Genomic DNA, 72,089 nt, shown 5'->3' with positions numbered 1-72,089 from the left:
TTGACGCATTACGGATGGTTTATCCAATGCGCACATTTTTCTGCAGATGCCAATAATGTCAATCAAAATTACGCACATGAATACTTAGAACTTTTCGAGTCTCATCCACTCATTCTAAACCATAGCCAAAATAAATTTTAGGAATTAAAACAGAAATCTTCCCCAGTGGAGTCGCCAAAAAACTGTAGGGAAGGAAGCTAGAGCAAAAGAGTCGCCAACAAGTTTTAGGAACTTGTAAACCGTTCACGGGGTGAAGGTTACCCCTTCATGATCCATGAGATCGCTAACTCCATAGTGGTCTGGAACCATGACTGGATATTCGGGGATGAAGGTACAAATCCAACCTAAAAGAGATTGAACCTGCCCTAAAAATAGGCCTCTAATTTATTCTTCTCATATTCATGTGCGCTTTCTGACTAGCATACAATCATTAGGTTAATCTTAAACCTGTTTAATGTATGTTGGTTGAATGTTAATGCACAAACAAATTTATTATTGGCGATCACTTGAAGTAAAATCACATTAGCCTAAACAACATTATTAATTATCTTATTAAGCGTTATTACAAGTACAAATTCCCTTTAATCCTGCAAGAGAGGGCGTGATCAAGCAATAACAATAAATATCAAGCAACATAATAATATATTGATACAACAAATGATCATCATCATAATCTCAATCTCATGAAAGCATAATAATATTAGCAAGATCCTAGGCATGATACTAACAAGATTAATAACAAATCCTAGCATGTCACTAAACAATAAAGATCAAAACTTTATCCCTAACATGATACTAAAATGATAGAAGAAAATAGGAAGCAACCTAAACATGATACTAGAAAGCAATAAATACATCCTAACATAATACTAGGAATCATAATAATCAAAGCATGCTTTTTAAAAAATAAAGCAATAAAAACTACTTACTTTGATGCCTCGTATCTCTTTCTATCAAAACAATACACACGTTAGTAACTTCAATGAAAATATTAAATCAAACAATTAATTCAAATAATTGAAATATGGATTTGGGACCAAACCCTCAGAAATTATCAACCTTTCACGTCTAGGGCGAAGCGAACTTCGAGCTTGGCTAGGTGTGTCTAGAACACGTGAATACGAAATTGTGTTTGAAAAGGGAAGTCTTAGAAAGAGTGAGAAAGAATAAGCTATTGCTTAAGAGAGAGAGAAAGATAGTTGTCGAATCCTTAAAAAATGGGGAAATAAGACCCTATTTATAGAGAAAAATAGCCCGGAAACGATCAGATAATAGACCGAATCCAATAAGGAGTAAATCTGCCCCTGTCGCAGAATGACAGGGTCCAGAGTGACGCGACAGCCCTGTCGCTGTACGACAGGCTTGTCGTGGCGCGCCAGCTTTGTCGTTTTGCGTTGGTTTATGCGTTTTCTAAAAACCCGTACGGAATCCTTAATCTAATTAAATTCGATTAATAACGTCCACACTTATCTTTGAAAATCAGATTTAATCTCTTTAAAACACTTGTTTTAATCCAAATAGAATTCTTTATTTTCATAAAAGATATAATAATTATTCCTAATTCCATTAGAACTCAAAATAACCTTCTAGATTATTCTAGAAGATTAAAATCAATCCTAATAACTTTAGGAATATTAATTAATGGGCTCTCCACTAGATCATTGGGCCATAAAACCATTTTAGGCCCAATTTAGTATTTTAGCCATAACTTCCTCATTATTCATCGGAATTGAGCTTATAATATATCGTTGATAAGCTCTTTTCGAGCCCAACCCAACTACACCATTATTGAACCCTTATCATGGACCAAATTAAATTGGACTGGACATTTTCATAAATAGAGTTCATTTTCGAAAACAGAAAGAAAGATATTTTATTAAAACAATCGCATCACGAGACTTTCACACTTTCACTTCGTTCTATAATCAAATGACATGAATGATACTCATCACTGGGTTTGGTTTAGGGGAGACACAATTAGGTGTCTACATGGCCCTACCATGCGGGGCACCAAGGATCACCTGAGGAAGATGGTCAATTCTGTTGATGAAGGGTCGGCGTCTGCCACCAGAGCCTTCCTAGAAGTTGTCATCATTGAAAAGGACCAGGGAAAAGTCCATTGGCCGCATGATGACCCTATGGTCAACGAATGCAAAGTGGCCAACCAAATGGTTGGCCGCATTTTAATTGATACAGGTAGCTCCTCTAACATTATCGGCTGCAAGTACCTGTCCAAGCTCAAGTACAAGCTGGACAGCATGCACGATGTCTCCAACCCCCTTGTTGGTTTTGGGGGAGGAGTGGTACACCCAGGCGGACGGATATATCTCCTTGTCCGGTTGGGAGAAAAGGGCAAAGGGCGGCACATGACCGTCCGATTTTTAGTGGTCGAGGAGCTGACCACCTATAACCTCATTCTGGGCCGACCCTCTCTAAATGAGTGTAAGGCCGTCATCATCCCATCTCTCATGCTGCTCAAGTATGAAAGGGATGATGGCTCTGTTGGCTCCCTGAACGGAGAATAGAAGACGGCTAGAGAATGCTATCTTTCAAACGTGAAACCCGCAGCCGCAACAGCTGGACAGGGAAAGGAGCCAATAGACCTTGATGATATCAAGGATCCTGATCAGCTTGTGGTGGTTAAAAAAGAAAAGAAATATTAAACACTGACCGGGGAACGGTTAGATGACCTCCGTCCCCAGCCGGCTGGTGAACACATTGATATTCCTCTAGACGAAATTCGCCCAGAGCGAACTGTTAAGGTGGGGACGGTTGCTTTTGTGAAGTTGGGTGCAGACTTGCACCATCTACTGAAAGAATTCAAGGAAATTTTGGCCTTTGAAGTGGAAGTGATGCCAGGCATCAGCGGGAATCTTGCTATCCACAAACTCGCCGTAGATCCAAAAAAGAAGCCCATCCGGTAAAAGAAAAGAAATCACTGCGAGGAAAGAAGTCAGGCGGCAGCTGCCAAAGTTAAAAAGTTGTTAGACGCTGGGTTCATTCAGCCATGTAACTTCCCTGACTGGGTTGCGAATGTTGTGCTTGTGAAGAAGCCGAAAAGTACCTAGCGCATGTGTGTTGATTATACTGACTTAAACAGAGCATGTCCGAAGGATAGTTATCCACTTCCAAAGATAGACAGCCTGGTCGACTCTACACCTGGACACGCCCTGATGAGTTTCATGGATGCCTACTCAGGCTTTTATCAGATTTCCCTATAGAAAAAGGATCAAGAAAAGACGGCATTCGTCACTGATCAAGGGTTATTCTGCTACACTGTGATGTCGTTTGGCTTGAAAAATGCGCCTGCTACTTTCCAACGAATGATTAGTACAGTCTTCATTAATCAGATTGGGAGGAACATAGAGCCGTACATTGATGACATGATAGTCAAATCCAAGCAGCAGGCAGATCACCTTACTGACCTCCGAGAAACATTCACCACACTCAGGCAGCACAAGGTCATGATCAATCCCAAGAAGTATGTCTTTGGTGTTGAGTCTCGGAAGTTTGTCGGATTCCTGATTGATCAAAGGGGGATAGAGGCCAACCCTGAAAAAATACAGGCAGTCATTGACATGAAGTCACCCTGAACTATCAAAGAAGTTCAAAAATTAACAGGTTGCCTGGCGGCCTTGGGGAGATTCCTCAGCCAGCCGGGCGACAAGTGCCTTTACTTTTTCCAAACAATCAGGAAGAAGGCTATGTTTGAATGGGGAGATGATGTTGAAGTGTCCTTCCAAAAGTTAAAGCAACATTTACACTCTTTGCCTAGGCTGGTCAGCCCTCTGCCCAGAGAGACGCTCTACATGTACTTGGCTGTCTCAGATCATGCTCTCAGTGCTGTTCTCCTTGCTGAAAGAGACGGCACCTAGATCCTAGTCCATTTCATTAGCCATGTTCTCAGAAATGCAAAGCTTCGGTACCCCATGGTTGAAAATTTTGGCCTCGCCCTTTTTATGCCTGTCAAGAAGTTGAAACCCTACTTCTTGGCACATCCGGTAGTAGTCTATACTGACCAACCGATCAAGCGGCCAATGACAACCCTGGAATCATCAGGCTGAATGCTCAAATGGGCTATTGAAATGCAAAGTCTGGAAATCACTTACGAACCAAGGAAAGCAATAAAGGGGCAGGCATTTGCCGACTTTATTTGTAGGAGTTTATAGGTACTATTAAGCGGAAAATCATGAATCATATTTAATCAAGCACCTAATCCCAAGATCGCATGCATAACACAAAAGACACATAAATATACCTTTGAAGCATGAATTCCACGTAGCAATTTGACAGGAAAATCAGGGAGAGAATAGAGCCACAAGCGTTGCTCCTCTACTTAGTCCACGAGCTTTGAACGAGTCGTCCACCAATACTAGATTGGTCGAGTGAAAGGGAAAACCGTGATCACCACCTTTAATGGACTAACCGACCACCACAAACCACCACCGCCACGAACCACCATAACCGGCGCAAGGGAGTAGGAGAGAACCGTGAGAGAGAGAGAGAGTTTGAGAGGGGTTTGGTCTCGTGTTTGCTAATTAGGGTTTATCACTCAATTGCATCATTGAAAACCCTAGGCACTTAGTCTATTTATAATCTTATTATAATTAGACTTAGTCACGAAACCCAATAACCTCCATACTACTCCATGTAGCCGATTTGATTCCTTAAGTCAATATGTGTCGATTTGATAATATGATTGCATCACATGTCGAGATCATATTAATCTACAAATCGTTTCTTGAAATCTGAGTTAGAATTACAAAACCAAATGATTACTAAGTAATACATTTGAACGCGGCCACGTATTTTCTGAATCCCTCTTCAAGCGGCCATGACACATTCCCTAATTTAATAAGTAGACTCAATCCAATCTTGTGGCAACAAGGCTCCCACTCGACTTTTGAAATAACCAAGAAACATCCTTTATAGCCTCCAGTTACGGGTAGACGTTTGAATGTACCACAGTTAAATCAATCATTGAATAGAATCAATGTTCCACTCATGCCAAAGGAATCCACTAATATATCCGGAAGCTCTATACTTGAACTTCAAAGTAGGTCAATAGTTCGATCATGCATCATTCATGCATATCCAATTGATTGACCGAGCATCACTATGCCCCTATTGCCCATGAAACTGCGCTATCCAATCAATCTTACATGCTAGTCCATATATTGAAATCATTTATGTCAACTTTAATGATTTTGAACTAGGAACTTAAATAATATATGAATTTTGTTCACCTGTGGGGTTTCATTCACCAGGTCATCAACCTGATGAGCCCATCAATTCATAATTATTTTGGACATTCTATTTAATTTCCAAAACCATAATTAAATAAGAGAAATGAAATTTCTATTTTAAACATAATTCTGCAAATATATGCATTCCTTATGTAATATGCTTTCTCAAAACATACACAACTTGAATGATAAAATTTGCTACAATCCAAGACTTTAATACGACTCTCGTATCTTAGTCTATGGAAGGGGTTTAGTGATTTCTCACTCATAATAAAACTTTGTAGATCATAACATCCCGCTTGTCATTGATCTCATAAATGAGATGATATCCCATATCTATTTGTTTGGATTGTGATGTGACTAGACCTGGCAAAAAGGTCATTCGGGTCGGGTATGGGTCGGGTCATTTCGGGTCGGGTCAAGTTCGGGTCAAAAAGTTATCGGGTCATGTTCGGGTCGGGTCGGGTCATTTCGGGTTTCGGGTTGATTTCGGGTTGACTGATGATCGGGTCGGGTCGGGTATCGGGTTAACACTTCGGGTCGAGTTTGGGTCGGGTTAGTTTTCGGGTCAGGTCATTTCGGGTCGGGTTAATTTTCGGGTCCAATTTTTGGGTCAACTTCGGGTCGGGTCAACTTCGAGTCGGGTCAATGCATTGAGTTAAATTCAACTCAGTATATATATTTATTTATTTTTAGACGAAAAACTCACTACATTTATTAAGGCTACTTTTTTCATGAAATATAGTAATTTTTTGACTTTTATTGACTTTGTTATTTTTTATTTTTATTTTTTGTGTTTAGATTGAGAATCAATTTCAGGATCTCCTGAAACTAAGAGGGATGCTCTAACAAATTGAGTTATACGACTTATACCTCATAATTAGGTTTTTCTTGTTCAAGTTTTTTCAAACGAAACTCATAATAAGGTTTTTCTTATTCAAGGTAATTTGATCTCAAATTCAAACTTGATAGGATTAGATTAAACTTTTTCTGGGCTACTTAATAGCTCAGTCTCCGACTCTCCGGTTTAAATTACTTCATAGGATGTCTCATCACTATTAGTATATAATGAACTAATGAGTTATGAATTATTGCAGTTATGTAACTATGCTTGTATCTATCTACCAGTCTACTATCTAATTAAAGAACTCAAGATCCTACATGATTATATTTTTCATTACATATAAAACACAAAATACGGTCAAAGAGAAGTGTGTGAATAAAGTCAAAACGGTCAACTAAAAAAACGGAGGTATTATTAATTAAGCGAAATATTCTCATATTCAGATGTAAGGTTACGGATACACTTGTTGATCAATTAAAAATTTTCAAAATTTCAATTTTAACAAAGTTACAACTTAAAAGTGAAAATTCAAGAGGGAAACAAAATAAAACTTTTAACTTGGTTAAAATTGTGGGAAATTCTTCCCCCCAAATGGCTAAAACTCCAAAAGTATTTCATTATAAGGACAAGAGGTAAATTATGAGCGGGAATACTCCTTCCAAATTTCCATAAGTAAAAGGTAAAGTGACTAAATTCTAAAATACAGAAAAACAAAAATAAAAGTAAAAAAATAGGAAGATAAAAAAAATCCTTTAGCTCAAATAGATTTGGGTCAATTAATTCAATTTAATTGCGGTTTTTTTCTATTTCGGTTTGCTAAGGTCAAGTTTTTAACTTAAATAGATTCTGGTCATTTCAGGTATAAGATAATTTTGGTTTAGGTCACTCTGGGTTTCGAGTCTATTTAGGTCAATTAATTCAAGTTAAAGATCGAGTCAACTTTGGGTCTCGGGTCACTTCGGGTCTCGGGTCAACTTCGGGTCGGGTCGTTTCGGGTCTCGGGTCAACTTCAGGTCGGGTCATCTTGGGTCGGGTCGTTTCGGGTTGGGTCATTTCGGGTTTCGGGTCTAGGTCGGGTCATTTCCACTTCGGGTCGGGTATGGGTCGGGTCGGGTTGATTCGGGTTTTGGGTCAATTTCGGGTCAATTTCGGGTCAATTTCGGGTCAATTTTGGGTCATGGGTCGGGTCATTCGGGTCGGGTCATCGGGTCTGGGTCAGGATTGCCAGGTCTAGATGCGACCCTAGTTCCTTTGTTTTGGCAAAAGTGTCCTTTTAGTCACAAGACAATTTGATCCAAACTTCCTCCTTAACTATTTTTATTGTAGCTAAAACACATATTCTGACATTGAGTATGCGACAGCATTCTGCTTTGAACTCTTCAAGCTTACTATCCTTTCTCCATACAGACACAAAATGCATCCAGATCACCATCTAAAGTCATCTTGCCTGTTTGGAAACTTGCATCCGTATAACCTTTTGACAACTTGTTCACTTTTAACACCATAAACTAAAGAAATTCCTTTAGTCCTTCTCAAGTACTCAAGGATTTGCTCTTGACAACTTTCAGTATGCTTATTTTGAATTTACTTGAAATCTGCTACATATGCACAAGTCATATGTAACATCTTGCTTTGTACATATCATGGTACATATAATGGACCCTTTTGCAAAAGCATAAAGTACACTATCCATACAACTCAACTCTACTAGCTTTTGAAGGCACTGAGTTTTACTAAGCGTAATACCATGAACATGGGAAGATATCCTCTCTTAGAGTCTTGCTTCATGAACTTGTCAAGAACCTTATCAACATAAGTCACTCGATATTGTCCAATCATTGATTCTCAATATGTACTCAACATCTCCTAAGTCTCTTATATGGAAATAACTCTTTAACCATTGCTTGACTTATTCAAGCATTGATATGTCATTTCATATGAACTGTATGTCATCTACATATAAGACTAAGAAGACCAATTGCTCCCACTAAAATTCTTGTCTCTACAAGATTCCATATCTTTCTTTGAGGAAATCAAACTGTTTGATTTCCTAGTCGAAATAAATGTTCCAACTCCCTGATGCTTACTTCAATCCATAAATGAATTTCTGAAGTTTGCAAAACTTTCTATGATTTCTGGATTTCAAAATTCTTAGGTTGTATCATATACATATTGTAGACACCCAAATGTGTCTCCCCAAAACCAAACCCAGTGATGAATACCTTTCACGATATTTAATTATCGAACAAGGCGAAAGTGTGAAAAGTCTACTGATGAGGATGTTTTTATTAAAATATTTCTCTTTCTGTTTTCAAAAATATTTATTCTCTTACTCTATTTATGAAAAATAGTCAGTCCAATTTGGTTTGGTCCATGGTAAGGGTCCAATAATAGTGTAGTTTGATTGGACTCGAAAAGAGCTTTCCAATGATATATTATAAGCCCAATTCCGATGAATAATGAGGAAGTTATGGATTATATTAAATTGGGCTCGAAATGATTTTTATATGCGGCCCAATGATCTAGAGGAGAGCCTATTAATTATTATTCCTAAGGTTATTAGGATAGATTTTTAATCTTCTAGAATATTTGGAAGGTTCCTTTTTAATTCTAATGAGATTAGGATTGATAATTATATTTTAAAGAGTTTTATTTTGAATAAAATATGTGATTTGGCACAAATATGATTTTAATTTGGTTAACGCGGAATTTGCTGTTTAATCATATTAAGAAGAGGATTCCATACAAAAGCGTGTTTTATCTTTTAATTAGCGTCAAACGACAAAGTCTGTCGCCTGGCGCTAACATCTGTCGCCTAGCACTAATGTCTATCGCCTGGCGACAGATGCTAGTTTTATTCCGAATAGGACTTGATTTGATTCCGTGCTATTTTTCCTATAAATAGGGGTCGTATCTCCTCCGTTTTGATTCATCAACAATCAATAATCAACAATTATTCACAACAATCATCATCTCTTTCTCTCTCTAAAAAAGCTAGAAGCTTTCTCCCTCTCTATTCTTTTTCTAAACCTTCCCTTTTACAAAATTCCACATACATTAGTTCTAGACACACCTAGCCAAGTTCGAAGTTGCCTTCGCCCTAGACGTGAAAGATTGATAATTTCTGAGGTTTTGGTCCCATATCCCTATTTCAATAATTTAATTTAATTGTTTGATTTTATTATTTTCCTTGAAGTTACTAACGTGTGTATTTTGTTATTAGAAAGAGATACGAGGCATCGAAGTAAGTAATTTAATGGCTTTATTGATATAGAAATCATGCTTAGATTATTTTGTTAATTCCTAGTATCATGTAAGGATGTTTTATTGCTTCCTAGTACCATGTTTAGGGTTAACTAATATTTTTGATATTATGTATGTTTATTATGATGCTTCCTATTCTTTCTTTATATCACGTTTGTATCATGCTAGGAATAAAGCTTTGATTTTTATTGTTTGGTGACATGCTAGGGTTTGTTATTAATCTAGTTAATATCATGCCTAGGATCTTGCTAATATTATTATTGCTTTGAGATTGAGATTATGATTATGATGATGATTATTATGTTGCTTGATATATATTATTATTGTTATTTCTTGATCACGCCCTCTCCTACAGGTTTAAAGGGAATTTGTACTTGTAACCACGCTTAATAAGATAATTAATAATCTTATTTAGGTTAATATGATTATATTCAAGTGATCGCCAATAATAGTTTTGTTGTGCATTAATATTCAACCAACATAGATAAACAAGTTTAGGGTTAACCTATTGATTGTATGTTAGTCAGAAAGCGCACATGAATACGAGAAAAATAAAGTAGAGGCCTATTTTTAGGGCAGGTTCAATCTCTTTTAGGTTGGATTTGTACCTTCATCCCCGAACTTCCAGTCATGGTTCCAGACCTATTGGAGTTAACGATCTCAAGGGGTATAACCTTCACCCTGTGAATGGTTTACAAGTTCCTAAAACTTGTTGGCGACTCTTTTACTCTAGCTTCCTTCCCTTTGGACGCCACCATGCTTAAGTGTATGATCACAGTGGGGCTTAAGTGAAGGATGCTTGAAATATTCCCTACAGTTTTTTGCGACTCCACTGGGGAGGATTTTTATTTTAATTCCTAAAATTTAGTTTGGCAATGATTTAGAATGAGTGGATGAGACTCTAAAAGTTCTAAGTATTTCATGTGCGTAATTTTGATTGACATTATTGGCATATGCATAAAAAGGTCCGCTTTGAAAAGACCATCCGAAATGCGTAAAAAAATAGGATTTCTACACATAGGAAACTAGGGAAATATCTTTCACAACTAAAGTCGAAATAACGCTACGAAAAAACTGGAAAATTCAAGAACAAAAAGCTGCCGAGGCATGTAGGAATTAGCGCTGAGAAAACAGCGTCAGCGCCAAATGATGGCGCTGTCGTCTGGCGACAGTGCCAGCATCTGGCGACAGACGCTATTTTCTCGCGCTGAATTCTTCTAATACCTAGCCAGAAATCTACCTTCTTGTTTCGACTAGTTTCTAATACTGTTTGCTCGATTTTACTTCCTGATTGAGTTTTTTCCTTTTTTCTGAAACCCATATGTGTTCTACATATGGCCATAACCCTCTAGGGATTCACACTCCATCTACCCAATCGAACGCTCCTGGCAACGACAGGTACATCCGAGTTTGTGAATTCACCAAACCATGGAAGCGAGTTTAACTCGCGGGGTCCTATCCACTCGCGCCAACCCTTCCAAACGTAAGGCTTCCGCGCGATGCATCCGGACTCATAACCATGGATCCTTTTTTACTAACCCATATCTTGAACTTTAGAGAACTAGAGCCATGGTTAGGTTGCAAACTCATTGCATCATATTGTGACTATTTGACTACTTGTGCATTATTTTCTTGTGCATATCTTATATGTGTTTTCCCCTAACCGTTTTTTTGACTTGTGGATGAGTTAAATAAACTAATTAATGACTAAAGGACTTTGCTAATTTAATTAATTAATTAACAAATGATTAAAGTCTAATTAAATTGATCAAACTTGACTTAGTACGGCTTTTAGGCTTGTCCCTTTAGAGTAAAATACTGGAAACAGTCTTAGATCGATTTTCCAGTAATGGCGCAGAGATCTGGAATGTGGCGTCATGCGCTAGTGATTAGCGCCAGGCGACAATATTGTCGTCTGGGGCTGACCTTTAGCGTCTTGCGACAATTCTGTCGTCTGACGACAGCCCGTATTTTTGCTCGAGTCTTCGCGACGAGTCTGACTAATCAATTTGCTTAAATGGTTTAATCAGTTTATTAATGACAGAAGTCATGTTTAGTTTTTAATTAAGTCCAATCACATAGTCTAGTCACATGGTCATGACACGAGTCAAACATGTCAACTACATTCACTAGTCTTAGCACACACTTTGTGAATATATCACCATGACTATGTCTTAGGTTCATGCATGGGTCGATTTTTTCCGTTATTTGAGTTGGGGGTACATTCTATTCCTAATTCTTTCATATCTCTCCATCTACATCATCTTTCCATTCTCTACATGCTTTCTCCATATCACAACCTTCATTCTTCCTAACTCCTTCTATCTACTGCATGTTAAATAAAGTTCGAGTCAAATAATTAACAAAAAATATCCATAACTTCCCTTTTCACAGCACTTGGTCAAGGAGAGAAGGGAGATTAATCAAGAAAAACACCTTTGTTCAAATACTACATTTTGACAAACCCATAAGTCGGAAAAGAAAAGCCAAGAAGATAATGGCGTCTCAAGAAGAAGTTAATGAACTCAAGAAGGACGTGGCCAACCTAACTGAATTGATGAACAGTATAGCTCTTCAAGTCAATGACCCTGTGAGGCAACAACAAATGGAGCTCATGCAAGAAAGATTGAGAAAAATATCCAATGACTATAAATTCCAGGGCATTAGCTCACAAGGGGTCTCAGTGGACAAGGAATTTCTTCCGCAGAAGTTCAATGCCAATGACATCCCTAGGTTCAAGGCAACAGATAATCCTTACTTCCACTTAAGAGCGTTCGAGACAATAATGAACATTAAGGGGATAGATAAGAAAATTTTTCATACAATGTTTTCTTTATCACTCAAAACCATTTGTCAACATTAGTTCTTTTCCCTTGACAAAGAGAAAACTTCTACTTAGGATACCATTGTAAATGCTTTTATTGATAGGTACAAGTATAATATTCAAATTGAAACTAATCATAGGGAACTTGAGATACTTAAACAAAAAAAGAGTGAAGGTTTTACTTCTTTCTTTAATAAGTGGAGGGAAATCTCTGCTAAGATGATTGAAATACCTACTGAAAAGGAATCTGTGAGATTGTTCATAAAGAATCTCCAGGAAAAATATTCTAAACATCTCAAGTATCAAAGCAACTTGAATACTTTCAAGGCCGTCTATGACATTGGAATTAATATCAAAGATGACCTTGCAAAGCAAAAAGCTACTAACAATAGCAACAACAGTGGCTGGAAAGGAAAGAAGAACGACAATCCTTCTTCTTCCGAAAACGCCCACTCTAGTAACAACGTTAAAACCTTTGATCTCAATGAAGTCTTAGCCATGGAAAACCAAGGATCTAAAAAGCAACTAAGGAAAGATTTCAATCTTATTGGGATGAGCTATGATACTGCCTTCGATCGACTCCATGCCAAGGGACTCATTACTCCCATTGGACCTATTGAAGATCTCGCACCTGAGAAGAGATTGCGTAGTTGGAACCCGGATGCACATTGCAAGTACCATCAAGGTAGGGGTCATACTACTGAGAGCTGTTGGAAGCTAATAGAAGCCATCCAATATTTGATCGATAGTAATAAGCTTCCCATACCTCCAGCCGGCAAGAAGACCGAGTGATGATCAACAAAAGACACGAGGCGAGCTTCAACGACAAGATTTCGTAACCTCTTTTTTCTTTTTTCTATTTTCTTTTATTCTTTCTTTCCCCAATAAGTCTAGCATAGGTACCTGTTATTTTCCTTAGATTTTGTTTTGTAGGATTTCCTTTCAATAAAATGAGCATTTATTTTTCCTTGCATATGATTATTGCAAAAAAAAATAAAATAAAAAAAATCCATGTCGAACAAAGCACAAGGTATACTTATGATTAGAGGCACCCCTTGTGGCCATATCATATCACTTTCACCCTTTAAATATAAATCCTTTCTTGATAAACCACTTTGAACCTCGTCTAACGATAGACCTTTCTTTCTTCGACCCACATCTACCTAACCTTGGGATGGGATGGTGTGCAATCTATGCAATTTTTAAAAGAATAAAAGCTTGAGTGATTAAAAATAGCAAAAAAATAGAAATAATAAAAAGTGTACAAAAGGGAAAGTGTTCCAATGTCACTGACACGAACATGTCTTTGATAAGAACACGTCTCATATTGCGTCTCTTATCAAGTGCTCGGTACCGTGCCTGAGAAACATGAATTCCAAGTGAGTGATAGACCGCATGATCGGGATTGCCCACACTTATCAAAATAAAAATGATAAAGCAAAAAAGAGAGAGAGCAAAAATAAAAAAAGAAAGAGCTCAAAAGTGAGAAACCTCAAGCATAATAATACAAAGATTCAAAAGCAAGGTTGCACACCTTGGGGTCTTATCTAGGGTCTTGAGCCTTTATCCCCTTCTTCAAACCTTTATCCTAACCACGTTACAGCCATTCAAAGACCTCTTTGAGGTATACATACACTTGTGCGAGGTTCGACTAGAGCTACGTTCGGCCTGATTCCTAACGAATACGTAGGCAACCTCAAATTGGGGTGCGGCTGAATAAAAATGCATTCATTCACATTCATATTTACATTCATACATGATCATATCAAGGGATCTCCAATGCTCATCCCTATCCATTTAGAGATAGACTTGGGGGCTTGATCCCTACATTATTAGCTTACCTAGCCTAAGAGTCACCATCATTTGACTCTTCTCAAAATATTTTTTCATACCGTTAGCCTTTGCCGCCTAACCTTAGTGTCACTTTCACGTCACAGATACATGCCCAAAAGATACTTTCCTTAGGAACCTTTTGTCATAAAGTCTTAGCATAACGTTGAAGCATGCCTTGTCATATCAAAATCACTCATCATTGCATCATTAAGTATAAAGTACTTAGCCTCGGTGCCTAAGTTACCTAAATACTTTCACTATCGAGTCAACTAGGATAGTCTAGGATGTTACAATCCTTGCACTATGAGTGGAAATCTATGAGATACAACGTCGACGCCTACACTTGACTAAGCTCATTCAACATGCACCTTCAAAAACTTCACTTCTTCCTTTTTTTGTGTCTTTCTTTTTGAGGAGAAAGTCGGTACCCTCCACAAAAATGACGGAAATTTTTTTTGTTTTTTTGCATGAGTCGACACTTTGCATACACGAGTCACACAAAGTGAGTCATCATTAAGTCAAGTTTATACTTTGAGTTGAGCCATGACAAGTCATATGTGTTGAAAACACATTAAATATTATGCAATGAATCAAGCAACACTAAGTCTTAGGACAACCCTAAAAAAATAAGCAAATTCCTATAGTCCAAAATATAAATGCAGGTACAAAAGATTTGAAGCAAAAAAACACAAATGGCTTAGCAAATAAACTAGAGTCGGCCTGATCACAGTTAGATTGACGATCAGCCTGATTGATTGAGCACATCCGGATTTTGATCAAGCACCTCGTCTGGAATAGTTTTTTGTCATAAGGGCGAATTTCCCAAGATGAAAGATATCTATGGAAATTAACTTAGACTCGTTAAAATCTTAAAGGATAGAATTTTCGACAGAGTTTCAAGGCACTATCACTCCCGAAGAACAAGCGAGCAAGGACATTTTCGAATTTTTCGAAAAACCGTAAATATAAACGCATGAAATTCTTATATGGATTGGTAAATTAAAGACGAGGAGCTATAATTTACAAAAGACTTGAGCAGATTTGGTTGAAAGGAAACGAACAAGTTGAAGGTTCGGAGTGAAACCGAGCAACAAACAGCAGAAAAAGCGACTGCAGCGCCCGACGACGAGGTTGTCGTCAGGCGCTAAAGCTCGTCGCCTGGCGACAGTATGCACTGGTGCGCGCGGGTGGGGCGACAAGATACATGGCCCCCATAAATGATTATGCAGACCACATGCAGTAATTTTGGGTTCCTTGGTACGCCAGTTAGCCCCTATAAGCATATTGACATGATTGGTAATCGACCCGATTGCACCTTGATTGAAGATCGGCCTGATGACGATCATATCGAATGAACAACTTTTGACACCTTTGATTAGTAGTCGGCCCGATTACGGTCTTGATTGATGATCGGCCTGATGACGATCAAATTACCGATTGCATATTGATTAAGCGAATTTGAAAAATGATTTGAGTAGTGATTGATTATAATCACAAAGGATCCCAAGGATGGAGATTTCTACAGATATTGACTTGGAGAATCTTAAGATAAGGTTCTTCGTAAAGCTAGAAAGGTCGATTGCTCCTAAAAGTTTAATTTAGGATCGCAGAACGTTCTGAATCATTCTCCGTCCCTATCGCTACTTTGACTTTTTGTTTTCGAAACTTGCGTTTCTCCAAACTCAGTCAAAGTGGAGGCTTCTCCCTTTCTCTCTCTAAAAAAGCTAGAAGCTTTCTCCCTCTCTATTCTTTTTCTAAACTTCCCTTTTACAAAATTCCACATACATTAGTTCTAGACACACCTAGCCAAGTTCGAAGTTGCCTTCGCCCTAGACGTGAAAGGTTGATAATTTATGAGGTTTTGGTCCCAAATCCCTATTTCAGTTATTTAATTTAATTATTTGATTTTATTATTTTCCTTGAAGTTACTAACGTGTGTATTTTGTTATTATAAAGAGATACGAGGCATCGAAGTAAGTAATTTAATGGCTTTATTGATATAGAAATCATGCTTAGATTATTTTGTTAATTCCTAGTATCATGTAAGGATGTTTTATTGCTTCCTAGTAGCATGTTTAGGGTTAACTAATATTTTTGATATTATGTATGTTTATTATGATGCTTCCTATTCTTTCTTTATATCATGTTAGTATCATGCCAGGAATAAAGCTTTGATTTTAATTGTTTGGTGACATGTTTGGGTTTGTGATTAATCTTGTTAGTATCATGCCTAGGATCTTGCTAACATTATTATTGCTTTCTGATTGAGATTATGATTATGATGATGATTATTATGTTTCTTGATATATGTTATTATTGTTATTGCTTGATCACGCCCTCTCCTGCAGGTTTAAAGGGAATTTGTACTTGTAACCACGCTTAATAAGATAATTAATAATCTTGTTTAGGTTAATATGATTATAATTCAAGTGATCGCCAATAATAGTTTTGTTGTGCATTAATATTCAATCAACATAGATAAACAGGTTTAAGGTTAACCTATTGATTGTATGTTAGTTAGAAAGCATACATGAATACGAGAAGAATAAAGTAGAGGCCTATTTTTAGGGCAGGTTCAATCTCTTTTACGTTAGATTTGTACCTTCATCCCCGAACTTCCACTCATGGTTTCAGACCTATTGTAGTTAACGATCTCCCTGTGAACGGTTTACAAGTTCCTAAAACTTGTTGGCAACTCTTTAACTCTAGCTTCCTTCCCTTTGGACGCCACCATGCTTAAGTGTATGATCATAGTGGGGCTCAAGTGTGGGATGCTTGAAATATTCCCTACACATATCCTCCATCAAGAACATTTCATGAAGGTGATTTTGATCTCCATAACTAGAATAATTCGAATAGGCTTACCTAGCTAATAGGTTTGACCCTATTTGTAAGACTATCATGGACTAACACATCTTTATAGACATGGAGTCCATACTGGATTTCTTGGCTTTAAGCCATTTCTTGAGTTGGAACTTATCCAAAGATTGCTTGTAGGGCATGGATTCCAACCATTCCAATAGGAAAATTTTAGAATCCACCTTTTACTAGAATTTAGACAAACTGTTTGTTTTGATCCCAAGTAACCTAAAATAGGTTTGAGCAACAATAGAATTATTCTCTTCAACTCTGTAAAGACTTTCATTCAAGTGGGACGATAGAAGCATCGCTAGTTGAATTAGCTTGCTTCGACATATGATTTATCAAATTAGCTGATTTCATACACCCTCGTCTCTGATGTAGTGTTATCTACATCCATTAGCTGCTCATCTCGAATCTCATCGAGATCTAACTTTATTCCCACTTGGCTTTGTAGGAAGAGATTTCTTTCTACAAAGACACTATCGCGAGCAACAAACACTTTGTTTTCTACGCGATTGTAGGAATAATACCTCTTAGTTTCCATGAGAAAACCCATGAAGAACTATTTGTCTGATTTAGGGTGTATTATATCATCTTTGTAAACATTTTACATCGATTTCGTAACCCTTAATCTTGTTTAGAAAAGACAAATTTTGGAACCTTTCCAGTCTATAACTTTTATGACATCTTTTCTATTTCTTTGGTTAAGTTTCCTGTTTAGTATATTCGCAATATATGTCCTCAAAACGATATTTGTAAATCATCAAAGCTAATCTAGGATCGAACCATGGCAAGAAAGGTTTGAATCCTTCTTTAAACATACATTTTAATTGTAATGTTTCTGGATTGTGAACTAATTCAACAATTCCCTTTTAGATGATCATTGATTTTGAGTTAAATATTTATCACAACAATCATATTGTGGTGTTATTTATTCATCTCAAACTGATTTTACATTTCATTTTGGAATTTTGAACATTTCAATGATTCCAAGCTTTACTTCATTAAGTAATTATCAATATATTTACTTAAATCGTTAGTAAAAGCAATGAAATAGTTAAATCCTTTTGCTGATTCTTAAACTTATTGGTTCACACACATTATATGTTTGTGTTCCAAAAGGTCATTTTAGCTCTTTTACCCTTTCAACTAGAAGGCAACTTGGTCATCTTACCTTATCAAGCATGACTTCTAATTCTCAAGTGATTCATAATCATATAAGAATAAGAGTCCATCCAATTGTTACTTTGGATGTGTAAAATGGTTATGTGACCTAACCTTTCTTTGTTGTAAGTAAGTTTATCTTTTAATCATCTAAATTGCTTTCGTGATCTACTTTTATCAATGTCATAAAACAAAATAACTCATATCTAGAAAAATGAAAACAATTTATTACCTTGGTCATGGATCAACACTTGTCCAAGCCAAGTAAAACCAAATCAGTATTCAAACAAGAAAACTGAAATATTGTCTCATCAAAAACCGGAAATTGTTCTAAAATCATGATAAACTGATCAGAAAATAAAACTATGAAGCTATTTCTGGCCACTCAAAAACTTCTAGAGCACTTTCAAGCTCCATTTCCATGCTAGCTTCACTTGTTTGCAGTTCCTACGCAACATTAATAATGTTAAGCACTGCAACTTGGTATCACATACCTAAGTGAAAGTTAAAATGTTTATAACATAATACCTGAGGTTGATGCTCCATTCTTCTTGAGGAAGCCAAGGTATTTCTGGAAATTGCGTTTCCAATGCCCCTTCTTCTTGTAGTAAAAGCATTGAATTTCACTTGCAGCCTTGGGTTTTGGATTCGCCTTAGGCTTCTCAGGAGCTTTGGAAACTTGCTTGCCCTTGCTCTTGGCACTAGCCTTTTGCCCCTTCTTCTTGAACCCCTTTCCCTTTTGAATCATAAGAACTTCCTTCTTAGGTTCCTTAGGGATTTGCTTTTCAGCACTAACCAGCATTGCATGCAATTGATTCATAGTCTTTGCAGCAGCATTCATGTTAAAGTTCATGATAAACTGGTTGAAACTTTCTAGAAGTGAGTGGAGAATGATGTATGTTGCCATCTCATCACTGTATGGGTGCCCCAGTTTCTCCATATTTTGAACAAGGCCGATCATTTTGAAAACATGATCATGTTTTCAAAATGATTGGCCTTATTCAAAATTTCAAGATGGAGCTCGTACCTTTCGACTCTAGCTTGTTTCTTAAACAAAGCTTTGAGTTCTTGCATGATTATGTACGCATCCTGATCCTCAAAACTCTTTTGAAGACTAGGCTCCATGGTAGCAATCATCAAGCAAGTGATAGGCACAGCTCTATCATGAATTTCCTTGTGCTTCTTGACTTCTGCCGTAGTTGCATTTTCTGGCAGAGGTCCTGGCAATAGGGTGTCAATGACATCCTCTCCACCTTCAGATTTCAGTACAAGCCTTAGCATCCTTTTCCAAGTGGAAAAGTTTTCTCCTGTCAACCTATCCTTCTAAAGGAATGGTCGAAGATTGTAAATGTTGTTTTCATTGTGATTACGGCTACCCATCTAAGTCAAAATAAGGCAAAGTTTAATAATTATGTTTAATTTAATAATTAAAGTACCATAAACGAATTAATTAGGTAACTTTAATGCACCTTATTCATCATTAATTGATCCCAATTGAATTTTAAGTGATTCCAAGACCCTTTATTTGTGTAATAGTTGACCGGACTGAGGCCCTACCATCAAGCATTACATTTTCAAGGTGAGTAAACTCTTTACTGATTACAACTCTTGTAACTCTTGGTTGAATAATTAACCATCACATGCTTAATTATTATCCTTTGCTTCAAGGTTCTAAACGCTTTAGGTAACCTTGTTGAGCATAACCAATTAAATATGTAGAACGTGATCTATCCCAAATAATCCAAGATAACAAGTAACACTCTGCGGAGGCCGACCCATCACTCACGATCGAAGGATTATTGAGTATCTAATTGGAAAAGCATTCTCAATATTACTGAGACCTAGATTCATTATGTTGTGATTATTTAGTGAACTCTAGCGCATCATCAATCAACATAAATAAAATCTAACATGCATAATCTACTAATGCAATAAAACATGACATAGTATGGCCCCTTAGTCCTAAGAAAACTAGAAATGAAAAGCTCCCACTTGAATCATCATGGATCTCCATCCACCTTGCTCCTTTGGGCCTTCACTTCATGGGCTTCTTTAGACTAACACTATTTAAATAACTAATCTATTTACTTTAAATAAAATTTACAAAAATACTTAACGGTTCGCAGACCGTATTTAGATTACAAAAATACATCACGATGCGTAGATCGTATTTTAGAATATATGGGCCATGCTAGTCTATACATACAGCAACATAATATCATATATTATAAAATTTCCATACAATAAATCACTTAACATGCTTGTCTAAACTACAACATCGAATGTTATAATTAAGTCAACGCATTTCCTAAAATATCTCATATTTTAAATCATAATTAGATAATATCGTATATTATTCATGACCAATTATAAAATATCATATATTTTAATTTAGGTATGAGATAGAATCAAATCATATTTTAGTCTAGAAAGATAAATCATATTTAATCTTCCATGATTATCCTAACAAACTTAGGAGATTCTATCCTAATTATTATCCAATCAAATAATTTTAAAATCAATTATATCCTAATCTAATTATGGGATAATCACATTATTTAAATCAATTATTATCCTTTTGGAATAAGCTCAGAATATCCTAATCTATCTTATCCAAAATTAACCACTTAATTATGGATAATTACCAATTTAACAACTTTAAATATGGATAATATCAAATATAACAACTTTTGAAAGATTTGATTTTATCCCAAAACAAAAGATTTTATCCAAAATAAAACAGATTTTATCCCAAAATAATTTTGTAATTATCTTGAAATATTTTTCAAAAACAAATTTTGTTTTTTTTTTTGAAAACCGTGACTGTACGGCTGCTGGCCACCGTGTTTGGCTAGCCGAAGCTAGCCACGGTGGCTAGCTACTTCACAGCAGCCACTGCCGCAAGGCAGCAGCACGCAATAGCAGTGGCAGCCACGGCACTAGCATGCAACGCTTGCACAGCTGCTGCCCCAACCACTTGGACCACCGCCCTCCCCAACCTCCCTCATGGACAGACCACGGCTGCGCTACCCAGCCGCGGCTGGCGGCCTTATTAAATTTAATTTTTTTTTTTTTTTTTTTTTTGCTTTTTAATTTAATCAAATTAACTTTTATTAAAATTAAATTAAATCAATCCAAATTTTAAAATTAAATTATCATTCAATATTAAAATTAGGGTTCATCATAAAATTAATCCCAATTTAATTCTAAATCTTAAAATTAAATCGATGATCATACACAAAACATTTTTATGCATAAATTAATCCGATTAAAATTATGAAACATAAAACAATTCGAATTAAATCAAAATTAAGCACAAAATTCATATTTTAGGGCTATGAATTTTCAAAAAATTCAAAATTAGGGTTAGGTGGTTCGAAAATTTCGAACATTTTAGGGATAAAATCGGTCCTCTTCATGGCTATTTGAGCATAATTAAATCGCATTTAATCAATTCCAAAAGTTTAATCACATTAAAATAATAATTGAACTATAAATAAATTAATTTCTCCCTCTTAATTGATTATAAAATTAAAATGGACTTCAAATTAACGTATTATTATAATCTAGCGCGTTCATGCAAAAGGCTACTGATACCACTGTAGGAGTTTATAGGTACTATTAAGCGGAACATCATGAATCATATTCAATCAAGCACCTAATCCCAAGATCGCATGCATAACACACAAGACACATAAATATACCTTTGAAGCATGAATTCCACGTAGCAATTTGACAGGCAAATCAGAGAGAGAATAGAGCCCAAGCGTTGCTCTTCTACTTAGTCCACGAGCTTCGAACAAGCCGTCCACCAATACTAGATTGGTCGAGTGAAAGGGAAAACCGCGATCACCGCCTTTAATGGACTAACCGACCACCCGAACCATCACCACCACCACGAACCACCACAACCGGAGCAAGGGAGGAGGAGAGAGCCGTGAGAGAGAAAGAGTTTGAGAGGGGTTTGGTCTCGTGTTTGCTAATTAGGGTTTGATCAAACTGATCACTCAATTGCATCATTGAAAACCCTAGGCACTTAGTCTATTTATAATCTTATTATAATTAGACTAAGTCACAAAGCCCAATAACCTCCATACTACTCCATGTAGCCGGCCATACTAGGGGATGAGGCCCATCATGGGCCTCGTCCTCTCGTTCTTGATCTAGGCCCTTTGTGTGACCTTATAGGATTCGCCCAAGTGGGCTTTGGCCTATTTTACTAGCCCAATTATCGTTAGTACCTCTAGCTATGATATAACGACGACCCAAATGTACAAACTTAATTATCTCCATAATTTGATCAATTTATATATCTAGTAATTGCACACCACGAAGACATAATTCCTTCATTATTGTCAAAATGACAAGGCGGGCTGCGCCAGATAACACCGATCGGGTTTGGAAAGTGCATGTGGACGGGAGCTCCACTATGAATGGGTGTGGTGCAGGGATTATATATATCAGTCTCCTGGGGGAGATAAGTACAAGCATGCACTACGGTTCAAGTTCCTGGCCTCGAATAATGAGGAAGAATACGAAGCCCTGCAAGCCGGCATCTGCATGTGCAAGGCGGCAGGGGAAACTAAAATTGACGCCTGCTCCGACTCTCAGTTGGTTGTTAGCCAATACCATGGTGACTATGAGGCCACCCATCCGGCTATGATCAAATATTTGCAAGCGGTCAAAGCTGAGGCCGGGATATTTGAAGAATTCAATCTAAGTCAAGTGCCTCGCTCCGTAAACAATCATGCGGATGCTCTATCTAAGCTGGCATCATCCGCCTCATGTGATACCCCTCGGTCAGTCTTCTGGGAGGTAATGGAAAAACATACCTATTGAAGAGGATCCTATTGGAGTACTTGACCGAACCTCTACCTGGATGGATAATATCCGGGCATATCTGCTAGACGGCATGCTGCCAGATTCAGCTTTAGAAGCAATCACACTAAAAAAGCGTGCGGTCAACTTTGAAATTCGCAAAGGAGAGCTTTTTAAGAAAGGGTTCCTACAATCCCTCTTGAAATGCATCACCCCCGCAAAGGAACAGGAGATTATGGAAAATTTGCATGCGGGCTTTTGCGCCTCACATGTAGGCGGCAGGTCTTTAGCAGAAAGGGCTAGGCGGTAGGGCTATTTCTGGCCCACCCTTGAGAAGGACGCCATGCCCTTGGTGAAAATATGTGATAAATGCCAAAAATTCGGAAAACTTATACACCGTCCGGCCACGGATCTAACGGCCATACATAGCCTAGTACCATTCGCCAAATTGGGCATGGACATCCTGGGGCCATATATTCCTACATCAGGCAGACGGCGGTATATCTTTGTTGCCGTGGATTACTTCACCAAATGGGTGGAGGCAGAGGAGGTCAAAAACATCAAGACAAAGGACGTCATCTCCTTCATTTGGAAAAACATCATCACCCGGTTTAGGGTGCCTATGTCTATGGTTTTTGACAATGGTCCTCAGTTTGACACGTCTCATCTCAAGACTTGGTTGGGAGATCAAAGGATCTCACATTATTTTACATCAGTCGGTCGACCCCAAGCAAACGGCCAGGTTGAAGCCTTTAACAAGTTAATCACAGACGGTATAAAAAAGAAGATTGAAAGAGCTGGCAGCCTATGGGCGGATGAACTACCACACGTCCAATGGGCCATAAGAACAATGGTAAAAAGGGCAACTGGAGAGACCCCATTTCTCATGGTGTACGACGCAGAGGTCGTCTTGCCCATTGAACATTATGAGCCGACTCTTCGAATCATGCTATATGACAAAGAGGCAAATTGGGAGGCCATGCGGCTTGCATTGGACTTACTTCCAGAGCCAGAGGCAACGCCGCCTTACACCATGAGATCTAACGTCTGAGAATGACTAGAGCTTACAACAAGAGAGTGCACAAGCGGCCCCTGAAGGTTGGGGACTTTGTGTTACGGAAAATGGAGGCAGTCGGTAGGGCGAATGAACAAGGAAAGCTAACCCCTAATTGGGAAGGCCCCTACCAAATATATGAAGAAGTAAGAGGTGGCACCTATCGTTTGGAAACACCAGATGGAAGGCAGGTACCCAAAACTTGAAATGTAGATAACTTGAAAAAGTACTACTTCTGAAATTTTGTAAACCTTTAAATTAAAACTCATTAATGAGAAATCTGTCATTTTTCCAATTAAGTTTATTTGCTTTAATTACATCTGAGGGAATTACCTGCACAATGTGCAGACGGCCTGAACATTTACATTTGAAGGAACCGCCTGCACAATGTGCAGACGGTCTGAATATTTACATTAAAAGGAAACGCCTGCACAATGTCCAGACAGCCAGAATATTTACATTTAAAGGAACCGCCTGCACAATGTGCAGACGGCCTGATCTCACGTACCGTTCATAAGCTAAGTTGCAAAAACTTAGTGGCTAAACTTTCATTTTTAACGAGGCCAACGGCCGGATGTGTTTTACAAACAACCAACTGTCTGCTCCAACATGAGTATGATCGTCTGCTCCAACATGAGTACGACAACCGACGACGTCCATTCGGGCGAATTCATCAAAGAGAGCATCTATAAACTAAAAAAAATGGCCCTACCGATTATCTGGATTAAGATAACACTCGCAGCTGTTTGACTTAATCTAATCTGAAACCTAAAAAGTCTAAGTTTCCCAATTATTTTAAAACAGGTGGGAAGCGGCTACTATTCATTTTAGAGGCTTTAATATTCATGCGGTACCGCCTGTTACTACCCTAGGGCAAGGCAGGCGGCCAGATTCCACTTATCAATTGTAAGTTAAGTCCAAAGACTTAACAATTCCTTAAGGCCTATGGTCGGATATTTCAAGCATATACCCATCTGCTCAAAATGGCCGATTGTCCGCTTGGTTTGGGGAAATCACCATAGTGATTGATTGACTAAGAAACCGATCATACTCTTTTAAGAATCAATAATTTCTAAGTCAATCAACCCACCTTTTTAAACCGAGCGAACATCCGGGCAGGGGCAAAGACATTCGGTATCGCAAACAATCGCATATTATACAGTAAAGCTAAACACTTAGTCTAAATCTACGCATGGAAAATAAAATTGAAAGCTCTAAAAATTTTTAAAGAAAAGACATCAATATGTTAAAAACAGGCCATACGACCGACTGATTCATTAACAAACCAGCCGTCCCTTCGGACGACTGCAAAAGTTAACCGGTATAACCGGCAATAATTGTTGATTTACCCGACCCCCTGGTCGGTAAAGATACATGGATACACGGCACGCAGGCCGGAAGTAAAAACACTGGCCATTCGGCCGTAGTTAGATACCTAAAAAGCTTAAGCATCAAGAGGGAGGTTTTCAGTATGGACAGCCGCATCCTCCTTGTGGCCCTTACCCGGCTGCTCATTAGTCTCTTTATCCTCCTCCTCCTCCTGGTCTTCGTCGTCCCTAGAGGTCGAGTCCTCTATGGAGGCGGACACCTCAGCATTGGCTGCCACTTTATCCTCAGCCTGCTTCAGGAGCTGGGCATTGAACTCGACATTTGCTGCGTCAAACTTGGTCTTCCAAGTCTTGAAGTCAGCACCAGGATGGATCGCCTCCCAGGTCATCCGCATGATGGCATCATAATCCTCCATCAGTTGTTTGACCAGGGCCTCCTTCTCTTCCTCAGCCCAAGACTTGTATTTCGTCTTAAGCTGGGTCTCTTGGTATTGTAGACGACCCTTTAGCTTGTCCACCTGCCCCTGCAGCTGGTCAGCCTTCTTGTCTGCCTCCTCGAGAAGCTAAAGCTTAGACTTAAGGCCCTTGACCTCCGCCTCGAGCTTGGTAATCCGCCTCCTCGCTCCATCCTAATCCTGCTTGACCTGCAGGTTGGCCGACGCCTGGGAATACATCAAATCAAGTGTCAGAAGATCGTTTTGAGCAATCTCAAAATTGGCAGTATCAAGTGAGGAGGCGGCCCAAGCTTTCGTAGCCTTTACCTCTTTGGACTTCTCGTTTAATGGTTTTTTCGAGACCATTCACACGCAGCATAGCCTGCATTCGGCCAAAAATGGGAAACAACTAGAATCAAGCGGCCATATGCATTATTCAAAGTAAGCAATATTCTACAAGTTGTACACGCAGAGAAGTGCCAGAATGGCGTCTAGATTGAGGGAGCCGACCCCTCTGACAGCCGACTTCTCTTCAGGCTCAAGGGCCCTCAGAATCTTTTTGGCCAGCTGCTGGACATCCAGCCTTGGAGGAGGAGCATCTGCACATTCAACGTTTTGTAAGTATATGTTGTATATCCAGCTGAATGATCGGGTATCTTCAGAGGTGCTAGACGACTGTCTATTAAACTTTACCCTACACTGATAGGATAAAGGGTCAAATGTTGTTATACTTTCCGTCTCCTACTCGAGAGGAGTCTTACTCCCACCCCCTGCTGTGCGGACAACAGTGTGGAGTGGCTTGCCACTCTTCGATTCCCCTTGGGGATCCGGCCTTACGTGGGTCCTACCAGGTGTGGGTGGGGACCATCTCCAGTTTTCTTTCCAGGCTTGAAATTGATGTGCTTTCTATCCTTGCCAGAAACGTCGCCCCCGGCTTTCTTCTAAAGCTTGGGGTCCGGCTGTATAGAAAGAGAGGCTTTAGACGAGCCGCGCTGCACCAAATAAACAAAGTTAGAAAGCAGGCGGCGCTAAAGCACTTATATTCAATTTTAAATGGTAAAATCCTTTACCTTGGAAGTCCTGCCCTCTTTAGGCTCCTCATTTCTCCGTTTGCCCAAGACGGACGAACGGTACTGTGCGGCTGAAACAGCGGTCGGCTTCTTGGTGGCCGAGAGCTTTTCATAGCTTTGTATGCACCAAGAAAACAAGAATTAGAAACAAAACAAATAATAATCAAGTTTAGCAAAGTAATAAAGACCAAACGGCCTACTACCTCTCGGCCTCTCTGTACTTAAACCGCAAGCGGCCAAATATGCTTCGTCAGATAGTCATTCATGACAGGGAATGTAGCTTTGGGGGGTGACCTCTTTCTCCCCCGTTCTTTCATTGTTTTGAACGGCCACAGTGAACAGGCCTTGATCCAATATTTGCTCCTGCGCCTGCCTTGTGACAGGCAGCAAAGCCTTCTTCCCAGCAAGAAAGGGGGTATTCCGGTTCCACCGGTTGTATTTTTTATTGAGCAGTTGGTCAGGGGAAGAGACTATGTAAAACTTCCTCCTCCAGTCCTTCCATTTGGACTCTTTCCCAACAGCCATCATGTAACCCTTATGGCTTGTAAGGGTGAACCATCCGGCTCCGCTTGATTGGGGGGCCTGCTAAGGTAGTGCATATGGGCGAATGTCTCAAAGCTGGGATCTACCTCCATCATTTCGCAGGCGCCAATGTAGCCCATGGAGTTGACCCAGGAGTTGGGGGCTAGTTGCTAGATACCCAGTTGGTATCCATCTATAATTCTCTCCACGGCCGGGTGGAGAGGGAAGCGAAGACCAACTTGAATGGCCACCTCATAGCAGCCTAAGCATTGGTCATTATAGCTACCCTTCTCTGGCTAGACAATTGTGTCCACAGCATCCAGCACAGAGAGAAGAAAGTCATGTCCCATGACATGCTGGGAGATGAATTTCCTAAAATCATCAGCCATTTTCTCCCGTCTGCCTTTGGGGACATATAGATAATAGGGAGCATGCTCCAGCCAGCGCGAGGCAGACGACTCGGCCATCCTTCGCCCCTGTCAACTGACAGAGACTCCCTTGCAGAATCCAACTTAGAACGCGCCACCTCCGAGTCAATGGAGGCGCTATCAGAGGATGACGATTCAGAATCATTGTCAGAGCTCTCGTCCGAGTTGGGGGCCTGCTGGCTAGTGCCAGCAGTGTCCTCCCCCATTTCCGTCCTCATCCGACGCCGAATCAACCAGCTCGGGAACTCTTTGCTCATCCTCAGACTCCTCCAAAATTAAAGAGCCTGGGGTACTAGGAAGAATGGGCGGATGGTTATAAATCTCATCTACAGGCGCCCTAACGGAGCCCTCCGAATAGACAGTCGAACTTTCCAAATGGTACCAGGAACCATCTGTCCTATACTTCCTACTTGTTTGCTTCGTTCTGGCCATGGTGTCCTACACAAGCACATATACGGTCAGATTCGGAGAAGTTCGCAAAGGGGAGTCCACGAATGAGCATTTGGCACTCCTAGTTCTAGATTCAGCCGTCCCCGGTGACCGGCTGATCGCTAACCTAGGCCGTGCCGGGTGCGTTTGGGAAACCATTTTCGAAAAAGAAAAGGAAAAAAAAAATAAGAGAAGATCAGACGGATACCTTACTAGTGAAGGTACAAGAGCTGCTTGGAAGATCCAGGACGTCTACTTAACAGGCGGACTGGGTGCCGAGCGCCGGATGCTATCACAGATAAGGACAAAGGTTCTCAAAGTCAAATATTCAAAGATTCTCTCTAAAGATTCATGCAAACGTGTGAACACAATGAGGGGTCAACCCCTATTTATAGAAAGGGAGAAAATTTAGGGTAAAAACCCTAAATTCTACCCATGGTAAATGGTAATATGCTGGACCAATGCCTCTTTGACACCTGTCACAGGCACCACGTGGCATGCCACGTCACCCCTGTGAGGGGCAAATGATTTGGGTATTTCTACCCCGCCACATGGCACAATGAGAGCTCGCCACGTGTCACCTAAGAAGGCCTCCAAATGGACCTCTCAAGGACCACCACGTGTCAAGCAGATATACCCTTAGGAATTGGAGGCCTTCAAGGCCCAATTCCCGAGGTAGCCGTAAAACGGCGTAGCCCGAATCCCTAGGTCGTCAAACCCTAGGGCAGGGCACACTTTCCTATGACCTTATAAATAGGGAGATTCTCCCATTTATGGGGACACGTCCTAATCATTACATCATTTATTACTCTCGAAAACAGAGAACACCTGATCTCGGAATCCGAGAAGATATTTACTTTCCGCACGTTTTTACTCCGAACCTGTACTAACTTAACCTTCAGAGGCGGATCTCCGAACATCCGGAGCTCCGTCGTTTTGCAGGTACAAGCGGTTTCGTTGGATCCAGTTTTCGAGTTGTAACTCTCCCAAGGGACACAAGAATACCCAAAACACTTTATATTAAGGGACGGGGGGAGTCGTAAAATAAACCCTTAATTTATGTACTCGGTAATCAACTTTTAAATAAGTACATCATCACATTTATCTCAATTAAATGCTTTTGTTGTTTCATTGTTAAAATCTTAATCAAAGTTTAGACTGTAAAGCATAAACCATACTCCGTACTAAATTCAGATTGTTTTACATCAATTTTTTTTTTTAAAAATTTTTAAAAAAAAATAAAATAAAAATTCAATACATAATATGAAGAAGATCACTTGCAATATTAGAAAATGTCATGGTTGAACAGAACCACTCAAATTCAATAAATTAAGTAGATTTTGTAAATTAAATAAGAAGAAAAAAATTGTGTAGATGAATTATGGACTTCACCGGTGATTAAATATAATTAATACGGAGTACTCGTATTTGATACAGTAATATGTCAAGTGTTGAAAATTGAAAAGTTATATCAATGTTTAAAATAATGGGTAAGTCTTGTATGTGGCTAGTCACACGGTATGGCCACATTAATTTATAAGGCTAATCTTTATTTATATGTATGAGTAACCTCATTTTTTCATAAGAGTAACCTCATGTTGTCCATAAAAGTAACCCAAATTTATTATACGAATGAAATCAAGTAATTTAGAAATAAGTAAACTTTATTTATTCATTCGAGTAACCCCTATTTTTTTGTTTTAAAAAATGAAAGAATAATTCCACTTTTTGAAGAAAGTAACCCCTTTTTCTCATTTAATTAACTTACATACGTTAAGGTAATCTCATTTGCTCATCATCGTAACCCCTTATTACTTAATTAGTTGCCTTATATGTATTATATGTGATTATGTTGAGTAATCACACTATGTGGCTAGCCACATATAAGACTTTGTGTAAAATAATTTCCATCTTTAATCAATTTTACCAGAGATTTCTTTTGATAAATATGGAGTTAAAGAATTTGGATAGACTTTTGAAAAATTAAAAGAGATAATTAAATTTCATAAATTATCAAAAGGGGAAGCGAAAATCAAGGGAATTGGCGTATTTAATTTGCATTGAAAACTGATAAATCGCACTAATCAACTTACTCCGTATTATTATTATTTTCTGTAATTTTGAGGCCCTTTTTCGACAAATTTTGGGTTTTACAAAGCTGGGCCCAGGGCGGTTGCCTCACCTGCTCCGGCCCAGATACGGCCCTGCCCATAAGCTATACACTAAATAGGCTTAACAGAGTAATTTGTTTTTATGAAACGTTTCATAATAGAGGAAAGCTAAGCTGTTGTTCGGCGGTGAATGGGGGTGGGGAAGGGGGGCTTCTCTGTTCACCAAGGAGGGGGGCTGCTGCTTGCTGTTCGTCGGGGGGTTGGGCTTCTGTTCGCCGGGAAGTTGGGCTGCTAGCAGGGGTGGGATTCGAGAAGGAGGCTAGGTCTTTTTTTTTTAATATTTTTGTTTTTTTTTAATAATAAATTAAAATTGGACCAATTAGAAAGTGATACGTGACTAGTTATTGACCTGAGCGGATTATCATAAATCCATAAGTTTGATCAAATTAATTTAGAAGAGTTAATGTTGAACAATATTAATAATTGAATGAAAATATAATAAGAGGTTATATATATGAAGAATTTTTCAATTAAATTAAGGTGAAATTGGCCTCAACGGCAAGAACTTTTAACAAGGTGTAAGTAGCATTATGAACTTTAACTAGTAGCTATAACAATACAAACATCTTCATTAGGGGCTCAAAATATCGTTAATGAAGCTCGATACCAAAAATTTTGCCGAAAACTAGGTATCTAATATTTCATTATTATAAAAAAATCGTCTGGTATTGCGTGCCTCGATTTGTATCCGAAAAAATAATCAAATGAGGTTTTGGAGGTTAATTTAGTCAGTATGGGTCAATTTTTGAGATCAAATTTAGCAAAAAAAAAATTACAAAAAAGCATCGATTTGCATGCTATAAAAATGTCTCAGTTAAGATCATGGGTCAATTTGGACCTTGCGAACTAAATATGATATCAAAATTTGCAAAAGTTAATAAAATATTAAAGTTTCCCCGTCTTCGACAAAATTTCCGATCCTAGGTTTCATTTATGATATTTTGTGTACCCAATGAAGAAGTTGGTGTTGTTACAACTATTAGTCAAATTTCATGCTGCTCTATGCACCTTGTTAAAAGTTTATGTTTTTGAGACCAATTTTGCCTTAAATTAAACCATATTGTAATTATAGAACATCAAAGACCTAAAGTTACGCCAATGAAGAGTTTTAGTTGAAGAGCCTAAACATTAATACAATTTAATATGGTGAGTGAAAAGTGATGACACATAGATTGACATATATCACACATGTGGCATATGGGTGACACATGTCGTTACCATGTTGTCCTCATGAGTTTTAATAATATTATAGATAGATTTCACAAACCGGTAAAAGGCCTGTTTTGAGAATGAAGAGGTTAAAGGTGATATTGTTTCTAGATTTCGAAAAAATGAGATTGTTTTGAGCAAAAATGACAAAGGAGAGATTATTAGTTTTCATTTTTCTTTTACTTAATTAAATTAATTTTAATGAACTGAAATCATTTTTGCTAAACTAGAGGTGATAAAAAAAATCAGGCCAGGCTGGGCCTTAACATGATACATCGTGTCCAAACCCGCAAAAAGTTAGCGGGCTTGTTATGGCAAAGCAGGCTTTTTTGGGCAAAGTTCGGCTTTAAACTAATAATGCATTTTTAAGCCCTATTTTGGGGCAAATTGGGCCGGGCTAGCGAGTCGGGCCGATGTTGATCACCTCTATGCTAAACTGAATTTTTTTTTCTTATTCTCTATTATATTCTTATTTAAATTTACTGATTTTTACTGAACTGAAATTATTTTTACTGAACTTAATTTATTTTTACTGTAATGAAATTATTTTTGCTAAATTGAATTTATTTATTAGTGAACATTATTTTTGTAAGGTGTAGTGAAGATTAAAGTACTTTTTTTTTTCTTTTTCTTGTATGAGATTATAATTAGTGTTTAATGCACGTAATGCAAGCATACAAAAATACACCATGTTCCTAATTAATAAATTATTGACCCAAAACCCAATAATATTTTACTAAACAACATGTTGATCCTTCCATTACCTAATAGTTAAATTTGACACTACCACCTTTACTTTTCACTCAAAAGTCCTAAACTAATTACCTTCATCAAGTTTTCCTCCTGCTTTCACCCTTATTGATGGTGTGGCCAAATACAAAATCTTTTTGGGAATAATGAAAAACGTCGTGTACAAACGAAAGTTCTAAATTAAAAATTTATATCTCTTTCTTATCCACACAAAATTTCAATGGTACGTAGCAAATGTAGGGAGTGTGTCATCCTATGGTAAACGTAATGATCCAAGCAAGTCTCAACCAGTGAACAACGCATACTCTACCGGTGTGTCATCTGAGCCTTCTGCAGCAACGTCGTAGTGCATGAGAAGTCAATCATATGTTATGTTTGGCAGCGCCCGTGCAAAAATTAATGTACTCGTACGAGTGTACGAGTATTTTACAATGCTGAGTAGCAGCAGCAGCACGTGTAGGAGCTCACTTGCGGTCGTGTAATTGGGTTGTATACGATCTTACTCGTGAAAATCCCATGACTGCGCACAATTACACTCCTTTAAGGCCTTAAATTAAAACTGCCAAATTCACAGAAACGTTAATATATGTGCTATTTCCCTATACTATGACGTTGTTGTGTTTTTTAGTTAGTTGCATGTTCATTAATTCAGTTGAAGATCCTTTTGGGATTTTGCACCATTAAGTTATTTTGTATTCGTGTGTTTTTTGGATATTGGTGTTTGCTGGCCCAAGATATCCGTATCATTTGGTTGTGTTGCCCAACTTAGGGAATGTGCACATGGCCTTTTATTTCATGTACAAGTTGCATGGCCCAAATATGGTGTCAATCTACCCAACTTTTACCTTAAATCCTTAATGAGTGGGATTCAAATCTTGTCAAAATAGGGAGGTTTAGTGCTCGTTCTCTTCAGCTTAATTTCAGTTCAGTTTTTAATTTCCTTTTCTCATAAACAATTCAGTTCAATTCAGTACATTTCAACTCAGTTCAGTAAATCAAAACAGACCCTTAGACTAGATGAGATTATCTTACTTGTTATCCCTTTACCTTACTTCTAAGTATCTAGCCTAGTTGAGGTCTAATTAGAATCTTATCCCTAGCTTACAACTCTGTTCCATATTAATTTTGAAATTTATCATTGCAAAATATTTATAGATGATAAGTTGTTCGTTTATCAAAAGTTATTTTATTACAAAAGTTATTATTGAAAAGTAGATGCATTTGATAGAAGATAGTGGAAAAAAAAAAAAAAAAAAAAAAATTAGATGTGAGACAGTGTTGGACGACCCTCACTTTTTAGTAGTGAAACAAAAATGTATTAAAATTTTAGTCACCAGTTTCATATTAAACAACACATTTTCTATAGACCTGTTTTCCAACGTAAAACTTCAAATATTAATGTCTACAATTATGTATAGCAAAAATTACAAGTACTTGATATTTGAAAAATGGACGTAGAGAAGAATCAAATCAGGCTCGACATAATTATTTTTCTCTTAAAAAAAATCAAAAAACAAAGTCAAATGAATTTAGAAGAGTAAAGTTGAAATTTCAAACGTGTTAATTGTAAAGAAACGAAGGAAGTGAGGTGCGTTCAAAAATGAAAGTGTTGAAACAAATAAGGACAAAGGAAAAATGTACAAAAAAAGTTATCTGAGACCGAGGGAGTACATATTTTATACCAAGAGATGTATACTTTTTGCTACTCCATTTCTCCGTTTTTTTTTATCAAGTTTTACATTGTGACTGACACAAAGTTATAAGTAAATTAATTGGTTTTAATATAAAAAGATATAAGGGTAGTTGATTGGCTATGACAAGATTATAAGAAAATATATTGGAATTAATATTTTATAGAAAAGTAACGGGAGGTGAGACGGAAATATATAATAATAATAATAAAAAAGTAATATTGGGGTTGAGTATGAGAGCAAAGATATATATGAAGTGAAAAAAAAAAAAAAAAAAAAAAAAAAAAAAAAAAAAAAAAAAACTTGTTTGCCAAAAAAATTTAATGTGCAACTCTTAAAAAGTAGTTGCGTTTAGTAAGGACCTGTTCTCTTCGGCATATTTTCAGTTCAGTTCAACTCTAATAAGTTCAGTTCATTTCTTATCTTAATTTCCTTCTCTCATAAAATATTCATTTCAGTTCAGCTCCAATAAGTTTAATTCAGTTCAGCTCAGCTCAGCTCAATTCAATCAATCTAAACAGGCCCTAAGTGTAATAGAAAGTTGATATGACAATCATTAAAAATATTGAGAATGTTTGCAAAAGAAAGTTCTATTAGTTTTGGTGAAATTTTAAGATACAAGTCTTATGTATAATTGTTACTCCCTCCATTCCATAATAACTAGTTTTTGTATGCATGTGATGCGTGCATTATATAGTAATCAAAATAATTATATCATTATATTAAAACAACTAGGTTAAAACTCTTGCAATGCACGATTTATATAAAATCTATTTTTATAATTTGTACATTTTTAAAAAATAGATAGATATAAATACGAGTTATGCACCTTGTACAAAAATATCTGTACTTTTTAAATTTTAGGTTTTCATCAAAATTATGATATAATGTCTGTGTTGCCTAATACATATTTCAATGTAGGAGTCTATCTATTACTGTGCAACTTAAAAATGTTTTATTTTTTTCAGGATAAATTGATTGGTTGTAGTTGTAATATATAAGCTTCTAATATTAAATTTCAAAATTATTAAATATGATAGCACTCAAAAAAAAAAAAAGGATGACATCATCCTTGCATTTAGTCGGAAAAACTTTTATTATGAGAGTGACATGTGGGCAGTGATGACGTCAGTAATGTTTATTTTTAGTAATAGTTAATAAATATTTAGCTTTTAAAAATTTAATGATTATATTTTCTTTTCTTTATATAAATTTTTCCGACTAAAGTGTATTAATTTATATTTAGTAAGTGTCAAGGTAATTTTTATTTTAAAAGATAGAAGAATGTAAAAATATTGAATTTTGTGTACACTTATTGAGTTTCAAGCTAATTCGAGCGAGCACAAGCCAACTTGAGTCGAGTTTTGATTGCGCAAGTTGGGTTCGAGTTTTAACTCGATTTGCACCCCTAGGGATAAGGTAAGAGATTTTTTTTAAAAAAAAAAAAATAATCATGTTATAATTAAATTAGAATAGTTTGTTCAAATAAATTAATTAGAATAATTAGGATTAAATTTATTTCATTAGGGTTATCCTGAGAAATAACGTCATTTATGTGTACTGTTAAGTTGCTGGAAAATGCACTTAGGTGGTAATCATTAGTATTAGGAAAAATTGTCACAAAATAACTTGTTTTTAAGTCAATTTGTGAGCTTGTACCTTATTTTATTTAAAAAAAAAAATTGTCAACTAATACCTTGAATTATTTTTTTTTTTTTTTTTTTTTTTTTTTTTTTGAAAATGACACCTTAATCACGGAATCCGGCCAAAAAGTCAATAATCCAGCCATTGACTTTTAATTTTCCACGCTCGTGTGTAACACACTTTTTTTAAGATATACACGCTTAAGCTTTTATTAGGTTAATTGCTACCATATAAGATTTCCAAATTGATCTGAAAGGTGAATCTCATGGCTTCAATGATAGAGTAAAAAACATATTCCTGGTCCTCAACCATAAGCTATGTTAATGGACCATCTCAACCAAAAGGTTAAACTTATGGTTGAGGTTCAGGAATATGTTTTATACTCTATCATTCAACAACCATAACAAGAAGAACCCAAATATGCATAACCAAAACCTTTAACTTGCAAACTATGTTAAGATTGAATGTCTTACATTTTGTTTAACTTGCAAATTTTGTAGTAAAATGAAAGTAATGGACGGATTTTTGACTACTTGGCCGGATTATTATTGACTATTTGGTGTGGGCTTCCATGATTAATGTGTCATTTTTAAAATAAAATTTAAATTAAGGTATTAGCTGAGAAAAAAAAAATTGATACGATACTACTAATTCACAAATTGACTTAAAAACAAGGTATATTTTGATAATTTTGCATTCGAATTAATGGCTTTTAGAGGTAGTAATTAGCAACTTTTTTTAGCGATAGTGTTTCATAAAGGGGCTCTTTAAGGTAGTAATCGACAAATCCTTCTAAATTTTGAGAAATTATAAAGTTTCAAGCAAGTAAAAGCCCATTACCAAGAGCAATTCCCTCCTACATACAAGAGAGACTAGAACCTAAATTGTGTGCTGCAATAGCAATAAGCAGTCATTGTAATTTTGAAGGACTACCCCTATTGAAGCAGAGTTATTAGTAGCTGAACAACCAAAGTTAAGTTTCATTGTCCCTACAGGAAGAGGGGAATAGTTTACCCAGATAGATCGAATTATTCAATTGTTTGTTAGTAACATTTTTAATTGGAAAATCCAAGGAATTAAGGTGTTCTTAGGGCCTGTCCTGATTTACTGAACTGAGGTGAACTGAACTAATTGGAGCTTAAGTGAACTGAATATTTTATGAGAGAAGGAAATTAGGAATTGAACTCAACTGATTGGAGCTGAACTGAATTGAAATTAAGCTGAAGAGAACAGACCCTTAATAATGTCATGTTGTAAAAGATATTATGGTCTTTGAAAAAGAATAGAGGGAGCATAAGCTTTCTTTTAAAAAAGAAGACTAGTTCTAGTTATCCAGATTTTTTATAAAAGACATATATACCAAGTACTTCGTATTACTTTTGGCAAAAGGTTTTGTTCTTAATTGCCTCATACGAAGGGTATTGACCGCCTTACATCGTAGACGTACTGCGTATTAAGGGCCTGATCTGATTTTCTGAATTGAACTGATTGGACCTGAACTGAACTGAACTGAACTAAGTTGAATTGAATTGCTTATGAGAGAAGAAAATTAGGAACTAAATTGAACTGAACTGATTGAACTGAACTGAACTGAAATTAAGTTGAAGAGAACAGACCCTAGTACAAGAGTATCAATTGCCTTACTCGAGTATCAATTGCCTTACTCTGTAGAGCAAGAGGACATATAGCGAAAATTGTCCACAACTCACTGTATCCCTAGTGTAGTAGTGGGCTAATTGACCAAATTGGTGTGGAAATTAAGACCATTGTGACACATTGGTATAAAAGTTAATATAGGCAACAAATTGGTATAAAAGTAATTAAGCACTCGTGCTGCATATTGGTATAAAAGTTAACAAATGGCGATAATTGACCCTTTTTTTTGTAGTCCGAGGAAGCGTCGTGTATCATAAAATTGCTTATTATTATTATTATTATTATTATTATTATTATTATTATTATTATTATTATTGCTTTTAACATCTATAGTATTTTCTTATGTTTATTGACAAGTAATAACAATGAAATTTGTAAGAGCAAATAGAATTCTCAAAAAGACGGAAAGAGAAAGTAATAAATCTACAAGAATGGAAATGAGGAAAAAAATATGTGAGAGAATAATTATTGATCAAACATTGTTCATATTGGCATATTTGTAGAAGTAGCAAGTAGCTAAATTACTTTTTTAATTTTTTTATTTTTATTTCATATACTCTGTTATAATTTGGAGTTTTAGAAGTGAGAATTATTGTAGAGAAGGCCTAAGATTTCATGTCTTAAAACTTAAAACTAGTTGAAATTAGCTTAAAAGTTATAAAATTATAGAAGTTAGGAACAAATTTATTTCTATACTCTTATATATTGCAAACATTAAAAGCTCAATGTAAAGCCAAAAATGTGTAATCAAATCTCGATCTTGCAAATTTTCTAGAATAACTCTTTTGCATTGTCTTAAATTTTACTCTATTTTATTTGATTTTCTTTTTTTCTCTTTTTTTTTTAATTCTTTGGCTGTTCTTTGCTTTTTTTAGAGTTCTTAAAATATTAAACAATATTTAACACTAAGAAAAAGAAATAGAAAGTAATTAATATTTCAAATAAAATATTGTTTTGATTACTTTTTTTTTTCACACTTACTTCGACATGAAAAAAGGGCTAACTGTCGTTGTTTACTACGGAGTAACTTTTATACCAATATGTTACCTTATGCGAAATTTTATACCAATTTGTCACATAAAGCTAACTTTTATACCAATATGTCGCAGGTTATAATTTCTATACCAATATGTCGCAAGAGTTCTAATTTTTATATCAATGTGGCTAATTGCTTGTAGTAGTGTGCTTATATGTCACACTATCTCTAATTTTATTTAGTTGACACTTATCTTTTATCACGTTTGCCGACGCCCTATTTTAACAAGTAATATTTCTAATTCTTGACATTGTAAAATTATAATAAGTGGATATAATAAAATAAGCATTGAGACGATTCAAACAAGATTACACTTGACTATGTTTTATCGTAGTTATAAATCACAAAAGCTAGTAAAATTGTAACTTGTGAACAGTATAAAAGTTAAATGGTGTCAACTAAAAAAACGGAGAAAGTATGATTTTTAACTTCTTTTCCAAGAAACTTTAATAGGTTTTGAGCTATTTGAACCAACACTTCATCCTTCAATTGTACTGTTGTTTGAATTATTCGGCGTTTCAGATTGGGATAGTGGCTGGTAGGCCTGAGCCTGGTGGTTTCTATAACTTCCTAATCAAAAATAGTGATTGTTACAATATAAGAGGAACACATGATGTATAATTTAACTTGTGACTCACATATAGTGTCATTGTGAATTGTTACTTCCTTCTCCCTTATTTATTGCCCCATTTGACTTTTCACGGTTTTCAAGACACGTATTCAAACGATTATATATCCATATTTATACATTTAAAAATTACAAAAACTTAATATTAATAAAATATACTATGAGACGATTTTAACAAGATCTCACATGAATATATTATCACTTATAGATTAATGAGAATTCTTGATTAAAGTTTTAAAAGTTTGACTCGTATATTTGCTATGGGGCAAAAAATAAGAGACGGGGGGAATACTTTGTTAGCATGAGAAGCCGCACCCAATATTTCGTACGACAACCTTTATTGTTTTTCCTTACTGCTACTTCTTAATTCGATTTCTCTCTCATTGCTTATCTTTCTCTCTCTAACTTGTAATGCAACATAAAAAATTGTATTTTGAAAATGATAATCAATAACTGAATGTTGGTATAATGTTTCTCGAATTTTTCAAAAATGTCCAAAAAAATCGAATTGGGGCTTTCTTGTGTGATGTATAATTGTTGAAATTAATTGTTCCATATGATTGTATGTTGAATTGGGAGCATTTTGATAACAAATGCATGTATTTTGGTTGAGAAATGAGCAAATTATGTTATACCCATGAGCTTAATACAAGACCTTCAGTGGAGGTTCCTCCATTGTTGATCACTTTTAAATTTTTAATTTTTTAAAAATATTTTTAATAGATGATATATATTATTTGGTAAAGGATATGTATTATTTGATAGTGGATATCTATTATCTGATAGAGACATGTATTATGTTAGAAAATTTATACATTTAATTAGAGGATACATATATATATATATTTTTATATATAGGATATGTAAAGTTCATTGGAGGATATGAATTATTTGATGGAGGATATGTATAGTTTATTAAAGGATATAAATAGTTTATTAAAAGATATGAATTATTTAATAGAGGATATCTATAATTTATTAGAGGATATGATTTATCCTCAATTTAACTAAAATGTATTATCAATCTAACTAAAATATATCCTCAATAGACAATATTGTATCCTCAATCTAATTAAATGTATCCTCAATATAAGTTAATGTAGCCTCAATCTAACTAAAATTTATCCTTAGTAGACAATATTGTATCCTCAATCAAATGTATTCTTTGTAGACAATATTGTATCTTCAGTCTACCTAAAATGTATCCTCAATAGACAATACTGTATCCTCAATTTAACTGAAATGTATCCTCAATACAAAATAAATATATTGTATCCTCAATCTAACTAAAATGTATCCTCAGTAGACATTATTGTATCCTCAATCTAACTAAATGTATCATCAATAGAAATGATTGTATCCTTTATACAAGTTAATATAACCTCAATCTAACTAAAATGTATTCTCAGTAGACAATATTGTATCCTCAATCTAACTAAATGTATCTTCAATAGAAATGATTGTATCCTCAATACAAGTTAATATAACCTATCTAACTAAAATGTATCCTTAATAGAAAGTATTGTAACCTCAATAAAATGTATTCTCAATATATAATTTATTAGAGGATATAAAATATTTGATGGAGGATATGTATAGTTTGTTTGAGGATATGTATAGTTTGATGGATGATATGTACAATTTGTTAGAGGATATGTATAGTTTGATGGATGATATGTACAATTTGTTAGAGGATATGTTTTATTTAATGGATGATATGCACAATTTGTTAGAGGATATGTTTTATTTAATAGTTTGATGGATGATATATACAATACTGTTTATTAGAGGATATGTATAGTATGTTTGAGGATATGAATTATATCACCCCCAAATCATCTGAACAATGTATTGTTTGATAGAAGAAATGTAAAGTTTATTAGAAAACATATATTATTTGATGAAAACCAAAACCCAAAATTAATTAATTAAGGAAATATTGAAAAATGGACACTAATGTTGTCGTCAAATTTAAAACAATTAAAGTAATCATAATATTCTAAATTAGTTCACCATCACTAACACAAAATTTCTCTCTCCTCTTTCTTTGCTCCTCTGTAACAATGAACATTACCAACTCCATAGCCATACACCAAAATACAAGGAAAATCATCAAAAATAGAATAAGTAAAACTTTATAGAAAAAAAATATCATCATTTACATCATATCGACGGCTTTACCGGCGGGTGGTACGGTGAGATGGCTTAAGAAACCACCATTGAAGGAGGGAGGAGAGAGAAAGTAAGGCCAACTCACCATTGAAGGAGAGAGGAGAGATAAAGTAAAGAATTGAAAATGAATAAGAGAGTTGTAGAAGTGCAGTAGAAATTGGGTTGAACATCGTTAATAAGGTTGTTGGGCTAAACAAAGTAAGACCGGGCAAACAAACCCGCGCGACTGACAAAACTATTGGTCAGGCAAGACTGACCCAATAGTTTGTGAAAGTTTATTGACATTTATTTAGTCATTAAAATTTTCATAAAATTAGAGGACATATATTAACATCTGGTTGGGTCGATGCACAATGAAACGGATTTACCCAATAACTTGTTTTCCTGATTACTGCCTACAAAAGTAATATACATATCACAAACTATTGCATTGGGTTAGTCAAGCCTGACAAAATAGTTCTTGTGGCGGAGGAGATGATGATGACGATAAAGACGACGATGACGATGATGACAGCAATGGTGGATCTCCTTCTCTCCCTATAGGCGATGATGACGATGATAATGACGACATCAATGGCGAAGGAGAAAGCGAGGTCATTCATGGCGGAAGAAAGAGAAAGTTTAATTCTCGAATTTTTCGAAAAATGCCCAAAAAATCGAATTGGGGCTTTCTTATGTGATGTATTATTGTTGAAATTGTTTGTCCCATATGATTGTATGTTGAATTGTGAGCATTTTGATGACAAATGCATGTATTTTGGTTGAGAAATGAGCAAGTTATGTTATACCCATGACCTTTAGTACAAGCTCTTCAATTGAGGTTCCGCCATTGTTATACATATCATTAAACAAATTATACATATCCTCAAACAAGTTATACATATCCTCCATCAAATAATTTATATCATCCAATTATTTATACATATCATGTACTGGCTGAATGATATTATGGCTGGATGATATCCTCTATTGGCTAAGAAATATGATATTATAGGTAGATGATATCCTCTATTGGCTATATGATATCATTTATGATTGTGTCTTTGATATCCTTTATTGGATCGATGATATTCCCTATTGGTTGGATGATATCCTCTACTGGCTGTATGATATCCTCTACTGGCTGTATGATATCCTCTATTGGCTATATGATATCATTTATGATTTATTGTGTCTATGATATCCTTTATTGACTGGATGATATTCTTTATTGGCTATATGATATCATGGGTGGATGATATCCTCTATTGGCTATATGATATTATCCAGCAATCATATTATCCAGCAATCAGAGTATGTCATCCAGCCAATAAAAGATATCCTCTATTGGCTATAGGATATCATCCAGCCAATAAAAGATATCATCCAGCCATCAGAGTATGTCATCCAGCTAATAAAGGAAATTATCCAATCAATGTAGGATGTAAAAAATCCGCTGGACTGACGAAACATATTATCAGTCCGGACTGACGTAATACCTTCTATATATATAGGAAAAATTGACATGATTAATTCCAACTTTGCCTCATCCGCCAATATTAATCCATATACTTTGAATTATTTTTTATTAATCCGAATTTTATATCCCATCCACCAATAACACTCCCAAGTGACCGGTGACCGATTGAGGAGGTAATTTTTTTTTTAATTTTATATACACGTCTCAGCATGTGATTAGTAAAATAAAAAAAAGATAAAAAAAAACCTCCAACCTAGCCAACAAACCCGCCAGCCCCAGCCACCCATGGCAAACCCCCTGCCAGCCCAGCCCCCTTCCCCCTAGTGCCGGCCACAACGCCCAGACCCCCTTCCCTTCCCTTGGTGCCACCGTTGCCCTACCACCCTCAGTGAGCGCAGTTTTGGTTTTTAATTGGAGAATAAAATTAAAACTGCCACTACTTCTTATTGGTGGTGTTAGTGGGAAAAACTAGCGATTCGGTGTGTTGCGGTGGCTGAGTTACTGGCTGCTGCGTGTGCAGCGGTTGTAGGTTGTTGCGGGTCGGTGGTTGTTGTGGTGCGGTGGCTGATTTTCTACTGTTGTTGGCGGAGTTGTAGTCCGGTTTTGTTGAGTGCGCAAAATGCAAGATGGTATGCGTTCGAGATGCTGCTGTAGCAGTGAGGGAAGTTGCGCTGTTGGTGGCGGGTTTGTGGTGAGTGGTGACAAGGATGGAGGTGGTGGGTCATTGGTGTGAGTTGGAGTTTTTTGGGGAAGGGAAAACGGGGAGGTGGACAGGGAGGCGGCGAGTCGGCGATACAAAGGTATGGGAAGGGGAGGGAGTGGTGCCGGCGTGGTGGACTGCTGGTGGCTAGTGGTCGTGGTGGGGAACCAGAGAGGGACATGGGAGGGGAGGAAAGAGAAGGTGTTTTTTTTTTAACTTATATTTATTTTATTTTTTAATTTTATTTTTTTTAAAACCAATCATATGCTGACACGTGTCTTATAACCTGTAATATTAGGTTACATGACCGGTTGGGAGTGTTATTGGCGGACGGGGTATAAAGTTCAGATTAATAAAAAAATAATCCAAAATAGGGATTTATATTGACGGATGAGGCAAAGTTGGGATTAATCATGACAATTTTTCCTATATATTAATCATGGCAAAGTTGGGATTAATCATGGAAAAATAGGGATTAATATTGGCAGATGAGGCAAAATAGGTTAAGTCCCGTACCATTCACGGTTATTTTCACTATTTATCATTAGTTTAACACTACATTTAATTATAAAAAAATTATACCTAAGCTAATTGCAAAATAAATGAAAATTTACTAATTACAATAGAAAAAGAAAATTATATCATAAGAAAAAAGAGGGAGGAGATTACATGCTCAACTAATAATATGGAGTAATAATTATAGATTGCATCACAAAGTTATAGATAAAAATATTATTGCATAGTATTTAATAAAAAAATATTCTATTGTTTTAAGTTGTCAAAGTTACCATTAAAAGAGAATTTTTACATAGAAATTGCTGAACATATACATACTATTTTATTTGATAAAAATATTAGAGTAAAATTAAAATTGAATGGAACACATTTCATAATTATTTGAGAGACCTTTTTATTTGGGTAAATATTTGCATTTAATTCTTGTCAATTAAGAATTTTTTAAATTAAGAAATATATTATTTGAGAAATGACCATGAGTATTTTAGGCTAAATCCATTATAGAAAGTAGAAAAGATATGTTGAAAAAAAACACTCTTCCTATAATTGATTTGCTACATAAATTCTTGTTGTAATTATTTTGCTACTATTAAGGCTATTTACATTTTAATGGATTCTTTTTAACCTCATTAGAAATCTACTTAAAAATAAATAAATAAATAAAAAATAAAAATAAATAAATAAATAAACTAAGCACACATCAGGAGATGACACGTGTCATTGTTGGTGTGTCTTTTACGGAGTAGTATATAGGTTATTGATGATATGTGGACTACTATTGTATATTATCAAAGTGGGGAAAAGTTCAATCATCAAATAAATACGACCGATTAATAATGTGTTGTCTTATTGGTTAAAACTAAGAGCTCGTGTATAATAAATTATATGAAATAGTTTATCTCCATGATCGTGCCTTTGTGGGTTGTTTAGTGATAAAAAATTTAAAACTCATGTATATACTACTGCATATAAACATAATCCCGAAATTTGAATTACAAAAACAATAAAGGATAAACAAAAGGAAAAAAATAAACCCTTGAAGTTGAATATAAACAGAATAATAATGATCCTAACTCAAAACTAATAAGACAATTTATATTAGCCATTAAATATGCATTCCCTACACACTTCAAATTACGAATATGAAACCAAATAAAAACTTGAACTAACTTGACTATTATATATAGGAAAAAAGAAGTCCATCTAAAAAAGAATCTAAAAAGAATTTTTTTTAAAACAATAAATAAAAAGGCACATTCTAATTGGCAACAACAACAACAAATCCTTGTCTTAGCCAAAGTTCCCACCTCCCATCCCTCCCTACCTTCTCCTCCTTCCCCAACACAACCCATATATTTGCAATTTGTAATTGACAGATGTCTTCATGTCATCCTTTCTAACTCTCCTCCCCCCTTCCCCCCTCACCCCTTCCTCTTTCTCTCTCCTCCAACTCTTCTCTCATTCGTCAATATAAAAGTAACACCATTTCCTTCAAACTAGTCATCTTATTTCTCCATCAATCAACATTCATCCATTTTTCTCCTCTTTTTTTCTTAATAACAATGGTGGTTTCATCTCATCTTGCATTAGACCAATTCATCAAAACATGCAAACCAATTAACACAAATAACACACTTTTTCCTATTGTAATCCCAACTATAGACTTAAATTCTCCAAATGCTAAATCAATGATCGTTAAGGCGTGTACCGAGTTCGGGTTTTTTAAGGTTGTTAACCATGGCGTTCCTACTCATATGATGACACAGCTGGAAGACGAAGCTCGTAGTTTCTTTAGTTTGCCTCAAGCTCTCAAGGAAAGTGCTGGGAGTCCTAACCCTTTTGGGTATGGTAACAAGAAGATTGGTCGTAATGGCGACGTTGGTTGGCTTGAGTATCTTCTACTTTCGGCTTCTCCTGAGTTTATTGCCCAAATTTGTCTGTCCATTTCTCCTGATAATCCTGATGTTTTCAGGTTTCGCCTCGCTCCACTCTGTTTTCCTCTGTTTTTGCTCAATCACAATCTAGATATATATGTAAATAACTAGATACTTCATGTTATTAGACATTTTTTGCTCACACTTTATGTCAAACTGTTTCAAATAATATGAAGCAGAGTTAATGTACGTTTAAATGATTGCTGAGACAAATCTTGTAATGACACGTATGTTCAGGTGTGCTTTAGTGAACTACATAGCAAAAGTGAAGAAAATGGCAGTTCAAGTATTGGAAACAATGGCGGAAGGATTGAATTTGAAAGGAGAAGACAAGAATGCTCTGAGTAAGTTAATAAAAGACGACGAAAGCGACTCGTATTTCAGGCTGAACCATTACCCACCAAAGCCTGAGGCATTTGAAGCCATTAGTAGTGGTAGAAATTTGGTAGGATTTGGCGAACACACAGACCCACAGATCATCTCTGTTCTTCGATCAAATAACATAGGAGGCCTCCAAATCTCTGTAAATGATGGAAGTTGGGTCTCTGTTCCACCTGATGATAATTCCTTTTTCATACTTGTTGGTGACTCTTTGCAGGTAAACCAACCTTCCTATCATGCTTCGCCTATTCTTTGTTTAATAGGGAATTCATGACAGAATCACGCGACAATCAGCATTATTAATCTAGTTATACCTTATATTATACTATTATAGTGTTATATCTTAAAGTTTTGTATGATAAATGAAATTGAAGGTTTCATAAGACAAATGGATTAAAATGGCAAAACATTTAAGATGGAATAGTGATCATGGGATGTTGGATGTTTGATAGTGAGGTCTAATTAATATGGTAGGCAGTCTAAAATTACGATTAGAATAATCATTATAGGATGGAGATACATTAAGTTTCTAGCTAGTTCAAATTCTCTTGTTTTGGGTGTATCTTTCAAAGACCTCTTTTGCTATATTCCCTTTGTCATGTAAATTGTGCAATCCTTTTGCAACCTGAACTTGTGAATGTATGATTAAGAAATTGACTATAGAAAATACAAAATATCAAAATAAAATAAAAAACTAAAAAATTAGTTAAAGGTTATTAGTTGTGTCGCATACTGTCAACTTTAAAATGGTATAAAAGTAATAAGAAAAAAAGAAGAGGGAAAAAAGCTAGTGTTTTACGACATTAGAACATGCAACCTACTAAGTCATTATAAGTTACTTTATAAAGACGCAAACTATTTCATAGTTAAACGACAAATGAAAGATGATAATTTTTTATTTTTTTTGACGATAAATTTAATTTAAATGTTCTTATTTACTTTTCCTCTCTATGCAACCTGAAAGCAACTCTAAATTTTGCCCGTAAAGACATATAAGTAGATTAGGGCAGTGTTTTAGTAGGCTAACTTATTAAAATTTGTACTCGTTAAAACTGATTGTGGCTTAAATTTGTACGGTCAATTTCTTTGGTGGAGATGTGAAGAACAAAATTAATGTGTTCAAACTATACATTTATCGGCTGATATGTTCAAAATTGAGGGTTCAAATTCATAATTCAATAATGAAATATTCTAATTAGTTTTGACGGCTAAAAATTTGTCAAAATTGAGGGGTCAAATTCATAATTTAATAATGACATAATTTTATTATTATATTTACACAAAACGATCACATGATGAGATAAAATAGTAGTATTCATACTACATTTTTTGACCAGTGGTAAAATCTAGTATGGATTTGGACAAGTTCCATTAAAAGTGAAAAAGTTAGTTTGAAATTCTATGATCCTATCCATTTGTGTACTTGTTTGGGAAGGTACCAATATAATATTGGTGTACTAGCGTCATGGTAAGGTTCACAGATCATGTGTTCATTGCGAAAAAAGTTTGTGCAACTGTTTACATATATGAAAGGTGACATTTATCCGCACCATAATATCTTTGTTGACTTAGATGTTGTGGTTTGTGTAGATGTCACAATTGATTAGCACGATTTGAGTTTGAGATCAGACGTTTTTAGTCATAGATACATAAGTATATCAATTTTAATTACGTAGTATTAATTTTAGAGTTGATTTGTATTGTAAAATATCTCAATTTACATCGAAATTAGTCTTTCAATATCAAATATAATTTACATAGGAGCCAAGTATTATTGGTTCGAGTCAAAGTTTTTGTCAAACTAGATATCGATAGTACGGAAAAAGTCCAAATAACATTTAAACATTCATGACTAATACTATGTGGTCTATGTCAAAAGGATGGAATGTCCTTATGTTTTTTTTCTTAAGTTTTTTCCAACCTTATCTCATTTTAAGAAAAGAAGTGTTTATCCCGTGTGAAATATCTAAGTTATTGTTTTGTTGGTTGTAGGTGATGACTAATGGAAGGTTTAAGAGTGTGAAACACAGGGTTTTGGCTGACAACAAGAAATCAAGATTATCAATGATCTTCTTTGGGGGCCCACCTTTACGTCAAAAGATAGCACCTTTACCTTGTATTATGCAACAAGGCGAAGAAAGCTTGTACGAAGAGTTCACATGGTGTGAATACAAAAAATCAGCTTACAAATCTAGGTTGAGTGATAATAGGCTTTTACGCTTTGTAAAGAGAAAAATTATTATTTAGTAATTATGTCATACGTATGTATTAGAGTTAATTATAGTTAATTATAGTGGTTAAGATTTTGTAAGATACAACTCGCAACAAAAGTCATGGTAAGTTACTTTTACATAGGAAAATACGGAGTATCAAATTAACAATCAATTTCTTGAGTAATTATTGTCTACTCTTGAACTTGTCTGGTACAAAGTATGTGTTAAGTATATAACATTAAGGTGTTTGGTTCATCTAATTTTGTTTAAAGTTATACCATATTATCAAATATTATATTATTGCGTTTGAACTTGGTTGAATTTATATTATTTTGTTTGAAGTAAAATAAGTTAAAAATAAGAAGAAACAATAGGCCTTAGCTTTTAATGTACCTATAATATATGGAGGTAAGAAAAACTCAAGATCACTCTTTGATCCCAAATATCTCAACAAAAATAAACTCATTTATCGAGCTATTATATGGAGATATAAATGTGTTACATCTTTTTCATTTCTTATCATCCATTTTGTAATTTTAGTTTATTACACCTATAATATTTAAAATACGGAATATGAAGTTTCAATACTCCTTCATCGTGCATTCCTACCTATATATTGAATTGACAAAGACATGATAATCCATTTCCTTTAAAAATCAAAATAATCGACCTTACAGTTTATTGGTCCAATAGCTATGAGTCAGACACTTGGACGAGAGTTAGGAATAAAGGGGAGGGCAAGGGAATCATCATCCTCAAGCAACCTCATTTGGCTTGGCAAGATGCAAACCCTAAACCTTTAAATCTCTAAGATTTGATGTAAGAATCTTATCAAATGAGTGAAACCTTGCTTGCTAGAATAGAAGATAAGAAAATCGTGCAAAAATTAAAAAAGAGTGAATATGTGAATAGTGTGATTCAAACTTTCAAAACTCTACCCGTCGAACTTTCGAAAACGAAAGGAGTATGAATAGTTGGAAGAAAACATGTGTAGTAGTACACAATCAAGGATATTTGTGATTCATGCCATGATGTCAAAAAGGTGAAGGAAAAGGATAGGTTCAATAAAAAGAATTGACTCGAGCAATGTAATCAAATTAGGCGCGTATTTTGTTTTGTCCCCCTTATTTTTTTGTGCATTTTTTTTTGTGGTTTCGAATGTAACTACGACTAGCTTCCCTAACCTTAATCCAATAAGGTTATATCATCAGTTGATCAGATTATCATGTGGTACGTATTGGTAAGTTGTCGGGAGAAAAGGCTGTCTAAGTATTAAAAATTTATCAACCTCTTGTGGTTCTAACGGTAAAGAAGTTGGCACGTACCATACATTTCTTGAAATATCAATTTATATGGGCAATTTTTGAGGGTTAGAGATCAGAATTTGGCCCCTACTACTACTACACTTTGTCGACTGTGAGGCAAGTAGCCAAGTACAGTACCATCATGGATCTTTTTATTTTGGCCTACAACCATTGTTCATCGATGGGTCACACTTTGATCGAGTCAGATTTGGTAAGATAATTGTTAGTTGTATAAATGTTATGTGCTATATCGACTTGATTGAATTTGCCTATAATTACATATAAGACTAGTATTCTTTGTTATTATTAATTGATACGATATTAAAAAATTTTATATCGGTCAAAGTTATATATATATATATATATATATATATATATATAACAACGATTTCCTATATTAACACAATAATAGTCTATTTCCTTAACAAAAAGATCAAGTGTACGGGATATATTCTCTCTTTAGCATGAGCTAGCCCTTCACAAGTTCCTAATTCAATATTTGTTGGTCATGACCCTTTTGAGAGGAATGGGTTAAGAATTAGGCAAAATTCGCCTCAATACTCTAAATTATGGCTTGGGTACACCCAACACCCTGTACTTTTTTTTTAGGATGCCCACCCGATTCACCAGAGTTTAACTCCGACTACATTCGAATCCGACTTGGGTAGCACACCTGGCTTATGGTGGGCGAGTATCCCAACAAGAGTTTTTGCATACGGTGAGGCTCGAATTTGAGACCTCCCTTAAGCGACATCAAGTTACTTAATACTTGAGCCAACTCTTGTTGGTTCAGCACCCTGTACTTTGCTTAGTAGTCAAAACACCACAAACTAATAACTTGGGTGCAAAGCGCACCCTTAGTGACTTTTCCGGCCACCTTTCTTGCCAAAGCCGGTGAATTTTTTCGATTTGCGTGTTGAAAAATTTCCTGTAAAGGTTTTGGTGGTCATTTTGATCCATGAGGGTCCAAATTGAGCTTGAAACAAGAAAAAAAAATAGCTCGAGGGTCCAAATTGACCCCTTACGTTTTTTTTTTGAGTTATTGATTATAAGTAATATCATGTCTAATAATTGCATATAAAAAGTTATTATATCATAGTGGTTAAGTATTGTAATTTTTGAACAAAAGGTTAGGAGATCAAACCTTAGCCCCCCTAACTTTTTGGCCTAAGATCCGCTACTGTGGAAAGGTGAGCTTAAATTTAATGAAAGTGTGATTTTTGATGATTTTTTTTTTTTTTTTTTTTTTGATGATTAAGTATATAAGGAAATATGGTACGTACGTTGTTTGATCCTGAAATAAAAGAGGGTAAATTGTAATCCCCCGTATTTTTAAATAATTTATAAATGAAATTTTATTTTATTTATAATATTGATTTGTATTTTTCCCAAATTTAATTTCAAAAGTATTAAATTATTAATTTGAATCGAAAATTATTTTAGTACAAACTATTTTATGAACCTTCTTTCTATAATTTATGCCCATACAAACAAAGCCTAGTCCATTTCATTTATTTAATTTGCCCATTATTTTCATGAGGCCCAATATTCTTACAAACCTTACAACTCTTTCTCCTATAAATACCCCATGCATCCCCAAATTTTTCCCCACACAAAAAGGTTAGTTAATTTCTTTTATCTCTATTTTATTTCTTTTATTTTTCCTTTAATTTTTCTTTCCTTCCTTTTAGTTTTTTTTTCTTTTCTTTTTCTTTATTTCTTTTTCCTCCTTTCACGTGAGAGCTTCTCACGTGAAAATTGTTTGGTTATACATTGAATTAATTCATGTGCTTATGTTTATGAGACATGTTTTGGTGGAATTGATTATGTTTGTATGGAATTATGGATGCAAGCATGTTGAATTATATTGGATTAATTGTTTGTATGGAATGTTGATAGAAGCTTATTTTTATTGGATTGGTTTGTTAACCACATTTGGATTATTGAAAGATTGGAATTGAATGGTTTAAGTAGAATGAATTTATTAATTATTCCACAAGGTTATTATTTATCTATTTATTACTCAAACATGACTTGTTAGTATGTTGAGTAAAGGTGGATTAAGCCGAAATGGCTAGGTGGGTTGACTTTGTTAAAAAATTTTGGATACTTTGTGTAGACACCTAATTGTGTCCAGTGATGAATACCATTTACGTCATTGATTATCGAATGAAGTGAAAGTGTGAAAAGTCTTGTGATGCGGTTGTTTTAATATAAAAATACTTATTTCTATTTTCGAAAATGTGCTCTATTTATGAAAATGTCCAGTCTAATTTAGTTTAGTCCATGATAAGGGTCCAATAATGGTGTAGTTGGATTGGGTTCGAAAGAGCTTTCCACAATATATTATAAGCCCAATTCCGATAAATAATGAGGAAGTTATGGCCAAAATACTAAGTTGGGCCCAAAACAATTTTTATATACGGCCCAATGATCTAGTGGATGGCCCATTAATTATTATTCCTAAAGTCTTTAGGATTGACTTTAATCTTCTAGAAAATCTAGGAGGTTCTCTTAAGTTCTAGTGGAATTAGGATTAATAATTATATTTTTAGAAAATAAAGAATTTTATTCGGAATAAATTAAGTGTTTTTTTTATGATAAATCTGATTTTTAATTATGATAATTACGGAGTCTAATTACTTAAATATATTAGGAAAAGGACTCCGTACAGCGCGTTTATCTTTTTAATACCATCGTGAAACGACAGCTCCATCGCGCCGCGACAAGGCTGTTGCGCCGCGTTGGACCTTGTCACGCCGCCACAGAAGTAGTTTTATTCCAGATTGGATTCGGTCTTTTTCTGATCGTTTTCGGACTATTTTTCTTATAAATAGGGTTGTATTTCCCCGTTTTCAAGAATCAACAATCATCTAATTCTATTCTCTTCTCTCTTAAGCAAAAGTTTATTCTTTCTCTCTCTTTCTAAGCCTAGCCTTTCTTCAAACACAATTCCACATTCATGAGTTCTAGACACACATAGCCAAGTCCAAAGTTGCCTTCACCCTAGACGTGAAAGGTTGATAATTTCTGAGGGTTTGGTCCCAAATCCCTATTTCATTTATTTAAATTAATTGTTTGATTTAATATTTTCCTTGAAGTTACTAACGTGCATATTGTTTTTATAGAAAGAGATATGAGGCAACAAAGTAAGTTGTTTTATTGCTATTTATCTTTAAGAAAGCATGCTTAGACTATTTTAATTCCTAGTATCATGTTAGGATGTCTTTTATTGCTTTCTAGTATCATGTTTAGGTTGCTTCCTATTTCTTCTATCATGTTAGTATCATGTTAGGGTTAAAGCTTTGATCTTTAATGTTTAGTGATATGGTAGGATTTGTTATTAATCTTGTTAGTATCATGCCTAGGATCTTGCTAATAATATTATTATTCTTTGATGAGATTGAGAATATTATGATGATGATGATTTGTTATTGTTATGTTGCTTGATATTTATTGTTATTGCTTGATCACGCCCTATTTTGCAGGATTAAAGGGAATTTGTACTTGAAATCACGCTTGATAAGATAATTAATAATTCGATTTAGGCTAATATGATTTTAATTCAAGTGATCACCAATAATAGATTTGTTTGTGCATTAATATTCAACCAACATAGATTAAACGGGTTTAGGATTAATATATTGTTTGTATGTTAGTCAGAAAGCGCACATGAATATGAGAAGAATAAAGTAGAGGCCTATTTTTAGGGCAGGTTCAATCTCTTTTAGGTTGGATTTGTACCTTCATCCCCGAATATCCAGTCATGGTTCCAGACCACTGGAGTTAGTGATCTCATGGATCGTGAAGGGTGTAACCTTCACCCTGTGAACGGTTTACAAATTCCTAAAACTTGTTGGCGACTCTTTTGCTCTAGCTTCCTTCCCTTTGGACGTCACCATATTTAAGTGTATGATCACAGTGGAGCTCAAGTGTGGGATGCTTGAAATATTCTCTACACTTTGGAATTTAAAAGGAATTAAAGGTCAATTTGTGATGTGATCATCGTTGTCCTAAATAAGATTAAAAGTGAATTATATGTATGATGATTATGTATGTTTTACTTGAATGAGTCAACTATTATTTAAACTTGTAATTACGTTAAATGAAACGTGGATGACCAGTAAAACTCTAAATAGCATGCACTTCTAGATATTGACAATTATGGGTTGGGGTACACGGTGGTGTAAGGAGGGTGTTCCCATCGTAGGGGATCTTCTCCTTAAATGCCCACTGGCCCTTTAAAAGCCTAGGACTTTACACTTGTTAAGGTGTAGTAGGATTTGAATTCCTGACTGTTTTGGGGGACCTTGAATTAGAATTGATTCTATCATTACGCTTTTTTATAAGAAACAAGTAGGAGTCGCCAATGAGTTTTAGGAAAACTCATAAACCTCGTTCATGCCTTTCTTCCATGTGGAGTTCATGGGATAATTAGCACGAATCGTAACTTTACCCATGCCCAAATTGGTCTACATAAACCAGAAATGAGTTCGAGAGCGAGGGTACTAAAATAACGTTCCTTTTAGGGAGGAATCGCTATTCTAGCCCTAGTACGGCCTCTACTAGCTCTTCCTTTTTTACAATTTCATCACCAAACAATATATGCAACGCGATACCTAAAACTAAGTTAGTTGATTTTATTTACACACATTAATTCACGTAGGAATTACATTGCAACGTCGTTATTCTTTATATAATCAAATTCGTGAATATGACAAGAAATAAACAATATTCGCCTTGGCTTAAGTGATCAACCAACAATTAATTATTCAATTCTAATCTTATTTAACAAAAGATACTATGTGGAATTGATTAATTAAACCTTTTAAAGTGATCAAGCAACACTAATTAATTAATTAAAGCCCTTTTAAACAAGAAAAAATATGATTTATCTAAGTGTTCGGAAATTTACCACTTCTCTTTGCTAGATCTCCGTTTAGAACACTTATGGACTTCTTCTTGTTGAGGAACCTCCACCGTAGTAACAAAATATCAAAGGGGTGAGTGTTTAGGACAAGAGGGGTTAGGTAGCACAAGTTCACAAGTTTTTCGCCAGAGTTTAGGGTTAATTTTCTGTCTCTTTAAGCCTCGGATTAAGCCTTTATTTATAGGGAATGAGTAGGTTTAGAATTTTGAACATTCTGCCGCAGCAGGTATCGCGCGCAACTGGATTAGTTGCGCGCGGCCACCCAGCGCAAGTGATTGAGCTGCGCTACTATAGGCAGCGCAACTAATTGTCTTGCGCGCGGCTTTATGGCAAGATTCGATTTTCCAATTTTCTGAAATTCTGAACCTTTCACGAGCGCAACTCTGGAAGTTGCACTGAGTGTCACGCGCAACTAAATTAGTTGCGCGCGCCAACCCAACGCGACTCCTTGAGATGCGCGCGTTATTTTCTGCGGCAGCGCTTATTTTGACCTAGGCGCTCTTAAATCCGTCATTATTGGGTTTTAAGTGCGTGCTTAAGCCTAATTATGATCGGATTTAATTAATTGGACTTTATTTGGCTTTGTTTCTTTGGTTTGGGCTAGTCTTTTGTGTTTTGTGGTTTAACCAGTTATCCATAAGCATTCTTCACTTCGATCCAACACGAAGATGGTTTTTATTTATCATCATTGCACAACCTGTCGGGACAGGAGGCCAAAAGTAGGTGTCTACAGTTAGCCCCCCACTTTGATCGAGTCTAGAATAGACGATGATCAAAGTAGTCAAGGAAATAAATCCGAGACTCATTCTGCGAAGTTCTCAAAGAGTAGAGAATCTTTTAGAAATGCTAAGGATGTAGAGACGATCCTTGATTCGCTAAGTGTATGAAACAAGTAGCTATTAAGGCCAAAAAAAGTTATTTCTAGTCTTAACTCGCTAAAGAATCTAGATTGATCCTTTGCTTTTTGTAGAACGCTTTTACAAGTAAAGGTGTTCTGGGTGATGTCAAATTATGAGAAGAGATCGGTATAAAAAGAGTAAAAGGGGGTGATTTCCTCTCAATCATGTCATCGTTGGTCTAAAGTCCCTGGATATGTCATTGAAACTTTAGCCTGACTTTAACAAAGTAAAAAGATGAAAAAGGCGTTTTCGGCATTCGAGCCTAGACGTTTTCGGCATTCGAGCCTCATCGGTATTTGAATCGGATGTCCACAAGATAGAAATACATGTCTCAGGACTGGAGGCACATATCCAAATCCAGTGAGAGAAAAGAAAGTCAGCAACTCTCTCAGCAGTTTTGTCCACAAGATGAGTACACGTGTCTCAGGACTGGGGGCACGTGACTACATGGGTGCGACATCGTCTTGTCGCTCTTTATACAGGGGGTGGACGGACACCCTAACTGTCCGGTAAGCTAGTAAGCTCACTAACTACTGTATTTGCTTCCAATCAAGAAGTGTCTGTTCCTAATGGTTCGGCGCGCCTGTCGACTCGTGAGCTAACGCCTAAAGTAAAGTAATTCTCTACCTTTTAGTTCCGAGAGGTAGATCTCGCAAAGCTTGGGCTGAAGTGAAATTTTGCACAACCCCTACGCCATACAATTTTACGCTATACGATACGCCTTGCATTTTTACGCTGCATGATGACGCCTTCCTTTTTGCTTTGGACGTGAAAAAAGAAGAAAAACCGAACATTTATAACGTCAATACAGTAAAATGACAAACCTATCTATGGGAGCTTTTACATAAAGCACCACTACGGAACGTTTTAAGACACTCTTACGAAAAACGTTCAAAATGTATGCTTAGGGAAGGCACAAAGCACGGTGTGCATGTAGGATGATGCAAAAAACTATCAAAGAAGAAAAAAAACTACTGGATGCAAAGCAATTTTAAAAGATTTCGATAATTCGCACGTTATTACATCTAACAACGTACAAAACCGTTGGGAAAAATTCGAAACGGATCAAAATCTGAGTACTGGTCTTTTAAGTGACCAGCGTCCGCGCGCAACATAGTAAGTCGCGCTGGCCAGGCGCGCGCAAGAAACTAGGTTGCGCTGGGATGCCACACGCAACTTAATGAGTTGCGTGCAACATTTGAATTAGTAAAAGATTTGGAGAAGCGTGATCTGCAGGTCACTTTCTTCTTCTCCTCTTTCTCCAATTTTGATCTCTTCCCATTTTTTGGTTGTCGTTTAAAGCTAAGGAAAGTAAATCTTGCTCCTTTTATTTTACCAGACTATGATTTTGGTTAATAAAATGGAGAAATCGAATAAAGAATCCTAACTTGGAGTTGGGGTTTTCGATTCGACTTGTTTTCATGAATTTGTTCGTTTGTTGTTGTGACATGTTTAAGAAATATATTGCAACAAATTTCATGTGAAGTGATAAAGTATTGGTCCTGTATGAGCATGTCAAGCATATATGTGTTTTTTTTTTTTTTTTTTTTTTTTTTTTTTTTTTTTTTTGTTCATTCTAATTTTGACTTTGTGCTTGAACTTTATTTCTCTTTTTTGCTCACATAGACTATACTTGTTAATTTTAATGTAAATTGAAGTGTTTAGAACAACAATTATGCATTAAAATTATAAATGAAATTTTGAACTTTTATAATAGCATGAATTTGTTCTTGCGACTCATGTTTATTTTTTTCAAGCGTAAGTTGCAAAATTGGCTTTATCAATGATAAAAATAACCGATGGTTATTATTATTCACTTATAAAACTATGATTTCAAGATTTTCGCAAAACTAGTTAGCTTAGGAAATTCTTGAAGAGATCATCGAACTAGTGTAGCTTGATTATATTTCGGGTTCGTAAGCCCCCATTTTACATTTTCGAATGTTGTAGCCCCAGTGTTGGGTGACTTCGATGATTTGCTTGTTGTCAATAATTAGACCCTTTCATGTTGCTTGAAATGGGTCTAAAAAATCCTGTGTTTCTTCTTATTATGATAACAACTAGGATCTTGGAAACGATTAAACTAGTGTGTTTAAATCGTTTTTGACCATTCATAGTTTTAACAAAGGAAATTTGCTAAGTCTAGTAATATTGGTCATTCATTAGAACAAGTGAGAGGAAAAAAAAATGAAATGTTGTTCAAATTTTTCGTCTGTTCTTGCTACTTTTGAATTCTTCTTTTTTGAGTTCAAATTTTGTCACTGTCTTGAAGCTCGAGAAAGTAGATGTTATCCTCCTTGTGAAATTCCAATGTGTACAACAATGGAGAATAATTTTAAATGAAGACTCCATAATTTAGAATTTAGGAGTCTTTTGTTTACATTCTAACTCATGAAATTGTTTGTCTTATGTTAATAATGTGTCTTGATACAATTTTCATGATGAATGATTGAGTACTAAACTTTCGTATGAGCAAGTATGTTTTATGCATCATGATTTTGTTTCTTTTGCTCTATACTCTCTAATATCTAGGGTAAATTGAAGTATTGAAACAACAATTATGCACTAAGATTAGTTTTTGAAATTGAACTTGAAAATGGCTCGTAACCTGTTTAATGGCCAAGTTCAGTTGCAAACTCAGTTTTCAAAGGAACAAAATGATTATTAAATCATTGTGATGCATTTGAAAATTGTAAGGCTCGAGATCTACGTAAACCATTTGTAGCTTAGGCGATTCCCAAAAGTAGCTCGAATGGCATGAATATCTCATTTTTTTTTGTGTGGATATTGGAGCCCCCATGTGTCGGGTTGTGCACATTCTTGCTATTTCACAAGTCTTGGAGCCCCCAATTTGGGGTAGTTCTAATGACTTGCTATAGTTTAGGCCATTCATATGATACTGAGATGGACCTATGTATATGTCCTATTTTTGTTTTGAGATATTTAGGACAATGACATGGCTTTCTCATTTTAGTTAGTCATGTTCAAGAAAGCAAGTCAGTTCTTTGCTTGTTTATAAACCAAAACAATTGTGTTTAAGGTTTAGTAATCTTACCTAATGTCTAAACGGTTGTGAAGATCATTGCGGTGATTTTATTCTCAAAGTTGATTTAGAGCATCAAATATTTTCTTTGTTCTTATCAATCTTTGATTTTGGTCTTGTAGGTGGTTTTTTTTTTTACCATCCCTTAGCCAATATTCGCAGGGGAACTAAGCGAGAATAAGTTCGAGTCAAGAAGAAGTCGAATCTTAATTCATTCCTTTTGGAAATATTTATGTATATACATGTATTATCCAAATGGTTATTGAGAATCTGAAAATTTATTTATTTGAAAAAATGAAGCAAAAATTCAGAAAGGAAATTTTGGATACTATTTTTTTGCTAGAAACATAATTATTTCGAACTAGAATTCAAAATTTGAAAAGGGGTCCAATAATTATATTATTTTCAAATCTGGACCCAAAATGGAAAGAAAAGTCTAGCTCATAATTGAGTGTGACTTTTTTGTCCAACATTGATGCAGATAAGTTGTGATTTGCAACTTATTTCAACAAAGATATGAAAATGTGAGCAAACTTTCGTATATCTGATTTTGTTTATGTTTTTCTGTTTGTCATCATTGTCACATTTTGCTCATTGAAAGTGAATTTCTTTCAATTAAATAAGCACCGTAGTTTGAAAATGAATGTTTATCAAACCTAGGTTTGGTGAAGTGTTAGAATAATTTATAAAATCATTTGAATCACTTTCCAAAATATGGTCTCATTTTAAAATGAAAGTTAAGGTGAGACCTATATTTTTAATTTGAAGCCCCCAAGTGTAGACATAGGTGGCTTTTGGAATTCATGTATACATATGCTAGGGGATGTTTCTCATATTTATTTAAGGCCCCAAGATTTGTATTTTCAATTTGCGGAATATTGCATATGTTTATTATAAATTGTTTGATCAAGCAACATAATTAATTATCTTGGTCAAATAATAGGAAGTGGTATTCTTCCCTTTGTCATTTAAAGTTATTAAGATGGTTCGTAATAAGCTTCGCATGACATTGATTTCGCAGCATAAATAGCGTGTTCAAATCTGTAAATAGAGAGAAGTGGGGATGTCCTGGCTTTTTTAAGCCCCCAATTTGAGGCAAAGAGCGGAAAAATTATACTATTTTCGAGTATTTTAGTTGCCAAATGGGAAGGATCATCCCGACTTACCCCCTAAAAAAGAAATGAACAAAAAAGACGGATTTGTATAGAAAGGAAGGGGAATCCAACTTTCCCATAGAAGAATAAAGAAAGAAAATTAAACATGTTTTCGAAAAGCAAGGATTATTGACTTAATATTTGAATCATCGTGATGACTTGGCAGTGAGGTATACATGTGATAGCGATAACGATCATTTTTTTCATGTAGCGATCATGTTCAATTAATGTTCCTCGCTTAGAGAAGATGGAGATATCCCACGCACGCGGTCATATTAGTTGCTCATGATAAGTGAGAAGACCAATGCTCAAGAGTTGTAAAAGACATCTAAAGTTGACGTCAAGGTTGTCGATATATCAAATCAATTTATTGTGTTAACTCTTTTTCTTTCTAGGCAATGTATATAGAACCTGAATTTCCTTGGTAATAAATAGCCCTATTATTAAAAGAAAATAAGATGATTGAGTTTTTTTTTTTTAAGTGATAATCATCTCATTTTTCTTTGGCAAAAGATATGGAAAACATCGAATTTAGTTTTATTCGATTGCTTTACTAACATGATGTAATCAAGCCAATGGCTATCAAATCATCCAAATCATTTGATTTTTTTTATATGATCTTGTAATCATAACTCAACACCTCATGCATTTTATATATGGGCATAACTACTCAATAGTAGGTCCATATGTGCAAAGGCCTAAGATTGGCCATATTTTCATGGAATGATGATTTTGGTATATGGTTATGGTCTACCTCAAGGAGGGCCTTTCCAAAGTCGTAACGTGGCTAGGCTTAGGGTTATGAACACTGGACAGGCTCAAGTATACTCCCAAAATCCCTTACTTTTGGTGCTTCTCAATTTTAAACCAATCTGCTTTGTGGGGCAACTTCCTACATTAGGTGTCTTTTCCTTGTCATCTCTCTTTATTTTTTTTTTTTTTTGACAAGTTTTGTTTTGGGTTTGGAACGATTTTTTGATCTTTCCTTTTGGGTTTAAAATAACTTTGTGTCCCCCTCTTATGCTTCGTTCCCCCAATTTCCTATTTGTATCTTTGCACCATTCCCATCCCAAGGTATGGAATAACGTAGCTTGAATAACTAAGGCTCAATTGACGAGGCTCAAAAGGGCTGCCAAAAACATGGATTTTCTCTAAGGTTAAGAACATGGGATTATATTTGTGGAGTTTCAAGTTGCCTCCTGTGTTGGTGAAATCATTATATCCTTTCTTTGTGGGCCTCGGATGGGCCTCTTTTCATTCAATACATCTTGTAAGACAAAGCTCATCAAGATTCTTAAAGTGCTGAGTATGTATGCCTTTTGATATTGCCTGTTTGTATGTATACGTTTTATTTAATTCAAGTCAATAACAATAAAGAGATTGAAAAGAGAACTAGATAGACGTACTTGAAACTATATTTTTTATTCATTAATTAATGAGAGTACAAAATAAGTAGATTCGACATCATGAATCTCTTAGTCTATCATAAAAAAAAAAACAAAGGAAAAGAAAAAAAACAAGACCTGGGGTGCTACATCTTGAATTGTTGACAACTTCTTGAGATTGCGTCTTCGAGCTTTGTTCGTTTCCGACATAGGTGAAATCCTCTCTAAAGATCAAGTCCATTTATATGATTCATGGTTTCATTTATCAAGTCCCTTTCAATTAATATTCCCACAGTATAGACTTTTTGAAATGTGTCTAAACCAAGGTATTGTAAATGGCACTTGTATGTCTATGAACTTTGGGACAAGTTCATGATTTGGAGGTCTTTGTGGAATAAGAGAAACCTTTGATCGCCACCTGGAAAAGAAGTCAATGAAGCCTTCTTCTTCCCCTTGCTTAAGCAATTCGAGATCGCCCAAGGTAGTTGTGAGCTCGATGTTATCTCCATATTGGGTTAAAAACGCTTTTACAACGTCACTCCAAGTGGAAGTTTGTTTTGCATTGAGGTTATAAAACCATGATCTAGCAGTTGGGTCCAATGAAAGAGGAAAAGTACATGCATATAGGCTTGGCTCAACCCCTTTCAATGCCATAATTCCAATAAAGCTCATTAAGTGAGTCTTAGGATTGTATGTAACCTTAAAGGTTGGTAAATCCGTAGTCAAGAACTTTAATGGGAGAGTCTTGCCACTAGGTTGTGGTGCAAGCTTATAATTGAAGTACTTATTCCCTGAGTTAGCTCGAAGGACAAGTTTCTCCAAGGCCTCTACTCTTTCGGCTCTTGCTTTTTCTTGCAGAATGTTTTCTTTTTCTTTTTCTGCTTTTATTTTAGCCTTTTCTGCTTTTTTTATGAGCCTTCATTTGGGCTTCTTCTTATCGTAGGGCCTTTAGGTTTTGGAGTTCCTCTCTAAGTTTCTCCAATGCTGCTTTGTCACCCATGATTGGACTAGTATGCGAATGTGGAAGATAATCTAGTAATGTGTATCACGAGAAATTGAGCGCGTTCACTTAAACCTTTTCTGCCAAGCATTCAAACAATGAACCAAAGTCAAAATGATTGTTTTATTTCTTATTTTTAATCCTTGTAATGCGAATTCACTTTAAGCAAGTTTGTTGATGAAGAATGTCAAAAAATTCACGAACAATCATTAATGGAATGTCATGATTTGTGTTGACTTCAACAAGGTAATCATCTAAGGATTTTACTTTAAATGAATTATTTTTGAAAAAGGTAGAAGAGAAAGACAAGAAAGTTGGATTGAAAGTGCTCATCAAATTTTAGGAATATTAATCAACCCGAACATACTCCTTAAAATGATCAAATATACTATGGTATTTGCTGATCACTTAGATTGCAATAGAGATCTATATCATTTTTTTTTTCAATTATGATTCTCATATTGCTCATCTTTAAAGGATAATATTTTACTATTTGCTTAAAAAGAATGATGGCCTCCGAACGTAAAATCCAAGAAATAATTAAATCATTTTCTCAGTTTTATAATTCATTATCTTCTCTCTTTTTTTTTTTGAGAATTATAATAAATTTTTTTTTGTAACATACTCTTTTTATTTTATTTTATTTATTTATTTATTTTTTTAAAAGAACAATTTTTTTCGTTCTATTTCTCTCTCTCTCTTTTTTTTTTTTGTGTGAAGCAAACATCCCAAGTAAGGTTCTCGAGATTTTCTTTTTAAATCATAGAAGATGTAAATAAATTATACTTTTAAATCAAGGTTGATCAATTACAACTAAGGGCCTGTTCTCATACGCTGAACTCAGCTGAACTGAACTGAAAATAAATTGAACTGAACTGAACTGAACTTATTAATTAGTGATTTTTAACTACGGATTAGTGATCTTTGATTATTTATTATTATACATATGTGTATATACAAATATACATATTAAAATATTTAAGAAAAATATACTATATAATTATAATATTTATGGAAAATATATTAAAAACATGAAACCCCAAAACATTTTAAAAACATATACTATTTAATTAAAAAATAAAATATTATTATGACAAAAAAACAGAAAAACACTTTGTAAAAAATATAACCATTTGAACAATGAATTGTATCAATATTATTATTATTATTATTATTAAAGATTATTATTATTATTATTATTATTATTATTATTAAAGATTAATTTATTATTATTATTATTATTATTATTATTATTATTATTGTTATTGTCGTTGTAATAAGAGCTTAAAAGAATGAAATTTGACTTTATATCATTAGACATAAACTAAACTGAAAATAAACTGAACTGAAATTCAACGTATGAGAACAGGCCCTAAAACATGATGAACACGAAGTAGGCACATTTAAGAATAAACATATTGATGACGTCCTATTAAGGGATGCGAACTTCTAATAACAAACCTCATAAGAAGTAATGTCATTAGTTCGATTATAAAGTACGTAAACGAATCATTATAATCAAAAATAGTATCGCGCGAAAATTTCCGTCTTGCGCTAAGGTGGAAAGTGCATCCACATGCGTTTTTGTTTTTGTTTTTTTTTTTTGTTTTTTTTTTTTTTTTTGCGAAAACGCAAAAAGAATGATAAAAAAACATTTTTTCGAATTTTTTTTTGTGCAAAAACACAAAAGGAATGGTAAAAAAACATTTTTTTTTTGAAAAAACGAAAACGACGATCAAAGTAAAGGTAATTAAGTTAGACAACGTTGTTAGCCAAAGAGATACTTTTAGCACTTACTTAACGAGTAACCTTGAAGCGGTAATATCATTTTCGCCGTATGATATTGCTCGTAACGAGTCAAAGTCAACGTTGAACAGTTGGTGCGCGCATGACACAGAGTTGCGCGGAGGTGCCGCGCGCAACTTCTGAACTTGCGCTTGAGGGCGCGCGCAACTTTGACAGTTGCGCGTGCCACTTGGTAGGTTTGACATTTTTTTTTTTTTGTCGAACCACAATTTTTGCGATTTTTTTTTTTTTTATTATATCTCTAGGTAACAAGTTGGAATTAGTTAGATTAGACACGAAGCACATATTCATGTAGTCACATAAGCACATAAAAGGAACCGTCAAAGCATACAATGTTATTCTAAGGTCAAGGCTTAGGTGTCCAAGGGTACTGATATATCCAATTTATATAGTGTTTTACCCCCGTCCCACGGTCATAATTAGTGGTGTTTTTAGCTCTTTAGAGCCACTTTTATTACTAATTTGTGTTTTCTAGTGTTTGCAAAGTTTTAGTTGTATTTTACAGGAAATTACACTTTTGGAGCATTTTCCCGGGTTTTTATGGATCAACTACGGAGGCTAGAAGGACACGGCCACTCTTGAAGCCCAGGATCGGTGAGAGCCGATGATTAAGGGCTCGGTATGAGACACCGGGGCTATTGGATTAATTAATCAAGACCCGATGAGGAAACTTAGATTGGGCCGAGGGATTTAGCCCAATCGAAATCCGAGCCTAGAAGAAGAAGACCGGGCCCGATCGGGCAAGCATACGCCCGATCGGGCGGCTGCGCGCATAAAGATCCTCGGGGAAGAGACGCGCCCGATCGGGTGAGCGTAAGCTCGATCGGGCGCGGCATACCAGCAGCGGGCAAGGCAAAAAAAGCGGGCCCGATCGGGCGCGTGTTTTTCTCAAAGCTGATTAGATTAGTTTTAATTTTTGTTTTGAGGGATGTTTAAGTACGAATTATGTACGTAATTTTGGAGGACCTTCTTCTTTAGATTTTCTCTCTCTACTTAGGATATTTCTCTCTCTTAAATTCTCTCTCAACTTTTGTTCTTGATTACTTTCATTAATCTAGATTTCTGTTGGTAACAATTTCTTCTCTTTTAATTTCAGCTATTTTATTTACTTCTTTGATTATGCTTTGCTTTATTCATTTGATTAGTTTGGTTATGATGATGCTTGAGTAGTTTTATTTCTAGGGTTTATGGGGATCTAATAAATGATATGAAGGGGTAATTTTGTGATTGTTAATTATCAATGCTTGGTTAATTTCCTATTGATTGATTTAATGGTATGCAATTAGGTTTGGCCAGATTTAATTGTATGAGTTTAGTAATATTAATTCGAGATTCGACAGATGAGAATTGATGTTTAGGCTTAGTTTCAATAGGCGGACTAATTTATAAATGGTTAAGTCGAGATTCGACAGATGAGATTTAATACCGGTAAATTAACTCTGTGATTATAATACGTAGCGAAAGCCCTTTATAATCTGATTGATCAATGCTTGATGATTGCTTATTATGATTTGCCCTGAAATATTGTTTATTAGTGAACCTATGCCCTAGGTCTTTTAATATTTGATTTTTCCCCTACTTTATTTCTTTCGACCTTATTCTTCGTAGTATAGAATTTATTCCCAAAAATATTGGTTACTTAGATAATTTAGATTATAATAATTAATTAGGAGTAGAAAGACTTGTTTCCCTGTGGAGTTCGACCCTATTTCCCTATCTACTTTAATTAGAGGACTTAGGTATTTACTTTTGATTAGGGGATACGACTTTACCCTGTCAAAATTTGGCGCCGTTGCCGGGGAAACGGTTTTATTTTTATTTTCTGATTATTTTTTGTAGTCTAGAATATCCCCTTTTGCCTCAGAGAACGTTAGTTCTTTGAGGCAATTCTCATATTTGTCTTTTAGTTCCTTGTTTATGCCCAGGTGTTCCAGATCAGGTTACATCCCATTCGATCCTGAGATCGAGCGCTCTTTTCATAGGCAAAGGAAAATCTATAGACAAATTCTGGCGGGTTCCGAGGAGGACAACAGTCGACGAGATCCTCCCTCTGATTACAAATAAGGGCCTTTATGGTTACAGTTTGTAAGCTTTGATTTATTGATTTTCTAAATTATATTATTTTAAGATTTAAGTTGGATTTTTCGCTGCGACACTTTGATAAAACCTTAATGTTTTAACACGTGGCGTTAACATGTCAATGGTTCTCCTCTATTTTATTTAAATTAAGTGGTTTGGAAAAGGGAGAATTATTGGGGTGTTACATAAATATGCTTGCTTGGAGAATAATTAAGAGGCAATATAAGTAAGGTTTTTCATGATTATATATGTGCAAGATTGGAGTAGGAAGATTTAGGAAAATAAGAAGTTTCAAAGAAGATAATTAAATTACACAAATTATTAAAAATTCGAAATTACATGAATGGCCAAAAATCATGAGAATATTTAATCTCAATATTTTCGGACCTAATAGGCTAATCAAGACCATTTTTTTTTTAGTTTTAAAAATCCTAATATTATTGTGTAAAATAATTCATTATGTAGAAAATAAATAATTAGAAAGTCTTTACTTTAAACTAACCTAGTTAACTTAATAAAATCAGATTTTCTAATTTGAGAGAATCCAAAATTATGTAGCTAATTAGTATTGGGATTTTTCACAATTTCGAATTAAATAGGTTAGTATATATATATATATATATGTATGTATGTATGTATGTATGTATGTATGTATGTATATATGTATGTATGTATATATATATGTATGTATGTATATATATATGTATGTATATATGTAAATATATATATACATATGTATGTATGTATATATATATGTATGTATGTATGTATGTATATATATATGTATGTATGTATGTATGTATGTATATATATATATATATGTATATATATATATATATATATATATATATATATAATGAGAGCCAAAGCTATAATAAGAACTAGGAACTAATCTAGGCCCTTAGATCATGTTCATCGGACGGTCAACATACTTCCCGTGTCATTAATGACATTTTTGTAATATTTCAACTTTACAAAGTGATTTCCAGTTTCATTTCTAAACCGTAAATAAAAAGTTAGTAAAAGTAAATCAGTCATAAAGTAAATGAAATTGCCTTAATAGTTAAAAAACTGGAAAAAAAAAAGTATAAAAGTTCGCAAAATTACGAAAATGCCATTAATGAATGCGGGTGAGATGTGAGCCTCCGGATGTAGCATGATTAAAGACTCATATTAGTTCCTAGTTCCTATTATTCACCTTGGTTCTCATATGATCTCAATTATATATATATATATATATATATATATATATATATATATATATATATATATATATATATATATATATATATAATTAAATGGATAATTAATCTTATCCAAAATCCTAAATAATAATCGAGTTTGAAAAAATTTTGGTGCCAAAATGCAAATATTATTTTGGCTCCAAAATTCAATTAATAAAATAAATTATCAAAATGCCCTTTTTAAAAATTCAAAAAAAAAAATTAATTAGTTAGAAAATACATCTAAATAATACAGGTATTACAATGATGGCTAACATATCGCACGCGTCATACCTAGCCATATCCAGTGACCTCTTTTGTTTGGGTTTATGGAACAACTTTATTTGTTGGCAGCATTAATAGAGGAAAATACACTTTTAGGGTCTAAATGTTTGCAAACTATACTTATGATTTAAAAAGAAACGCAATTCACATTAACGTAGACAAATAAGTAAATACACATGTTAAGGCACATTGTTGTCTCAACACTATAAATAATATAGAGCAAACATATTCAAGGGTAAATATGTAAATAAATATTTTTAGGGCCGTAAGTCTCAACTTTATTTAGAAAAGTTTAGTCATACTTTTGAAAGGTAGGGATAGTGCCTTAATTCGTTTATTTTCATAGAAAATGAGGATAATAGAAAGGCTTTAAAATTAATTTAAAAGGTTTGGACTAAAATAAAGAAGACTGATGAATTAAATTCGAATGCAAATAGGGTTTTTAAGCCCTCTTTGTATAAAATTTATCTAGTAATGGTTTTGTGCCCTGTGCAATGCTCGAGTTGTTTATTAAATTTTTAGATAAATTTTTTATCGATATGTCAAGTTTTAAAATATATCATTGATTTAAAATTAGTTAGCAATTGATGCGCTTTTGTGACGATTTGCTATCTAGTACGCATGTAATGACTAATAATAATACTGGTAAAAATGTTCAATTAAATACATTAAAAAAATATGCAATAAATATATTAAATAAAAAAAAATGTTCAAAACCCGTTGGGTTGACTTGAACCAAAATTTTTTGGCAAGGTTTGAACATTTCTTGGCCCGTAACCTGAAAGGACCCGATCCTAGATGACTCATGACCTGAACCGACCCTGATTGATAGATCTACATAGTAATAAAATTATACTTCGTATTAGATTGTGAAGTATACTATTTTAACCGATTAGTATATATTAAAAATGGATGTTTTACGTTTTGAACTACTTGCTCTGCTCCAAAAAATATTATGATACAAAAAAAAAATTATATGATAATTTTTGAGGATTATAATCTAAAATTTGTTTTGAATAAAATTATAATTCAATTTGTACATCTGAATATTAGTATTTTATCGAAAATAAAAAGTCTAAACTAACAATGTTATCCTAAAATTCTATCAAATCCAAATTTCATTGATAATAGAATTCTAAACTAATTTTTTTTTTTTTTATCCTATGAAGTTTATTAAAATCTATTCAACATGGCGCAACACTTGGCAAAAAATTAGAACGCCAAGTTTGTCACTGTCTTGTGACCTAGCTAAAAGTTTAACTTTATATATTAGTTACTAGTTTTGTGCTCGGGCGATGACCGGATTGTTGATAAGATTTCAGTATAAACTTTTTTACTTAAATGTTAAAAACGGTCTTACAATCCCTTTTGATAACATAGGATATTTAGACATATGATGTCATAAAGCTTATTTGATTAAATAGTGTATTTAGTTTTGTTTGTGAATATCTATATTATTATTGACTTGAAATTATTTTTATTGAACTTAATTTTATTTATTTTTATTTTTTTTACTAATTTTCTATTATTTTTTAAATATATTATAAATTAATCTTATTTTAAAGAACTTTTTAAAACGAATTTTATGATGGAAATAGAATCGAGTTATATGATATTTATTAAAATTTATGATTAATTTTGTATATATGAAGCATTAGAAGTATATTGATAATAAAACTCTACAATACTTTTTATCTTAAAAAAAACTATCCAAAATTCACTTACATAATATCATATGTGACACAATAATATCTATTTTTCGCCTATGTGGCGCGACACTTGGCAAAAAAACTAAATTGTCAAGCATCACTGTTTCGGGGTCTGACTGCAAGACCGGCTTTATATATTAGTAATGTGATATGATATTCAAAATAGAGAGAGTTAGGACACATTACTTTGACGTTTGTGGGTCCCCCCCTCTATTCTAAAGATCTTTTTCTTATTAAATATTGTGTCCTTTTTAATATTTGATTTTTCTTTCTTTCTACCCGATAAATACTTTTCAATCTAGTACCTTCGTCTTGATTTATTTACAACATTTATTTTAAATGGATACTGCATATTATTTGCAACAAATGTTTTTTTTTTATTTATTTTCATTTCTTTATATATCTCTCCGGCTCTTCCCATTATATGCAACTCTATTTTTCATTCTCCATTCACCGTTCACAAATAAATTTTACATATATCTTGTTGAATGTCACATCGTTGCAAATAATATGAAACGGAGGTAGTACATATATTACCTTCGTTTGATATTATGTGCTATATTTATCAAAAATGTTGTTACACAGTATGTGCAACGAATGTTATCTTTCCTTTTTTAAGTTTTCATTTCTCTCTATATCACTTCATCACATATATTATGAATGCATATAGGTGCATAGTGTTTTGGGTGTTTTTGTCCCTTGGGAGAGTTACAACTCGAAGACTGGTCCTGCTGACTCTGTACCTGCAAAAACAACGGAGACACCGGTTGGGTGGTGCTCCGCCTCCAACGCTCAAGTTAGTAACTTGAAGGAGAATAAAAAGTGCGGAAATTTAGGTGGGGATCTGCTTGGATTCCAAGCTCAGGTGTTCTCTGATGAGAGAGAGTAGGATGTAATAAATGATAGTAAATTTCTGAATGTCCCCCATTTTGGGGGAATATCTCCCTATTTATAGGGTCCTTGGGAAAGGTGCCCCTTCCTAGGTTATTTTAACCTAGGACTGATGGGCTGCGCCACCAAATAGCGGATTTTTGGGGAATTGGGCCCTTGAAGGCCGCAACTCTAAGGGAATATCTGGAGAGGCCACGTGTCAGCTGGGGATTGGTCAAGGGTGACCTGTCAGCCTCTGACACGTGTCACCTCCTCATTGGTCCACTTGTCAAGGGTAAAAATACCCCAAACATTTGCCCCTCACAGGTGGCACGTGGCAGGCCACGTGGTACCTGTGACACGTGTCAGCCCATGAAGGGTGAACAGTGAAAACGGCTATTTTTTGACAGTGGTGACGGGGATTCGTGCCGTTTCACCCCCTATAAATAGGGATTTACCCCCCCCCCCCCCTCCTTCTCCTCTTCACTTTTCACAATCTTGACTTTCTAGAGAGAGAAGAAGAGTTTTCAAGAGAGAGGTGCTCTGATTCCGGTTGCGTTTAAGCAAGTTCAAGATTTCCGTGTGCTCTTTCGAAGTCACCCGGTCACCGGTTGCTTTGCCGTTTTCAGATTTTTTTCAGAACTCAAAGTAAGGTAACCATCCGTTTCCTTCTTTAAGTTTTCTTCTTTTTCCTTTTTCTTTAGCCTGTATACACTCATTTCCGGCTGTATACATTAACTTTTCAAAAAATAAAATGAACTCTCCATTTGCACACACGGCACTGCCTAGGACGCTCAACCGGTCACTAGGGACGGCTGAGTCTAGAACCGAGGGTGCCTTGTCTGGAGTTTCTGGAGTGCTTTGCTCATCTCCGGCTTCTTCCCTCTCTGTGTCTGTGCAGGACACAATGGCTAGAACTAAGCAGACGGCTACAAAGCCCAGCAGGCGGCGCACTAGGGAAGTGCCCGCAAGTGAATTTGTGAGGGAGGAAGACTACGAGGCGGCTGAGCAAAGTAACTCAGCTGAGGACACCCCGTCTACCTCCAGCAACAACGACTCAAGGGGAGACGGTGAGGAAACCGCCTCCTCTTCAGACCGAAGTAACTCAGCTGAAGAAGCGGCTGAGGAGCAGGAAGGATCCGGGGCGGAGGGAGAGAACCTTGCTGAGGCTTATCGCCAAACAGCAAAGAAAGAAGCAAACCCGGATCCTACTAAAACCCGGATGAAGCCTGGGGACAGGGCCCTTCTTGAAAGTAGCTTTGAGGCTTTCAAACAACTACACCCCTTTGGGGAAGACTGGGACATCATGGTCCCTCCGGCTGATGCTGTTTTAGCCTGGGGGGATGACATTGACAATGCAGAAAATTACTTTGTCTGCTATGAGGCGGTAATAGAAGCCGGCCTCCGCTTTCCCCTTCATAGAAGCATCCGGAAGATTCTGAAGGGATATGACTTGGGAGTGTGGCAATTAACGCTTAACTCTTGGGTCAATATCCTTAGCTATATCGCCGCCTGCGAGCTCCAGGACATTGAGCCCAGCTTCACCGCCTTTGCCCATATGCACTACCTCAAGAGTGCCCCAGGCGGATATGGAGCGTGGTACACTATTTCCACGCTCCTGGAATATTTGATGACCTTGGACAAAGTGTCCAAGTGGGGAGGTTGGAAAGATAAATGGTACTTGGTCTCCTCCCCTCAAGTGAGGATAAACAAGATTCTCCGGCGCTATAACAAAGAGCCGGCTTTGGTGGGCCAGAAGTGTGTACGCCCAACTCTTACTACCAAAGCCCGGGAGCAAATAATAGAGCCGGAGCTCTTCAAGACAACAACTGAGCCCTTGGGGGATGGGACTCACATAGTTGTTCCAAGAAACTGGATCCCCCACCCGGATTTCTTTGCGGATGAGAGATTCTTGTCCGCCTGCGGGTTGAGCCCTATGTTTCCAAAGGGTAGATACACTCACCCACCCGGCGGTCTTCCGTCTGCAATTTAAATTTCATTGCTTTGAACTTTCTCTTGCTCTAACTCTTTTATGTTTTTCTGCAGAGGAAGCAAGGAAAATGGTCGATCCGGCTAAGACCCCTCAAAAATCTGCGGCTCTGCTCCGCAAAGAGAATATTTT

At 35.3% G+C, this 72,089-nt stretch overlaps 1 protein-coding gene across 1 annotated transcript; it reads left to right on the top strand.

Moving 5' to 3' along the window:
- The first annotated feature begins 44,946 nt into the window (after nucleotides 1-44,946).
- LOC145579195 (gibberellin 2-beta-dioxygenase-like) lies at nucleotides 44,947-48,472 on the top strand. The gene is made up of 3 exons (XM_081636443.1): nucleotides 44,947-45,724; nucleotides 45,924-46,284; nucleotides 48,060-48,472. Exons 1-3 carry the CDS (start codon nucleotides 45,315-45,317, stop codon nucleotides 48,312-48,314), a joined length of 1,026 nt encoding a protein of 341 aa, XP_081492569.1. The 5' UTR covers nucleotides 44,947-45,314; the 3' UTR covers nucleotides 48,315-48,472.
- Nucleotides 48,473-72,089: the final 23,617 nt, after the last annotated feature.

Source organism: Chenopodium album, chromosome 14 (assembly GCF_948465745.1).
Source record: "Chenopodium album chromosome 14, dcCheAlbu1.1, whole genome shotgun sequence".
Lineage (NCBI taxonomy): Eukaryota > Viridiplantae > Streptophyta > Magnoliopsida > Caryophyllales > Amaranthaceae > Chenopodium > Chenopodium album.
Note: the sequence above shows the minus strand (reverse complement) of the source record. Positions and strands in the feature narration are given on the sequence as shown.

Bases quoted from the DNA above. Each gene is read 5' to 3' on its own strand.
- LOC145579195 (XM_081636443.1), top strand. From the start codon at position 45,315: ATGGTGGTTTCATCTCATCTTGCATTAGACCAATTCATCAAAACATGC. The intron at 45,725-45,923 runs GTTTCGCCTCGC...ACGTATGTTCAG, and splicing joins GATAATCCTGATGTTTTCAG to GTGTGCTTTAGTGAACTACA. The intron at 46,285-48,059 runs GTAAACCAACCT...TGTTGGTTGTAG, and splicing joins TTGTTGGTGACTCTTTGCAG to GTGATGACTAATGGAAGGTT.